Source organism: Atractosteus spatula, chromosome 9 (genome assembly GCF_055471065.1).
Source record: "Atractosteus spatula isolate fAtrSpa1 chromosome 9, fAtrSpa1.hap1, whole genome shotgun sequence".
NCBI lineage: Eukaryota > Metazoa > Chordata > Actinopteri > Semionotiformes > Lepisosteidae > Atractosteus > Atractosteus spatula.
The window spans coordinates 54,236,399-54,308,487 of NC_142714.1; the positions used below are offsets into that span (position 1 = coordinate 54,236,399).

At 36.2% G+C, this 72,089-nt stretch overlaps 1 protein-coding gene across 1 annotated transcript; it reads right to left on the reverse strand.

The window, feature by feature from the left end:
* Window positions 1-16,376: 16,376 nt before the first annotated feature.
* On the reverse strand, window positions 16,377-20,601 carry slitrk4 (SLIT and NTRK-like family, member 4). The gene has a single exon (XM_088925329.1). It carries the CDS (start codon window positions 20,571-20,573, stop codon window positions 18,066-18,068), a length of 2,508 nt encoding a protein of 835 aa, XP_088781455.1. The 5' UTR covers window positions 20,574-20,601; the 3' UTR covers window positions 16,377-18,065.
* Between the last annotated feature and the right edge of the window lie 51,488 nt (window positions 20,602-72,089).

The window sequence follows — 72,089 nt, forward strand, 5'->3', positions numbered from 1 at the left end:
CAGCTGGGGGATACGAACTGGCAACCTTCCAACCACAGAGCCACTGCACCACCCTTACCGTGGTAGACATGCACTAACATGCAGTATTGCTCTTTCACTCTCTGGGTGAATGCTCTCCATAGCTTACAGCCCTTTTACAACTATTCTTCCAGATGAACCCTTTCTACATCGACTGTTGCAATTCCTTATAGTTTTCTGGACTCTACTCATTCATACTATACTGGGTTTCTGCTGGGACTTCAGGGACAAAATGTCCTCATAATAACCATGATGCAAGCTACGGCTCAGTTCTTGTGACCAGAACTGCACTTCCTGTCCCAGCCCCTGCCTGTAAACTCTTGAGGCTGTCTGAACTGACAATTAGCCAGGTATGCTTTTGTTTTAAGCAGTGCACTAGTGGCACCAGCAGTCTTGTGAGGTCATGGTAATTCTTCTGAGGCAAAGACCTAGTGTGCTGCCACTTACAGTGCTCTGGAGGGGACCTGGGCCATTCATATAAACCTTGGACAGATGAGTTACTCCTATTTGTTCTGTACTTGTTATCCTTCTTCAATCAAACAGCTGTTGAACTTACAACGTTAGGTACCTTCATAAATATTGCCTTGCTGATCCCAAACTGTGAAGCATATCATTGACAGAAACCAATTCATATTAATTATTTATTAATTATAAAGTTAATATTAACATGACTGGTTCAATATTTATTGTAGAACACTTAGTTGAAACTTGGTTCAAGACTATAGTTCACCACATTTTTTTTAATCGCCTGTGCAAAATGTGAACACTAACAAAACAAAATCCTGTTAATCCTGCCAAATCACATTAAAGCAAGTGCTAGGCAAACACAACAGCTCTTTGTTATAAATCATATAATTCCACACAACAACTGATCAATATTTTATATACTGCACAAAATGGTGATTGTAAAAAAAAGGCGCTTGACTCTTAAGAAAACAATAGAAAATTCTCCTTCCTGACTCTGATGCAGTGAAGATTAAGTATAAACCATTAATTCTTTAATGACTTTGTCTTTAGCTACAAGAACAGCTTGAATTACATTACAGCAGGTAGGTGGAAAATTCAAGCTAGAGGTGTCATTCTAATTAAATTACTGTATTTCTCCCTAAGCTCGTGGCAGCGGGAAGATGAAAGTGTAAAAAGTGATTTAAAAAAATCACCTAAAATTCAAACTCAGAAAAATAGTGGTAAATTGTATCCCCAAAGTGTAGAAAACGGATTAACTCTGCCCCGGATGAGTAGTAGTAACAGTAGTCTGGAATGTCTCCAGTACAAAGATAAAATGCTAACATAACAACAACCTATTACCACTGTAGTTTCTATACTATTGCCAGTTTAGGAGACATAATTTTTAAAGAAAGGCTAGATTGAATATGTTTGCGCACTTGTGCAGCTATTAGAAGTGTCTTGGTGTGACGCTGGGGGTTGTACAAGCCTGATCACTAACAATGAAAATCTGCAGCTTGGTTTTTTGCAGGTTCTAAATTTGTTCAGTTATGATTTATAGATGTTCATTCTGTGAGACAGAGACCTGAGTTTTTAGCTGAACAGCACTTGACACTGATTGCATATGATAAACGACATCAACAGCCTTATTTTCAAAGTGGGCTAAACGAGAAATAAAGTAATGACTGTTTTGGCACATTCTGGATTAGATCAGTGAAAATGGAATATTCCAAAAGAGTTCCCAAGAAAATTAACCAGTTTAAGCCCTTTAGTCCACAACATCATTCAACATTTTTAAAAAATGAGTTTGCAGTATCTCAAAGGAGCTAATGATATATCTAAAACTAAATAAATATAAACACTTTTTTATATCTTAGTATTTACTTATAAGAGATAAGTAAATTCGTACACTGTACACAAAACTCTTTAAAATTGCTTTAGGGAAGTAAGATTGAGTTAATTGAGAAAAAAAGCTAATGATTTATTTGTAATTACTTTAACATATACCCAAGATGCTTTGATAACATCTCTAGGGTGTGTTGGCCTACCTGACCGTCCCCTTTGGATTTTTCTATTAAAAAGGAAAAATGTCTAAAGCATGAAAAACAGTGTTTAAATATTTTCCATCACAAAAAGCAAGTTAAAATAAATTAAAACATAATGTTTTGTATATATTTCCGTGTTTACCTTAATAATGCTAGATGAAACATAATTTTTAACCATAAAACCAAAAAAAATCAAATATGAACCTGGAATGTTTTAAAAACTAAAATATTAAAGCTCAGAGTTAATCATTTGTTTTCCTCATGAGGCAAAATCCCTTCTCTCTAAAACAAAAACTGAAAAAAAACACACTTTGTTTTCCATTTTCTGTGTACTTTAACTGTCACAAAAGGACAGTTAAAGTCACTTTCATTGTCCTCTTGTTTTATGAATCCCTCACGACAAGCCTGAAAGTGCTAGGGACCATTCCGGGCCCTATGGTATTTCCGAGTCGAAACCACTGTGGGTTCACCCCTGTTGCCGTGACGGATCTCTGCTTCTACAATAGGGCTGGTGGGAACGAGAAACCTAAGGCCCGCACCGCAGACTTGAACCTAGGGTCCCTACGGATTGCTGGGGGCTCCAACCATTCTGCATTCAGTATACTGACATATAGCATTTGCTGATGTTCTGCTTAATTTAAGGGCTGTTGTTCCATTGAAAAACATTCAGAACTTCTGGAAAGATTTTATTCAATAAACATTTGGTTTTTTCAAGATGTTTTTACTGTATATCTTTACAACAATACAAAAGCTTTTATCGGTTGTTATTAGTGCTCTACTCATTTCGAGTTTCATCTTGAGCTGATGACTACTTTTTAAATCTTTTATATGTGTTTGCCCTCCCATTTACAGTATTTCTATATACAGTATATATAATGTATGTGTGTGAGTGAAAGAACAATAAATTGCTTAGTGGATCTCACCTCTGTACTGGAGAGAATGAATATGTTTAGCTCTGGATAGACCAAGGTACAGTACATGGTGACAGCTAGAACATGTGTCTCGCATACAAGAACAGATCTTCTCCTATCTCCTTGGCATTTCAAAACAAGCTCATTGTTCATTTACTATGCATATTATTGGTAAGAGATAACTTTTTTCCTCTTTGAAGTTCAAAAGGGAATATGTCATGTACTTTACTAACCATTTCAACATTCTTCAAACTACCTCTTTATCTGGGCCTTAGAGACCTATAGCATCTGACAGCAATCTTGATATGAGTGTCCCAACAGATACAAAGCTTAGGGAATATCTCATTGAATATAATCTGCATAATTACCCAGGAGATCTTCAAATGTTTTATTATTTTCAGAGCTCTGTGATCCTCACTCCTTGCTGTCATGATAGCATTTCAAGATAGACTTGAAGAATGCAAATTAATGTTTTCATAGATTTTAAATATTGAACCATATTTTTGCCTAAAGGTTGTATGGAAAGTTTACCTATAAAGAAAGAAATACAGTGTGTTACAGTGATTGGCCTGTAACTCCAGCTTTATAGTTGCCATGCTGCTCATTGTCTAGTCTAGTTCATCTTGGTATAGCACTCCTAGTGGCCACCTTGACAAGCTTTTAGAAATACTGTTAAAGAAGCTGCGTCAGCATGCGTAGGCTGCAAATGAAGAAGTAAAAGTTCATTCCATACTGAAAGGAAAAGATAGACATTGTTGTGTCTCTTTTCTTTTGAAATACTGTACTTATGATAACATTCAAATAGCAAACAGCACTTCAAAATTCTTAAATTTGTGCTAATTTTATAGACCTCAGTAAGACAAAATGAATCTCTTTTATCTATCTGTTAACAAATATTATGTCTGGTAAGTTTAAAATTAATTTTATTTGCCATTTTATTGAGTATTCTCTTTCTTAGTTTTCAGGACTTTGCAGTTTTTAAAATTCCTGCTTCCATCCTACAAATTGTATAATTATTTACATTTAATATTAGAAATTGTGCTAGGTTGCTTTGATTGGTTGAAGGTTTTGGGAGAGGCATGTCAATCTGAGGAACTGCAAATTGATATACTGTAGCTGATGGCAGCAAGTCTTTTTATCCAGAAGCATTAGCTCTTCAACCAATTGTCCTTTCATGTTCCCAGGTCTTAAACCAAATACTATTACATTAGGCACTATCTTTCTGAAAACTGGAAGGACACACTGGAAGAGAGTATGACCAAACAATTTTTTAATACAACTTAGCCTAAGGCTGTTGAACTGAGGACGTGTTTAGAGCCCTTAAGCCATTCCATTATTCTTGTGTGAAAGGAAGCATGAATAAGAGAGAGCTCAAAACACAGGTCAAAGGGCTGAACGTTAAAACTCCACCCATCATCAGAAAACAACCTACACCTGAACCGACGGGTGTCTGCAAACTGGCTGTCCATTCTGGAAGGACAGGGGATGAGGTGGAACTACACCCTGCTAGTCCATTCAGAAACCCATACATTTCTTTTCATCTCAAGAATTTTCACCACTTTAATATCAGACTAATTCTGTGTAGGGATGAGTCATTTTTTCCAGACACTTTGTTCTAATTTATACACCTAAGGTGTAGGTGCATGCAGAACTGAACAGTTGTATAAGTGTGAAACTAATGACTGGTATCTCAGAAACTGATGGGTCTTTAGAATTCCATCCTGTCTCAAAAAGGAGAAAAAATAAAGTTTTCTGCAGCCAAGGAAAATTCATCATGATCCGCACATTTCTGCAATGTGGTACAATTTGTGATGTAATTGTTGCAATATGAAGAGTTCCCAAATGTGCAACAGAGTGGGATTAAAAACACGCACACACAAAACCTGAGATACTGTACATTTAAAAGGAATACCTTAAAATACAAAACTTAAACGTCTGTAAGAAAGATAGAATGCCTATGTTACCTTGCTTTGGCATAAGACCAGATAATTATACTCCATGATGATGAGGTAGTTATATGTCTACACCCATGTGAATGAGTGAACTGTCCTGAAACATCACAGAAGACATACAAACCCATATCAATTGAAAAATAAATATTCACTGTCTTGTCTTTTTTTTATAAATTAGAAAGGATTTAACAAAGGAAACAGCAGATTAGTAAAAGACCCCCGAGTGTTCCTTGAAGCAATAGTCAACAGCCAGCAGATAAATTAATACTCAGATTCATTTATGAATATGCCTCCATTCCCCAATGTTGAGTTTTTTGCATTTCTTTCCAACACTAACTTCACATGTAACATCAACTAGATGATGGAGATGTCAAGAAATCACAGTAGTTTAGCAGTGGTGCCATACTTAAAAGTGAATTTCTTATCTACCAACTCATCCCCTACCCTTATTCCTCCTTGGATTCTGCTTTCACAGATGCTCAGACTCAATATTTTTGTGAGACTACTGTCAATAAGCTTTTGATCTTATGAAAAGACACACCTCTAGAGATGTCACATGTAGCACATCGTATCAAGAATGTCCAATTTAGCATCTCTAAAGGGAAACAGTTTATATACATGTGTGACTATTATATACCTGCTGTGTGTGTGAGAAAGAATACAGTTCTATGTGCTCAGTTATTCTCCCCTCTTGTAACTCCATTGAGGATCTGATTACCTAGACTAACCAGGGCTGCGCTGGCTCTGTCCACCTTCCAGCGCCTCATCAAGATCCACACATCAAGTCACATTCTACCTCCTGACCCTGTGCTTTATTAAAGTAATTTTTGTATCACTTTTATTGCAGTTGCTGCACGCTATCTTCTGAGAGTCCACCACTCATCCTAGCATTGCAGTAATGCCTGTACCTCATTTTGCTAACTCTATTCTTTCATTTCATTCTTTCATTCCTTAGGTTTCTATTGCTTTTCATTGTTTATTTTTAGAGAATTCACTTTCTAAAGTCAGATAAAATAATCATAACAACAAGTGGATTATGAGGGGAGGGGAATTGTTTTATATAATTGGTAATAATTAGGGGTAAAATTAGAGAGGCCAGAATGTACAAACCACATCAGGTTTAACACCCTTATTCTTTCAAAAATATTCACAAGATCTTTAATCACCAAGCAGTCAGGTTAAACTCTCTTCAAAAAGATGGTACCTTCTATGGCACAATGTCTATGATCACCATGGTGGGACATTGGATTGGAAATTCTAGAAAAGAGGGAAGAATACCCTAATAACAATCACCTACTGCACCAGCAATCTACTTGGCAGCAATCTGGATTTCCTTGAAGTTCTCTCATTCCTGTACTGACCCGACACACCCTTGCTTAGCTACAAGGTGGTAACACCACTGACAGTTACTACTGTTAATCTCTTGTAGCAATTTGGGAAATGAATAAATGTACACATACTATACTTACCAGTAATACACAGTCCCCAAATTTGGATAAACTCTTTATTACATCTACATTAGACACATCAAGCTAGCTGGTAAAAAAAGAACTAATTTATTTAAAAGAGTTGCCACAGGGAACAGCATACATGATTAATGTGGGGTTGATTATGCAACCAATTGACTATAATTCACACCCACTGAAACCTGGGCCTGGTGCTTGCCAGCAGAGATGATGTTATTAATAATACAGAAATCCAGTACTGCAATTCCCTCTTCCCATGCTCAAAGATCAGACAAAAATACAAAAGAATGGGGAAAAGGGACTGTATTCCTTTGCGGCTGCTAGACAAAAAAGTCTCGAAAGCTGTCCTATTGGTCACAGAATTCTCCACTTTTGGCAGCACAGCAGTTTAAAGCCAGATATGCACTAAGATCCAGCAGGACTTCATTCCTTCACAATACTTTCAGTTTCTAGCAGTGAATAACGCACAGAGGAATGGCACTGTTGCTGTCACTGTTAGGAGTATGCAGAAAATCCTGCATTATGAGCAGGGGAAAGGGACTCATAAATGCAGAGTTAGGATATATCTCATATTGCTATGACCTTAATTTGTCTTGTGGATTTATACCAGCACACTGAGCTATATACTTCACAAAACTTACAGTCTTTTATTGCTGTGCTACATAGAGCTCCAGAGCTAACTGGAGTGTGGCAAATACATTTTTTATTTTAGAGTCTAAACTTAAGTTCTAATTACTAATTTATTTGTCTTCACACTTTTATCCATAGTGATTTACATTTGTGCCCACTTCTACAGTTGGGTATTTTACTGGAGCAAAACAAGCAGAATACCTCACTAAAGGTGCCACAGCAGTGCCCCAATTGGGGTTTAACCCCACAACTTCCCAGAGGTCAGAGCCCAGAGCACAGAGCCACTTTTAATACTCCCATCCGGGGGCTGCTTCAATTTCACCTTATACGTTCTGCACTAATAATGTAACAGCTTCCCTAGAACATGTTCTACATCTACATCCAGATCTGCAGCATGCAATAAACTGGCAGCACATTTTAAAACAGGAGTCACACCATATACAGTATGTGCTCTTATGATTATATATTTTTGAACCAATGTAGGTTCATAAATCATTATTATTTGAAAAGGAATGTAATTTACTGCAAGACAAGATTCTGTCACACATAGAGTTATTTAAATGTTAGAAAAAACTCTACTAAAGATGATTACATTTGGAAAGAACCGGTTTATTTTAAAGCCATAGCAATTGTATGATATGTGTGCCCTAAATGTTTTGGTGCACTATTATTTTTTGTTTTACGCAAGGTAGCAACATTTTCGCATACTGTACAAAGCTGGTACGTGGGACTGCAGTCACTCTCTGCACAAAACCTGCATGAGGGAATTCATTTTCATGAGAAATACCATTGTCTCAATACAAATGGCCATTAGTGTTACAGAGTCAGAAGTCAGTCCTTTTGCATTTGACCAGATGTGACTAAGAGAGATTTTTTTAAGACTACCCATGTGACTACCCAGTAACACAAATTGTACCCCATACAGTACTAAAGATGGGAAACATTCAATTCTCAAGGGACAGATTTTCACTTCTTCTTTGACCTTGATAACATAATTGTACTAATTATACTAAGCATTTGAATACGAAGTTGACAATTAAAGGTACAACTAAAGCCTGCACCATTCTGGCCATCATGGACCACAATTGTCCATCTTTTATATAACATATATTTTATAAACCATATATCTTTTCATATACCAAGGAAAGAATTAGTACATACAATGATACCACACAGCTACTGCAAATTGCTCACTGCTCTGATTGGAACAGCATTGTATCAAAAGAGAAAGTGAAAGAGAGAAAGAAATTGTACATTTTGTTCCTTATGCCTTTTATGCACAGTTCTTTTTTGTAATACTGTAAGATACTCATTTTGCTTTCTCCTCTGGCATGGACTTAGATCATTAAGCAGATCAAATCATCTTAGATCATTAATCTATAACTGAAAATCAGGCAGATGCAGAAGATATTTTTGTGGTATTACGTTTTTATAGCTTTCTTGTTTTCTGGAAGCCTTAGACATTCTCAGCCAACCTCTCTGTCGAAGACTGACAAGGCACAATAGCAGCACTGCAGCACAGTGTATGTGAAGGTGTTGGCTCCATATGGAGTACTGCAGCACTGAGTCCCACAGACTGTGTGCAAGAGGCAGACCACTGCTCTGTCCAACCGGCCCTGTTCAGCACAGGTGCATTCGACCTTTTTCCTGGTTTACTTCACTACCAGTCATTTTCATTTTGCCAAGAACCTTTCAGTGTCTGTATGAAGTACTGTAGAGCACATATCCCACTCCCTAAGCACCCTGGGTTATCAGATCACCTAGTTAATTTCCTGGAATCCTTAGAGCCTGAGGAAAAGACACCCAAATCATCATCACCACCATTGTCTGGTGGTTATTTGGGGAATTTGGTTCACACTATCCATTCCTCAGTATCTGCAGGATCAACTGGAGGCTATGGATCTAACTAGATCTGCACGCTTATGGAGCTATTACTATTGTACTACCTGCCTGGTAACTACCTAGCACCCTAACAGAGGACCATCTCGTCAGCAGATATAAAGGTCAGGAATGTCATATTGTATCGAGATTGTGGCATTTTACTTTTTGACATCACAACAAGAGGAGCCCTTCTGATTCTTTTTTTCTTCTCAAATTCAAATTCATGCCTGCAATTGAACAAGGAAGTTCAAAAAGAAGTCCTAACTGTGTATCTATTAAAAAAGAGAGACAGAGAGAAATAAAGCCAAATTTAATTTGTCAGTCAGTCAGTACAGGAATTTAATTTCATCTTCTTCTGGAAAGTACACAAGGAGACTTGTGAAGTGTAGCTGTCTTGTTCAAAACGAATGTGCTTATTTAGAACTAGATTTCTCCAGTCCATGGTAGTCAAATGTACATAAGTCTGACAGCAGAAATCAGGGCATTTGGAAACACTAAGTAGAGCACACTGGAGGAATGAGAGAAACTTTGTTTTTCATCTTTCACACACTTTTCCTACTGCAATCCAAATTAAAACGATCACAGCAGATGACACACAGCTGTGTTTTAGTGAAAACCCAGACTGATCACAACAGCTTAGCCACTACATGTCTACAGACATGCACTTTTCTTGCCTTTCAATACTCAGTATGGAAACCAGTGAATCTATGGAATGGAAAGTTCCCCAGACATGTTGTTGAAGCCAGTATCCTGGCTTCTTTCAAGAAAATAATGGATGATAGCAAATAGTTACTACCAAACTGCTAAGGGGCCTCTTCTATTAATAACATTTATACTCTATGTTCTTTTCCATTAATACATTTTATATTCTAAAACAGGGGTTCCCAATCCTGGTCCTTGGTACCCCCACACCTGATGGTTTTACAGGATGGCTCTACAGGAGCACTTAATTAATTAATTGAACCATTAATAAAACTATTCTTAGATTTGATTTTATCCCTTAAATGGTTTTCCTTAATGATTCCCAAAAATATAAAAAGTTGCTTTTTTGTTTCTTAAGAAAAAATTTGCAAAGCTTCTGACAAAGCAACTTGCTGGTTCACTTGAGAATTCATAGAAAATCTCAGCAGGAAAAAAGCTCAGCAGCAATGACAACCACCAGGTATATGAGTCACCAAGACCAGGACTGAAAAGGCATGTTCGAAAATGAAAGTACATGGTAACCCGCACAAACTATACTACCACCAGAAAAATAAAGTTCTGGGGATAAACTATTGAATTTAGGCATGCTGGCATCTTCAAATTCTAATTTAAATTCTAATCAAATTTTCTAAATGTATTTTCTAAATTTAATATTGAAAAAATTAAGCCACGGGAATGGGATATTTAGCATATTTAGAAAACAAACTTGATAAATCTTGCTAAAGAGAACAGGGAAACTTCACAGGAGCCAAGCACTTACCTCTTTCTGCATATTCACATAAATCAACAGTCCAAGCACAAGCAATGTGTTTTCTTCAGTCAGGAAGATGGAGGTGTGTGGGGGTGTGGGGAATCCTCTCATGTGTAAAACAGCACCGCATCAACCCAACCATGTTCTTCTCTGGCGTTCTTGGCATTAAAGAAATTTGAGTCAAATTTCTGCTGAGTGATCAATGTTCTCTGTTATAGTGGAAAAATAGATAGTGAGAAGGAAGCAGTGCACTGAGCTCCATGTTTCCTCTGAACAGCTAACACCTCAGTGAAGAAGCTGCTGTGTTATCTTGGAGGGAAAGACCTTTATTGCTGGTTACAGCATCACAAAGCAGTCACGCTTTTCAGTCCTTCTAGAAAACCTTCACCCTTAAATAGCACATGGCTGTAATTCTCCAAACAAGAACAAAAACATTAGGGAAATACAGTATTTAACTCAAAATTAACAAAGATGCACTGCATTAGGCCTGTTCTGAGATAAAGTATGGCGTAACTGTAGGATTTTTTCTATTCAAGTGATGCAGCACTGTATTCTAATTACTTTTTCAGAAATTTAAAAATAGTATTACATATAGTAACTAAATACAGTAATAAATATAATTTTCAGATCTTTCCTAATGCCCCCTATGTCTCTCAGGGTGTGGCACACATCTAAAGAATTGAATATTAATGTTATATTAGCTCCCATACTGGTGAGCTAGTGGGATAACCCACTGGAAAAATAACAACACAGGCTTTTAACCGCATAGAGTCATGAACCTGAAATACACACAGTTATAGCAGAGGTGTATCCAAATATGCAGGAAAACACCTAATTTAAATCTGATGTTCATTTACATAGGCACTAATGTCTGTCTTGGTAAGACGAAACGTGTTGTTTTTCATCTGGTTGGGTTGGGACAGGGTTGGAACACCAGGAGTGTGTGAAAGACCACAGACAACTGGCGACAGAGACTATGATTATTGATGGGTTAGAGTAAGATGAAAGTTAGGTATACTAAAAGCAGGACCAAATACAAACAGCACTCTAATATTGTCCAGGCTGTTCTACTGCTTTTCCACAGTGAACTCGTAACCTCTTACCCTCACAAACACACATCTCAGACAAGGGCAGCTCTTCTGTTACAAGACCAATCCCAGTCCGGGTTTTCTCTCCAGCTCAATGGGATTTTAAAATCTGTACTTCTGCCTGACACAAACAGAATAATAAGCAGAGTGTCTGTAAAGCGCAGAAAAAAATATATGCTCTGCCTTCTGATGGATTAAGAAAGAAGAAATGCAAATGACTGAATGCAGTAACAAGCTAACACAGAGAGAGCACTAAAACACTCTGCTACTCTGACTCCCCTGAGACACAGAGGACACAATCCATCGCTTACAAGAACACATCTGCATTCTCATTGTCAGGTTGAACGCATCTGAATACTTGTCATCAGGTCTCAGCAATTGATGGTGCATCTGAAGATCAATAATGAATTAATTCAAAAAAGATATATGATTTTTGTAGGAATAAATTAATCTGTTAAGTTCAATATTATTAAAAATAGAATTTTTAACTGCACGCATTATCTTTCATTGAAATGTATATACCCTGTTACCTATACTTTTTAAACGGAATAATAATTCAAATTATTTAAATAACCTACATGCATCTTTTGCTTATGAATGATTAACATAGGCTGCACTGCTAGTGTTTTATTTGAGTGGTGTCTCAACACTATCAGGAACATCTGGCCCTTCTTGAGATTGTAAACCATGCTCCTTGACATTCACATAGTTATTAATTCACAACTACTTTTGCAGCAAACCTGTTCAAGGCAGCCAGAACACTTTTCAACATCTGTACATTTGAATGAGGCCCCAACTGATCAGGTGTTTGAATCTCTTCTTACACAGTGTTTCTGCAGTTTCACAAGGGAAAGTGGTGCAAAAAATCAATACACATTGAATTTAATTGCTAATAGAAGAGATATACTGTAAATTTAACTCTGCAAGCAAGGAATTTTTATTTAGCTTTTTGTAGTGTTTGTGGATTCCAAAAGATGCCCAAAGCTAAGTGATCTTTGCAATTTTTATATTTTCATTTCACCAGAGATGTATTTCCAGGTTAGTCACAGTGCCAGCTATGAGTCACTTGTTTTAATTAAAAAAAGTATGTGCCAAATGAAAGGGTGGAGGCCTTAAAAGTGGAAGGAATACACAAAATCTTTTGTGTCAAAACTATAAAATGGTAAAGGTATTGATAAAACAGGCTGCTAATGCTCCCTATAATCTATGCTTAATTAAACAAACAAGGCCTTCTTTGTGATTGTACTCTGTCTATAACCACCTACTGTACATACAGTATAACTCCATCTCTTCCCATGTACTCAAAACTATTGTACCTGACACATACTTAACTATTTTATCTGACGCTCAAACGGAGAAGCCCGTTACAGAGATGTCTTTTGTATTTATATCAAGTACAACAGGCAGACCAGATCAAAGCTTTGGCCCACCTGGAAACTGCAAATGACAAACCCTGCTCTTTGCTGTGATGGTTTGATTGCCTGGGGCTAAATGCTTCTATACAACAGATACTTCTCACCAAAAACTAGGTGTGCACTAGGTGACTAGAGGCTACATTTCATTTTAGTTTAATATTGGCCTACATTCCTAAAAAATAAGTCTTACTTGTAAGCAAAGACTACTGTATAGGAAGCCAAACACAGTTCTTATGCACCTGTGTGTTTGCACAGAGATACCAGCAGCTTATTTGTTTTTAGAGGCAGACATTTTCACTGCCTACATTGTCAATTTGCAGAACCATCAATAAATAAACACGAAATTAACACAAAAAACTGAAAGATAGAATAATGTTTACCATTATAAACCTTAAATGGGTATGTCTGAACTTTTTCAAAGGTACAGATCCAAAATGTTGAAATTGTTAATAAAAAATAATCTTTCAATGTTTGCATTGCTACCAGGATTTAGGTAACTACATATAAAATCAGCTACATTTTAACCTGCACTACATTTAAATTAAATGAAGTTTTCCAAAGTAGGTTCTTTAGACAGACAGATGGGAATACCAGTCTTGCTCTTGGAAAGAAACCAAACAATTCCATTGCACTGTACACACTGGGAACCACAGAAAGCTCATACTTAGGGAAATTAAAGTGTTTATTCATTTTCAAAATTCTTTTATTTAAACAACTTAAACACAATACAATCGATTAAGGATACTATCACAATACATAGTATTGCCACAAGGGAGGCTGTATAGCACTTTACCATTTCAAGTATTGAAAGCTGTATGAATGAGTACATTCAGAGGCTAATATTATTCCTTCGTTACCTATTAAATACATTAGTATGGCTGTAAATGCCTCTCTCTCCTTTTGGTCTCTTTTCAAATATACATTTTTAACTTTTAAAAATGTTGAAACATCAATGTTACTTTTTCTGAGTATAGAAGAGCTTTAAAAAGCAGGACCATAAATAAATGTCATAATCCTATTAAGTGCTATAAACTTATTCCTTGAACTTATTCAGCAGTGCACCTGTGTGAATAGCTGTCTTTAGAAGTAAACGGTAAAACAGAAATAAAAAAATGGTTAATGAAATTCTATTAAATTATTACATTAAATTACATGTTCATAATTTGCAATGTAATAGATTTTTATGAAAAGGGCTTGGTTTTTCAGCACTCAACAGTGACTCGTCTAACTAAAAACAGACTGAAGACAGACTTGTGATCTAGGACAGCTGCTCTTGGTGAGACAAAGAGATTCTTAAATGATGATTTGTTCTCAGAAACTGGGTCTCCAAGTCATCCCGGTAGCTCTAACCCTGTGCAGAAAGCATTTAAAAGACCTCCCTGGTGCCAGAAAGACTTTCACTTATCATATGCTAAAGCACCCTTTGCCATCACTACCTCTCTCAGGTTCTCACATTTTCAAATCGCTTCTCCTCTATTAAAAACTTTTAGTACATTAATGAGAAAGGAAATTAATTAAGCATTTTATCCTAGGAGATTTCTATTATATTATCGCTTTATAATGAAGTAATACATCAATGTAGTATTTCTGTAATTAAAGCAATGAAAAGGCACAAAAGGTATTAAAACCAAGTGTGAACAGAATTGGAATACACCTTTGATGGCTCTTCAGACAACACCAATCAACCCAAATGCTGCACACATACTGTTTGTTGTAAGCTTATATTTTGCGAATTGATTTGTTTCAGCTCAGTTGCGGCTTAAAAAGGTAACTAAATAGTTCTGTCCTTCTATGCTGTGCAGCCAAGTAAGCCTGAAAATACAAATAACTGAAATTCTAAGAGGCCAAAACATGCATAAGGATTATCCTACATTCAATTAAATATCAATCTGGCCATGGTAGCAGCTTACTGAGAAAACCTGTCTTGTTTGTAGTGGAAAGCAATCTTAAAGGACTGGCATTCTAACCCTGCGTAAACAGGCTCATTATTGTGTATTTAACTGAATGCATCTTGCCATGGATTCGGATTAAGACTGACACTCCCATAATTTGCTTATCCAGCTTTGAACAAAACTGATAAACAGGATTCAGTAAAGTGTATATGCCACAGACTGTATAGTCCTCTAAAGAGAATTAAGAGTTGTAAAATATCCTGTACAGTGACTGAAAAGAGCTGTGAATATTCAAATCTAAACTGGACTATCTCAAAGCAGTAAAATTTCCAAAAACTAAAAGTTTTATTTACTACATTGTATGCTTGAAAATTCAATTTTTTTTGTTCCATAAAACAATCTTCATTCTTGCTCTTTAGCACGTTATAGTTTATAATGGAACCTTTACTCAAGTTTACAAAACAGTTCAATGTTTTTCTAAACGTTCTTCACTGCTACAGTGAAGGGTGGAAATTTCCATCTTGTGCTTAAAGTCATGGAACTTTCATTTGGAACTTCTCAAAAAACTGTTTAAAAGGTTTTGCATTAGTATTTTGACATTTCAGATGGAAGTATAAAAACCAACATGCATGAAAGCTTTATAAAGAGCTAGAGCTCGCTGTGTTTAATACATTACCTTAGCTAGGTTCAACTTCCAATTCAATAAATCAAAAATTGGAACTTGAAAAAATTCTGTCATACTTTTGAATGTTCTACAAAGCTCAACAAATCCTCGGGCATGAAGCAAAAATAAATATACCTTAATGCATATAGGTTCGATGATAATACTAATAATTGAAATAGCCTCATTGAAGTAGAGCTCAGCTCTAACCATGTGCCACAACTGAAAAATCACAAGACAAATAGCATAAAAACAATCACATAAACATCTTTTTTTGTTTTTATACCATAACGTTAAAACAACATTGCTACTTCCTGTAATGTATAAACAATACAATTTATTGACTGAATTTATGTCAAAATAGAGTTAAAAGTTTTGCAAATACATTCTGGTTTTACATATCTCCATCTCTTTGGATGCAACAGAAAAAGAAAAAAATCTCACTGTGCTTATTTAATGCATTATCAAACAGCAAAACATGCACATTAAGGTTATTTATAACAGCAAGGAATCTGCGCCACACTGTCTTCGCCTGAGAACCACTATGTTTGTCATTCATATTCATTGTGTAAGTCCTGGTATGGCTTTTTGTAACAAAGCAGACGCAATGATCAAATAATTCTTGATGTTCTGGAAATTCAAATTCAGAAAAACACTAAAATAGCCTTTTGATATAAAATGAGATCACAAATAGAAACATTAGTAAAAATTCAACCAAAACAATGTTTTAAAAGGGAAGGAAATCTAAAGGACATCAATACTGTGTGCACACCTCTATAAATAAATATATAAATAAATAGAAAATACAATATTATCACGAAGCCAATGTGCAAAATATAATGTTTCACATTTGCTAAAAGAACAGTTGGGGCCTTTATTTTCTGAAAGCAAATGTAACAGTTACGTACAGTATTGAGACTAAAAAAAAGCAGTGCAACATAGGTGGTCAATATTTATACTTTGACTTCAACAGGTTGATACAATTAAACTGCAACTAATCAATATACAGTACTCATCTGACTTTTAGAGGAAAAACATTTTATTATACCATTTGTGGTACATTCTTTTCACTTGTTTTAAATAAAAATATTGATAACTTCATAGATTTCTTTAACTTAAGTATTAGTATTTTTGAATATGGACTTTTCACAAAATATGTGGAGAAAAATGTCCACAGAACACAGATGTTGCCTCTACAATTTTATCTTAAACAAAAAATATATTTAAGTAAATGACCTCTTATTAATCAAGTATATAAATATTGCACGTTGTGTAAATGTGCCTGCAGCTATTTAAAAACAAAGTATTTCACAGAACCTCCTGACAAACATTTTCTGAACCATGATTGTTGCCTTCTGATAATCCATGATTTACATTTTTTGTTGCAACAGTCACACTATATCCAGAATGTCATCACAGTAATGCTAATTTATTTTGGTTGCATATCATTATTCAGAAATTTCACAAATTAATCTGGAATACAAGTGATAAGCAAACTGTTAAAGATTTATATACCATCAAACTTCAGCTCGTGCAATATCATAGTGAAAATGCCCTTACATCACTTTTACAAAGAACACTTTACCCGTCTCTTCAAAAAAATACATTGAACCACAAAAACCCAACTTACTCTCTCCTCTTCTAGCAACAAAGTCAAGTGTCAAAGGGTTTGGTTCCCCACCACTTTCCTTTGAAATTTCCTAACACCTACAGTAAGTCTATTTTTGTTTTTAAATAGTACCAGGGAGTGTCAACGAACCCTGTGTAGAAAAATAAATTAAATATGAAGATAAATGCAATATAGACTGACCATCATCATTTCTGGCACCATTTTTTTTCCTTTTAGACTTAATTTTTTTATATTACTTTTTTTTTACAAACTGTTCCACAGATACAAAGAATGTTTACAAAATAAAATCCAGGTACGCTTACATGGCAAGCAGCTGTTTTTTTATTTTGGGGGGAGGGGGCTTTTTTTAAAACCTCCTGGCATTGGTAATGCCCAAAACTTTAGAGGAGAACCACCGAGTTAAACAGAATATTAACTGGGTTCTTTACATACACATAAACCGATATATTTAATTAAATTAAAATATCCTACTGGTGGTTTGTGTTTTACATGCCTCATTGTTAATGAATATATATCTTAAAACCCCTCCAGCAGTGGCAAAATGTTTTCTAAGTTTTGCAATATAGACAAAGTGTGACTTACGATGTCTGCAGGTCCTCTCCTGTTTGTTGGCTTTCCAGGCCAGTGTCTCACTCTCTAGGTTTGGTCTGGCCTGATTATTCAAACTTCCAGCCACTAACTCTGACCCAAAGCAAAGCCCAGTGCAACAGAGTTGGCAAGAGGTACAATCACCAATTGTTTCCAGACCTAACAATTTTGGTAAATGTATCAAAATTCAAAGTACTGATTTCAATAGCAGCAAATTACTATGCAGTTTCTTAGGGATGATTTATAAAGTTCAATGAGAAATGAAAGCATACCGTGTACGAACTGCACTGTCTCATTGGAAATGATAAACAAATAAAACGTTTTATTTGCAAAACAGCCACTGTATCTAAGCAAATGATGTGACTGTATGCCTAGTCGTCCCTGGGATCACTTGTCCAGTTGTCCAACTATCATTGCAAATTTCTGGAAGTTTAAAGTCATCAAAAGGCACTTTTGTCATAAGGAAACACACTGAAGGATTTGGGCGGCCTACATTTTATTCAGAGCTGTCTGTTCCTCTAGCACTTGAAGGTAGTCTGGAGAACCTTGAAGCCTAGCTTTGAGTTCATAATATTCACTTTTCCGCTGTTCCACCACTATCTTGCTGTGGTTGCCTCCTATTAAGGATTTTTTCATTTTTTTGTCCTGTGGTTTTTCAGGGTAGCGAATTTCAAACCCACTGACACCTATACTGTTGAAATCCTTTTTGTTTTCTAAAAAGTTCTGGATAAACATGTTAGATTCTCTTCCTGGTAAAAATTCATCCAGTTCATCAATAGTGCTTAGTCTCTTTCTTGGGTCTCGAGTCAATGAATCTTTGTCCTTTTCACCGCTATTCCTCAGGATTATTTTCTGCATGGGACAGTCACCAAATTTTAAACCTGACTCAGAATCCTTTAAGCCACATGTGTGGCTTTTGCTCATGTGTTCTATGGTTTGCGGTATGAAGGTTTCTCCACCCAGGTCATCTTTCTTATTGGACTTGTGATCGTGCTTTCTAAGATGAAGCTGCATTGAACTGCATTCCTGGTTCCCTAATCCTTCATGCCTCCCTGCTGGCTTTTTGTTACGTCTCAGAACAAAGACAAGGAGGCAAAATGCAACAAACACAGTTAAAATCAGCACAACTAAAATGCTCAGAATCATAATTGACAAGGGCACAGGTCCACCTGGAGGTGCCTTACCCAGTCCAGCTGGAGATGTCGATGTGATAACAGGCGTAGAGCTGGTCAGAATGAAAGGCGGCTTCATTAAAAGTTTTGGGCATAACATTTCATTTGTTATCTTCTTAAGCTCAACGTTAGAAAACTGGACAGGGGAAGTGCATTTTATCTCCTTGCTGGCAACGCCATCATTCAGCTTCTCAAGCCACAGTTTTAAAGCCACTAAGTCACATGTGCAATCCCAGGGATTGCCTTCTAAGTCTATCTGACTGAGGGACGTGAGCTGGTCTAGAACGCCACTCACAGGCAGATACATGAAGTGATTGTTCTTCAGATTCAGCCTGGCAAGGGTAACACCAGCAAAGATATATGCTGGAAGGCTTCTCAACACATTATTGTTCAGATACAAAAGCTGCAGATTTGGCATGGAGTCAAATGTTCCAGCTAATACCTCCTTTATGGCATTATATTCCAAATACAAGTACTGGAGGTTAGTGAGCCCGAGAAACATTTCAGGATAAAGCCTTTCAATCTGATTGCCATTTAGATAAAGCCTACGGAGATTGGTCAAATTAGCAAATACTCCCTTCTGAACCGTCACAATTTGATTACTGCCCAAATGTAGCAGATCCAAACCTTCAAATCCTTGAAAATCAGACAGACTGATATCTCTGATGTTGTTACCACTGAGGTGAAGCTTCTTGGCATTTTCAGGCTTGGGCACAAGTTCTGCTAAGTTTTTAATGTTCCTCTCCTGGCAGCTAACGCTGATGCCGAAATCTGAAGGGTGAGCTTTGCAGTTACAGGGGTGCGGGCAGGGGGAGAATGGGGGCACTCTTGTCTGATAGGACACAGTTTGGTTGAGATTCCGGTTGCCGGGGAATGCCTTTCCAGCAATGATTCCCGATATTTTTGAAGGATTGGTTGTTTTGGGTGCTTTGGTAATGAGGTGCTGTATTGTAGTCGGTGCAACATTAGATGTTGTCTGCCCATTTTCTGGAGGCAAGGGTGGCATCTGAATATCAAAGTCACTGCCTATGCCCATTGGACACAGCTCTTGTTTACTGGCCTCTTTCAACAACCTCCCATACAAGTCACTGGGGGTCTCGCAAATCGCCTCGCCAATATAAATATTATAGGGCATGTTTTCCAGCCACGCTTTCAGGGGTAGCAAATCACAGGTGCAATTCCATGGATTATCTTCCAGCTGCAATTCCACTATTCTTCCAATGTGCTCCAAAACACCAATGTAAGGGAGCTTCTGTATCCTGTTCCCTCTTATATCCAAATGGGTCAGAGAGGCAAAGCGAAAAATGTTGTCAGGAAGGCTTTGTATGAGATTGTCATTAAGGATAAGCACTTTTAGCTTGTGCAACTTATTGAAGGCTCCCCGTTCAATAAACTTGATTAAATTGTAGTCAGCTTGGAGATATTCCAAGTTCTCAATGCCTAAGAAAGTGTCAGCACGAAGCATCTTTAATTCATTGTTATTTAAGTGCAACTGTTTTAATGCGCTGAGTCCCATAAACGCCCCTCCCTCAATGTTCTGCAGTTTGTTGTTCCCGAGCTGGAGTGAGACTGCGTGAGTGAAATTGAGAAAGGAATTCGGGTACAGGATTATCAGTAAATTATTCTGGAAATTTAGATGATAGAGACTGGAGGACGGGGGTTTCAGCTGTGTAGGTCTGTACACGGTAATCTTCTCACAGTTCACATAGAGGACGTTTTCCATGGACATGCAAGAGCAAATGCTGCAGGTCTCCGCGGAGAGGTCAGAATCCGAGTTTGGAGACGAACTGGGGACGGAAAAAGCCAACAAAACAAGCAGCAGCATTTTTTTTAAATCCTCCAGAAAACCATTTAATAACCTTCGAGGAAAAAAAAGAAACAATCAATCAAAACCAACGCGTTATTACCATCCATACCTACAGTAAATACAGCAAAAGAATTTCAATTGCAACAAACCCGTCAAATATACTTGAGATAAATTTCGGTTCCAGGAAGCTTTAGGATTTTTTTCTTTGCTCAGTGTTTTTATACATATATACTGTATAAGAAGCTAAATAAAAATATTTTGTGAAATATACAGTACACTATACATACAGTAACTCACATTATCTAGAGCAGAGCTAATAAAGAGAACTATTTTCCCCCAACTATCACTGCATGCTGATGCAGTAGGTAACAAACCTGCTTATGACACCATATTCTTTCTGCCCTTATAATTTATTATATTTTAATGAAAAAAAAAACGATTACATCTCAAGGCTCTTCATTTTAAGGAAGTGTTTTCTCGAAACAATTCATTCGAAGCCTGTCTGCCGCAAGCAGGTTCTGAACTCGTTCATCCACCAAATCCATTGCAGAAATAATTAAAATACATCATAATCATTTTTAAAAATATCAGCGCAATTTGAAATACAAATAACTGATAACTTACCCGAAGTAAAAGAAAATTCTTTCCTTCAAAATGATTCCTGGTACTGACAGCGCATAGCGGAGAACAGTATTCCCACAGAAAATTGGACAGAGCGGTACCAGTTCAATAGCAGACTCTTCGAGGCAGATTCTACTTTTCTTGGAAAGAACTCATTTCTCGAGTTCCCACGCAATCTATCCCCATGAAGCCATTAAGTTTCAAATACGGAAAAATGCTTCTATTCCGACAACACGACAGTAAGGAAGGAGGCGAGGCTGTACAACTCCAGCCTTCTTCACTAAAAGATAAAGGATGGTATCATTAATAGTGTACGCGGCCAGACACTGAAGTACCTAAAATCGGATTGTTGCTGAAAAAACAGAAAGCCAGAGAGCCTAATTATGCACCGAAACAAGCCTGCTTGTGGTTACTCACCTCTATGCTACGCTGATACTGCTTGCCAAGCGGGTCCTGTGCGCTCTGCAATTTGCAGGATTGTCAGTACGCTGTCTGAGCTTGGTTCCTCTGCGCACACACAGTCACACAAACACTCACAAAAACCCTACGTGCTCCGATATTCAGAAAAGGGAGGTAGGCGACTGAACCGACGCGGAAAATGAATAATTCAGCTAAGTCAGATGCGGACAAGTACCTAAGCTACAGACACCCCTCTTCATCCTCCAAAGAAATCTATCTAGAAACTGTATTGAAACAAAACAACCAGTATAGTGTTATCAAGGATCAGGCTCCTCTGAGTCGAGGGAGTGTGCTCGGTAATTTCGACTCCCCCTACCTGTGTCTGCAGGTGCTTGAAGTTGCATCTGCATTGAGCTTCCAACACCGCTTAGGGGAGGGAAAACCAAACTAAAAAAACAGCATAAAAAGAAATAAATCGTTGCAGCAGAACAGAGGGGGGATACAATTGCAGCAGCTAACGTGGTGTATTATATATGTTTCCCAATGTTATGCACTAATCTATCGATACTGTCGTGCATTATTATCCTTTTCGTTCCGTAACCTGACGCGTAATCACCACCCGGTGATCTTACAGAGAAATCTTCTTACCTGACAACTCTGGGAGGGTCGGCCACTGGGTTTCTGCTGCATATGCTTAGAGTGTTTTGAACGGCTGAGAACGTGAGGTGAATTTTAAGTAAGCACGGCGTTTTTAAATAAGGATCTCCAGTTCAACGTACAGTTTTGTGTTAAGTGAAGAAAAGACACAGTCTGTACATTCCTTTTCAGATCTGTAAGCTCTTGGAGGTGCCACACTCGTTTCTTATTTTTGCTTATGAAGTGATGTAGTGTACATCATGTAGTTCTTGTAATCTGCGGATCAGAAACATACAGCAGATTCTGAAACATTGCCCAACAGGTGCTCAGTGCTACACGACTGTGTAATTGGGTTAATTAAAGGTGAGAGAGCGCACTGGCAGAGTTGACCCATTCTATTCACACTCTGTGCTAAGAGGCGCCAGAAAACTGCGCACTGTAAGAACTGTATCCTCCTGTTGGCTGCAAAAGAAGCCTCTTCATTTCTCTAGAACAGGTATAGAGTTGCTATTAAATAGATAAAAATGGAAAGATGATTAAAAACAGGTCTACACATGAGAAACTTTTTCATTTAAATCTGTAATCTTAATATCCACCATTATTGTGCATTCACACATTTAAAGACAAAGTTTTTTAGCTGTGATGGAAAAAACATTCTTAGAGGGCACCCTCTTCTGGCACAAATATATATATTTTTTATAAAATTGGAGGAACAAGTCGAAACAATATATTAATGTTTTTGATTCATTATTATACTGTAAGCACCCGTATTGCTTTCTTCAAAAGACTTAAAATTCATTAATGACAACATCTGAATTATTTAGCACAGTGTTACTGGGGGTGGACAAGGGCTTTATTCATTGCCGATCCGGTGTGCAGAAGGTTATCATTGCTTGAGAAAAAACTCACTTTTGTACTGCATTTGTACCACAACCCTGCAAACACCATAAAATCAAATTCCAACCATGTCACTATACCCACCAAAACAAATTACTGAAAGAATAAATGAATGATTTGTGTGAGAAGTCTTTTTAATGGAGCAGCTTCAGGTGTGGACATACCACTTTAGTCCCGCCACACTCTTTTCTCTAACTTAACAGAATCATAATTTATTTTTCTTAATTACCTTTATTTTGCATTCATGTTTGTACTTTGTTGGGACACGCCATTCAGCAGAAACATTTAGCTTCCAGAAAAAAGCAGCTAATGACCTTTAGCATCTGTGCATTCTACTGTATCTTAGTGCTTACTCCTGCTTTCTTTCATTCTCTTCCCTTACTCCTCATACTGTACCTCATTCAGCTTGTGGCATAGCTCTTGATGTTGTTGTTTTCATATTTGTTAAAGATCTCCATTTAAGAAAAAATAGTAATTTGAAAATGCAAACCAGCATTCATTAAGATTCAAAGATCTGGAGTACAGTAGCATGACATATTGTTTTGGGGGTTGAAACCCAGATAAATTCCCTTTGAATATGCTTATGTTCCAATGAATACTGTAGTTACTTTCTGAGCTTCATGGGAGTGTTAAGGCTTTTCTGGTTAGATGTTAGTACAAGAATACACTGCATTTCCACACAGTATGTAATGAACACACACATGAGTTACACACTCCATTTCAATTTGATTTCCTTCCTTTCTGAGCTCTGAACTGAGAAATGGATTAAGTTTGTCTAACTAGATCAATTCCTCCTTGCTCCTGGTTCAAAATGAAAAAAAAAACATGTAAGGCAATACCATGTTGTGACATACTATATGTAAAACATTGATGCTGTTGTACTTATTGTTTATTGCACATGCAGTAGTCCTGGGAAACTCAGGAGTTGTTTTGTGTAATGTGCCTTCAGAACTTCAGTCAGTAGTTATGTCTGAAAGTATTTCTTCATTCATCTCCAAAATACAGTATGTGTTTTGGAAGGATCTCGTAGGATGAGAACAAACTAAATGACATGCAGATCCCATTTTTATATATATATTTGTTATTGCAGCTACTGCCTAAAAGGGACAAAATAATATAACATTTGGAAGCTGGTAAAAAATACATTTTTTATGTTATTTTCCAGCCATTGGCTATCAGCAGTAAAGCAGTATGTCTAAACTCCCCTCCTGTTTTCTAGTACATCCACTATAGAAGCACTGTGGCAACAGTACCTAATGGGAACATTTTGTCCCATCTTTGATATTTTACACTAGCATGTACAGCACTCTTATACAGGAAAATTTAAAGTTTTTAACAGTGAAAAGGGTACAAAGATGTCTCCAGGGAGTTCAATGTTTCTTATATTTTTTTTCTTTAAGTTTGCATTAAGTTCCTTCTTTTCTAATAATTACCTGTATGCACCTAGGTTTGTGGGATGCTGGCTTACATAGTCTGTTTAGTAGAGTGACATTATTCGCTCTTGGAAGTCAAGCATTGAGCGCTTTTTTCTTTTCTTTTTCAAGCTGCTGTCTTTGATATGCTAAAGAGATTCCTATTTTTAACTCCTGAAGAAGAAAACTGAATAGAAGGTGGAAACAATACGATAGGCTGTTTCTCTCATTGCATTTCCGACTTGGGCAAGCGGCTGTTTGTTCTTAGAAATGTACAAGCTGATTAAATATGCATTTTATTAACTCCGTTTGCCATTCGGGAAGTGTCATTATCCTTTACCCAGGTAACAATGGGCACTTTGTTGATTGCATCTTAATGCACAAATCTTTTTTGGGATTCTGTACCAGAAGACTTTGTTCCAGTAATGATTATACTATATTACTGGGCACTGGTGGGAAACAGCACATATAAAATATTAATACATTCAACAGGGGGAATAAATGGCTTTCTAGTTTGCACTTGACAGTAAGAAAATTGAATCTGAGAGTAGAAAGGGTCAAACCTTTTTTACAGTAGTGGAATTTCTTTCATTTTATTATATACTATATATTCCACAAAAGAAACACAACACTTATGTTGAATGGATATTTTAAACAACTAAACCAGATATCAAACAATATCACAGATCCAAGAATCACTATGAAACATGATACTCTGTGTGAAAGATACTGTACCATTCTAAAGGGGTATCAGGTATGATCTCTGTCAACATTAACACAGTCCTGTTTGAGTTGACACACAGACCTGATCAGTCTTGGAAAGACTGCTGTAGGAAGCTTTGCCATAGCTTTAGCTTGTTGGCAAAGGCTGGCCAGTCATGGTTGTCAACTGCTGATGGCATTAGCAAGCTGGGCCCATAAATCTTGGCAAGACCTTTGCATTGTTTTATTAAAGTAATTCCATTGTAATCTTAATTTGGAGTAGTTTTGCATTGTCATACTAGAAATCAATATTCAATACATATTGACTAATAGGAATGGGAAAACTTTTGGATCAATAACCTTAACAATACTGTATATTGTTGAGAAGCAGTATTGTCATAAAATTGGTCCAAAGACATTCTTGTATTTAAGCAGATTCCTTCTCACATCATCATCACACTTTTGCACCTGCATTTGCTGACTTAAAGTGTGTGGCATAATGCTCGCCACAATGTCTTTACACACATTGTCTCATTTCAGGTCTGTCAAGAGCAAAACACTCAATGGTGAATTAATCCACAAATCTTTGCCACCACTGCAGATGTTCTGTGGTCCACAGAAGACAGTGATGTTGTCTCCCTGCTGTCAACTGCTACTTTTGAACAGCCTCCGAGTGTGCAAATCAATTTCATGAAGAAAGACAAGCTACAGTCATTCTGCTGAGGATGTGGTTAATTCTTCCTTCACTGCAGTATGAAAATGAATATGTAGAAGGACATATGGATGTGCCTGACAGTCCTAAACCGATGTGGTGAGATTCTGCCTTCTAGGAAGTGACCTCAAAGAGCTGGTTTCCTGTTATCTGTGGAGAAGGCTGCTGGCTATTGAAATGGAACATTTCATTCTCCAGACTTCTTCCCTCTCAGGCAGGATGCCTTCAGTCATGCTAATGGCAACCACACAATCCTCTTACTCAACTGGGACTTGGTGGCATCTTTCTCAGTTCTTACATTAGTTAAAATAATACATTTTAAAATAGATATTTATTCAGAGTCAGGAAATTAACTAAAATACCTTAAATGTAGCTACTGGCATTTTTATGAAATCACACAACATGTACACAGAATTTAAGGAAATGGGTAATTTTATATTGGATTACCTCTGTTCCATATCTGTTAATGCAATATTGTTGGATTTCTATTATTTTTATTGTGAATCAGAATATAGTGTACTGTATATGAAGTCATCTTTATCATTATCATTGGGATGGTGATAGTCTCCATGATGAAACTAATGCTTATGTTTTTCTTTATACTAATAATGAATTTTGTAGTGTTTATTTTCTCAGAAAAAGGTTGGGAGTATATTTTAAAAAAAATAATCGATTATTCTTGAACTCTTTTTTTTCCCCCACAAAATTGGAGGAAAATCATTCCTACACAGTAAACAACTGATGCATTCTAAATATGAGGAAAAGAAATATCACTCAGAAAAACTGTGCTTCTTCCAAAGGCTAAAATCTACTGCATAAGAGAGGTGGGAAAGATCATTTATTTTTCTTTTTAATTTTAATAATAAGTTAATAATATAATTGTTCATTCTACAGAAAATACATTAAAGTTAATCCCTTCACGGTCTTTAAAGGTTACTTCAGTAATAGAAATATAATGAAAGCACTAAAGTAAAAGCATAATGAATTGTTTATTAACTATCTCAACAACAACAGGGCATCTGAAGCACTCTCCTAAGGGAAAGCTACATAAGACATGTCTAATAGGTCTAGAAAGGCCAGGACATCAGGGCATTCATAAATCATCTCCATAGTACAGTGTACAGTACTTTTATGCAGAAGTAGTTAGTTGAAGTTTGTTCCTTCTCCTGCAGGGGATGGCTGATGAATGATGAGGTTTTAGTAGATCAGCATTTGTACACGTTGCAGCAAATAATCATTCTAGAAACTGTAAAAAAGGCAGCACTTTATGAAGTACAACAGCTGCTGAAATTAAGAATGGGATCCATTGATCTGTGGCTTAAAGTGGATATGTGATTTATAACAGAAAAAAAAGCATTGTCATATGTCACCAGTTGACAAATTAGTTTGTGAGATTACACAGATTAGTTTGAACTCTTTAATTACAAATTTGAACTTTATTTGACTTTTTCATTTTTTATATTTTCACAATTGCATGAATTACAGCTTTTCTTTTTGTTTTTTATTGTGTAAGTCATATACTGTACGTGTAAAATGTAAGTTTGTCTGTAAAGGAAATTAGTGTACTAACTTTAGCAGAATCGAGATTCTTAATACAAATCAGGAATAGTAGTGAACCTACAGTAGACAGATCCCTGTGGCACTCCATTAATTACATCACCCCTTACCTGTACTTTCTGTTCTCTACTAAACCAGCCTGCTTTCAAGCCAGCCTGCTTGTCTAAGAGGAGGTCTATCAAAAAAACTATGGACATCTAATTACACCTTATTTTTACTTGTCCAAAGAACTTTAACAATTGTGTTAAGCAAGTTCCATCTTTTCTAAATTCTTGCTGACTATCCCCTGGGTCTATTTATTGTTTTAAGAGAAGAAAGATCTATTGGTCTATAAATGCTCGATTCAGTTACTGTATGTCACCTTTCCCTGGTTACCACCACTGTCTTGAGCATCTGTTGAAAGAGTTGTGTCAATGGTTTATGAATAACACCCATAAATATACAAGGGTTCCTTGTATATTTGTGGACATAGTATACAGTAAATGGATATTTTGATTTTTTAACTCAAAGTTTGTTTGTAATATACTAAGAAATGTTAATTAAGCCAATTTTGTAGTAGTTAACATTGTTCATATGATGGAAAGATTTATGTATCCTGGCCATATATCATTATATGATTAGCTGGTCTGGGGCAAATAACACTTCCTGAAAATATGAAGAATCTCTTTGAATGTAAGAGAATCCATGGATCTTACAGGAATTACAAAAAGAACAAAGATATTACATATGGAAGAAATCTCTTTAGACAAATGTGACAAAAGATTTTTAAAAATGTTAAAAGTATTATAAACCACTAGTTAAAATACTTTTATAAACAGTATTCTTATATAATCTTCTAAAGTAGTTTTTTATGAAAAATAAGTGATACACAACAAAAAATCTGTACTTGGCCAAGTCCAGAAATTTTGCTGTTAATGTTTTTTTATGATAAAAGATTAACTTTGAAGGTGACTGACCTATGGAATTCTGGGTGCCTTTTCTATTTCAATAAAGCATAGCTGTAAAAAAACTATAGTTTGTATTATGGAACAAGTAAATGTTTATTCCCTGCTGAAAAGAGAAGAAAAGAAACACAACATTTCAGCTGCAGAGCCTGGGTGTCACACCACAGGCTCCACAGTCGAAATGTTGTGTTTCTTTTCTAACCTTTACAGCAGGGAATAAACCTTTACTTGTTCCTTTGGAGCCTACGCATGCTAACGCAGCTACTGTACCTACAGTACTTGAACTACTGTATATTTTTATTATGAGTATTTTACAAACTCCACATTAATAAAAATAATAAACTCTCTCTTGTCTGTTTAACTGATTTTTTAAATGTTGCTAAACCACATGTCAGAGTGAGTCTGTGTGGGAAAAGTGTACAGTTGTGATGTTCTATACAGAAACACCGGGCCAGCATCTCCAGAGCAAATTCAGCACAGTTTAGGGGTGGATTTCATTCATAATTTAGTTGTTTTTTATTCCCTGTTTCTGTCCAGCTCTAATGATCATTGTGCTTCTTTGGCAGTATATGTTTCAGTCTGGTTCTTATGTCCCACGAAGCAAAGAAAGCTTGGTGTCTGCATTGATCTCAAGTTATCTCTTTTCCTCAATTGCCCTGCACTGATGACAGGAGGTCTTTGTTGGAATCCACTGCTGGGATTTGAGAAGCCTTCCCACCATCACTGCAGCTGTTTTTTTCTTCTATTTTTTATTGGTCCTGCTCGGCTAACCCCAACTGTGTGAGAGAACTTGTGGTTTGCCAAGACCAGTTTGTTTATTCTGAATACATTTTTTTCTGTGGAGTAAAATCTTTGCTCAATGAAATGGCAAGAGATGCTAGGGGGTAACTGTGAGCTGTGTGTGGGGGTCCTATTAAACAGTTATATCTGACCAGTTGATATCATCCTTCTGCAGGTGATTATTCGCCCATCTTACAAAGATTGTGGGATGATCCCAAAAAAATAGTAAACACACTTTTTTTCTAGATTTTCTTTTTAATAGAACATGTCTTAAGAGATAGTCCAGACTGAATGGGTAACATCCTGGCAAATCAGCCTGAAGTTTTTTTTTTGTCAGGATCCCTCATGCCTGCATGTCTTCTCCTCAACAATGTGTTATTCAAATCACATGGACAAAGCCAGCCTGCTTTCATGACTCTGACGATGCCAGTCAAACAAGCCTGTCAGGTCTGTTAGGCCCCCACAGTGTCAGCCATTCACCAGACCCGTCCTGACTCCCACTGTTTGGCTCTTGATAATGCAGCTGTCTGCATCATTGTTATATGCTGGTGAAAAGGAACAAACAACACTGTCAATACTGACTGTCATGTCACTTACAGTACACATACTGTCTTGCTGTGCTGAATACAAACTTACGGTCATTTGGGTTTTGTATTAAATAGTCAGCTATTTCATGGTTCACCACTTTATCAGTGTCATCACATAGCAAACTGCATGTAGATGTTGTTCTAACATGAGAGTCCTTATAACAGACCTTTAAATGTTAAATTTGAAATTATGCGTATTTAAAAATTAACTGAGGCAGAGAACCTAATTATTATATTTAAAGGAAAGCTTTTTTAAGTGGCTATTTCATGATACTGTGTAATCACTGATTTTTTAAAAGATTATGTAACTCTTTGGATTCCAACTTCTTAGGTATTTTTGTTGCAGTGAGGGATGTTTCTGCCACATGAACAGCCATGCAGTCCTACCACACAACAGCTCTAAAAACTATAGTTTCAGAGCACGAGACACCATTTCGTGGACAATCTCAGTTTCCTATTCTGAGCCTTTGACTGTGTGCCAAAACAAGAAGACTGCACTGATACTCCAGCACTTGTGGGTATTTTAAAGGTTGGTATAGCAGCAGGTGTTTTCTAATGGTCACTTTTAAAGCACAGATTTGAAATGTCCATTCAGAGTGACATCTACTAATCACAAATGCATTCAAGATGTCAAAGAATACAGGCTTTTACGGTGATGATAAGTAGTCGGCATTTCAGCAGTTTGTATTTGTAGGTTTTTAAAGTAGTACATTAAAATCTAATTGCAAGCCAAGCTAATCCTTGTAGATACAGTAAAGGCATGTGTTCCCCCTCCAATGTGAAACTATCAATAGTTAATCGGTCAGCTTTCAGCTAAAACACTCATTTAAACACAGGGGAGATGATAAGCATGCAAACTTTTCTCTGTGATGTTATTTTTCATGGTGCAAGTCCCATGGTGCTGGGAAAGGAAAACTGCAATTGGAGGAGTGATGTGGCTTTTACTGCCTGCAAGCTCTCAGGCACCTGAGAAACCACAGAGGGCCACCATTCAGCAGCAGACTGAGGATACCCTGGCTAGATCAGGTGCACTCAACCCCAGCAGTGTTCAAATCACTTGGGGACTCCCCATCACAGCTGAGACTCGAGTGGTAATATCTGCACAGTAATGCAGAAACCTTCTCTATAATTGGAAAACTGTATTCCAGAAATGAGAAGAGTAAACCAAGAAATATGATGTTGTAGTTCATTAAACATTCACCATTATGAGAAGTTTAATTGGCATGCAATCTTACATTTTAGAATAACCCTGTGTAATTATTTGTAACTGATGAATAAATGCAAAGACATTACTCTGAAATTCTTTCAATCATTTAATGGCTTGTTCTGAGCAGACCAATACAATACAGTATGTTTAATTCTTTTCCACATTTTTTATTTTATTTTTTATTTATATTAGTTTATTCTACAATTCCAGGATTGTGATTAAAAAAACTAAACTTTTTTCCAAAACCATTCTTCCAATTCTGTTTTGTAGCAGATCCTTACAATCATAAAGCTACCTGCAGTAATGTTATTATTTATTTTCCAGTATGTGACTGCAGGGTGAGAGACACAGCATGCAGCTTTATGGTATAAATATAAAACCCATTTTTTAACAGTATTGTAGGCCCCATGGAAAGACATTGATGTGATAATCTTCACAGTGAGACCAGGCTGGCATCCTACAAGTTGGGAACCAGGTTGCTAACCTCACCACTGTTCTGCTGTCTGTCCTTATTGTAGTATAATATACAAACCAGCCCCCAACCCACTCTCATCACCCCAATCACCCTCCAAAATACTTATTTTTGGAAGGTTTTATATATTTTTTAAAGAGTCTGATTGTATATACAGTATAAAGTATTTAACAAAGGGGTAAGGGAATGTTTTCCATTGACTGGCTGGTGTACATTCTCCAGACATCAGCTTAAACTTTGTTAATCTGAGTTACCACAGGGGAATATACAGTACAAGCCTTAAACAACAAAATTACTTTCCTGCATCTCTGCTGACAAACTTGTAATACCAACACACATCTCAAAGTGAAGACAGAAGGGATTTCATTTTTAAAATATAGAATAAACAAGGAGATCATGTCCATGTTTAGAAAATTCCATAATAAAAATGCAGTAAAACAAGAAATATTATTTTTCTATAATAACGGATTTTCTGTTTTGGTTAAAATTCTTAGAGTTATTGGAAATCTTTGACTCCCATACTTCTGTAAGGAATGTTTATTAGCCTTTTATTTATCCATTTGACTATTGACAGCAACACTTCTACCTTCCTGCTTGATCTTAGAAGCTGCTGAAGGCTGGGCCTGGTCAATACAGGAAGAGAAGACCTACAGGGAGAACTATGAGAATTGATGTTGGTGGACCAGTGGGTGATACTATTTCTCCTAGACCAGATTTCCAAACCAGTGCCCCAGTGTGGAATATCCCATTCTATCCTGGGTTTGTCCAATCTGGCCTCTCTAAAAACTCTAGAGATGCCTTCAGAGATGGATGAGGAAGGGTTCCTCCTATATACCTGTACCGTACAAAGCACTTTGGGATCCTTCATGCTTAAAGTGCTGAATGCAAAAATTTACCACCACAATCATGTTATTGGTACTAAGTATTCAATATATCTAGAAGAAGTACAGGATAAACCTCCTAATATCCATTTTACGTCAGAAGAACTAGCAGGTCAGAACACAAAAAAGCTGCCACAGCTACTGTCACTGCTGAGGTATTGCAGAGGTGAGGGAGTGAGGGCTTAGACAGCAGTCTGGAGATACACACAATAGGAGGAAAGAGTCACAAAGATCACACTGGGTTCAGACCATGCAGTGCAAAGAAAATAAGGCTTGGCATGTGTCAGCAAGAGAAATGACTGTCAACAAAAAGACGCATTTTGCTGTCATTGGAATCTGTGAAAACAGGCATTTTCAGTTAATACATATGGCAAGTAAATAGGCACTTCAGTTAGTATCTCTTGGTATAAGGTGCTTTTATGGAAAAATCACATCAAAAGTCTTTGTTTACCAGCTAAATAAAGTCTTAAAGTTTTATTGTTTATTCACATCATGATAATTATTCACGGATTATGCAAAGTAGACATTAAAACAAATTTATAACAAGACAGCACAGAGCAATCCTTTGGGATGCAAGCTACACCTTTAACTGTATGTTCGCATATAGTACACCACTACTCAGCTCTCATTGGCTCTATGTGCAGGTAACTACATGGACTCATATTTGGAAACTTTTCAAGGCTGTTTGTCGCACTTATAATATGAATAATAAACTAGCTTTTTATCCTTCTTTTTTTTTAAGAAGTTTATTATGCTTTACAAATAAATGTTTTTAAATTATATCAGATTACATATCCAATATGTCAATTATTATTTAATTTTCCTAACAAAATGTTACATGACAAACCATGTGGTAACTTGCTTTGTTAAGCGCTTTGGAGCAACCTTGTTGTGAAAGGTGCTGTATAAAAATAAATTGAATTGAATAACCAAAACTGCATGTGCCCAGTCAAAGAGAAATTGTTTCAGCTCGGTAAGTGGAATAGGTAGAGGAGGCTTCTCCATAATGAATAGAAAACACTGAGAAACTGAAAATAGATGTCAGCCATCAGGATAATGTCTCAATGGACATGTAACATGAGTGTAGCAGAGTCCCAGTTAATCACTCACGTGAGTGTCATAGTAACCTTCCCACTCAGAACCCACAGCTCCAGGTTTTCCAGGTACTCCAATGTGAATGGTGGTGCATTAGCTAACCTGCATCTGTTTTTTTTTACAGTCCTGGTGAAAAATCTAACCAAAACCTGCAGCCACACTAATCCCAGGACCAGAATCCCAGCCTCCAGTAACACCCTGAGCTTCTCCAGGTTTTAGGAGAATTTGTGCTCTAAGCATAACCAATCCATTAACTGTAAACCATAATTCCAACTCTCTGTGAGCCTGCTTCAGCCTATTTAAAGAGACTGCTAATCGGCAACAGCTGCAGCAAAATGCTCTGTTGCTCCAGTGTGCAAATGCATGTACAGTCTTGCACTGATGTCTTTAAAACACTAAAGCCAAGGTAAAGATACTAAAACCAATAAAACCCCTTAAAACAATGGTTGCTCTGTTACAGGGAAGAAAACAGTGGGAAATTTGAGAGCACATAGGTGTGGTGTCCCCCTCATCGATGAGAGTATGAGTGATCCCTTGTGCAGCTCATACATCAGGTCTTCAGCTCTTACACACAAGCACACCAAGCACAGCAGTGTGACTCTGACAAAGCACTGGCATGAGTCTCGCCTGGTGGAAAACACTCATTTAGTTGAAAACCATTAAAAATCATCCCCTAGGACTCAAATTGTTAGTGACTGAAGTAAACCCTAGAAATCTGCTTTTTTTCTGGCTGTCAGAAACCCAGAGATTGCATATGAAAACATATGTGTAGTGCCAGAGCTCCTTCAAAATGAGTGGCCTATTGTATATCAGCATGATAATCCCATGTACTAGATACACAATATTATTGATCTCCTAGAAGCACCTGCTCCATTCACTTCTCAATGTGCGGATACTGTGTATTTTACACCTGGAAACCATGCAGTTTAGAAAAAAAGCCTTCAGGCTTCAAAAGCCCATCATTGGCAAAATTCACAGTAGTATCAAAGCCATAACTACTGCACATATTTCATTTTAGTGTTTTGTTTTTTACTGATGTTAAACAGAAGAGTATCTGAATCAAATTGTAATTTATTGTGTTACTACACTTGTCTTATTGTTTGAATGTACTACAGTATGTGTACATTAATTGAAATAGTTTTAACATTTACAGTAAATACAATATTGGTAAAACCAGTGTGTTATTAAATCCAGGAACTAAATATACTTTATTATAGTGGAGAAAAAAGCCAAATAAAACAATTACAGTAAAGATCATGATATACAGTGGACAAAAATACTTAATTTTGTACAGAACTCCCATTTTCATAAATGAGTTACATTCCATTCAAAATACATGAATGGAAAATTTGCATTAAAAGGACAACAAATTGGATGCAAAGCCACCCACACATGGTATGACTTTAGAAAATACTTTGCATGGTATAATGAGTTGCAGTAAATAAGACATCTAAGCAACTGTGAAACATCATTTAGCTAAAATGACTCTGCATATGGTAGAATCTCTGGAAGAGTATTTCAATGAAGAACATTGGAAAATATATCACCAGCGCCTGGAATAGTTCAGTTAAATGACTGAAGCCTCTTTATGGGCTTTTAAGGACTTTTAAGAAGGCACTGGACTGTAAATAACAGACACCACAGCAACACCTTAGATTATGTAATGTTTTTTGTCAATGTTTAGCACCTCTGTCATGAAATAACACTTACACCTTTACTCTACGAGATAATTGACAGTGCCTTCTCAAGCAACAAAGGATTAATATTTAATGTTCAGTTTAAATAACTAAGAATAGAAAAAAAAAAGAAAGAAAATATGTGTTAAAGATCAGACTGATTATTTTGATTTTATGATGGCATTGATTAAGACTGTCTTTTCGTGAGACCTGACTGAGTATGCTACAAGGGCTACAGTAATTAAAGCAAATGAAGCCTTAGAGGTTGGTGTCATTAAGATCTAATTAAATCTACAAATAGAATCCTAGATATGTAAAGATACTTTCACCACATTTATGTACCCTGAGGATCAATAAGCCTGAAGCCATGGCAAAACCCATCTTAACCACTGTAGTTCTGAAAGTGATGCATTTTCCACACTATTTTGTCCAAAATAACACAGCAGAAATGGCCAATTAAAGAGGTTGATGCCCTTCATTAATTTGGCGGGGCTCATTTTAACAAGAAAAAGTGGAAGAGTGCCACAAACAAAAAAAAATAATGGTTTGAACCTCTTAACCTTGGCTTGAAGCACACTTTGAATTCATCAGTGTGTTGTACTGTATACTAAGCAAATTCATAGCTCTAGATTTAGACAAGAACAATAACAAATGGGTGACCGAAAGAGGGTTACTAACAGCAGGAGGAAGCCCTCTTGCTTGTCTAGTATAAGGCTCAATGCCCACAAAGAAATTAGGTTACAACATGCTGGGTGGCTAGTTTGTTCCTGGAAAAAAAATGTACAAAGAAGTGCCTCTTGCTTTCAGTCTTAAATACAACCTGGGCAATGGAATTATGTATTCAGAATACTGCTACACATTGTTTGTGCTCTGGTCTTCTTTCAGAAAACAAAGGCTCTCAACACTGGGAGAGTGCTCTGTTAAAACTTGCAAGTCACCTAGCAATTTTAAATCCCATTTTAAAACCCACTAATGTAATCTGTCTTTTAATTCTGTTAATGACACTAGATTCACTTACTGTATCTGTTCCTGTGTTCTTACACCTAAACCTTGTTTTTTTATAAAGTGCATAAAGATTGTGTGATATATAGTTATTAATGTTATTATTGTTATAACTGTTACTACTGCTGCCACCAGTATAACAACAGTTAACATACAGTACTGTATATACAGTAGTATATGCTTAATGTGCTACATAGTATATTTCAGAGATGATGTATCCCTGTTTATCTATAGTATCATATAGTTTTGTCCACAAAGTCTTTAGTTTTATTAAGTTTATTACAGCCATTACCCTTCAGCACAATATTAGATTTAACTGAAGACAAAAAGGCGACATAGAAAGCAAATTGCTTGCAGAGACAACAGACTGGTCATTCTACCAAATGACAACAGGATGACTGATGTCTAGGAGAACGAAGCAAAGGCTAGCATAGCATTCCTTCCATTGAGGGATTGGAGCAGTCAGATGAAGGCTAACAAGTGCTGTTGTACACATTTTTCACACAGGCTGAATGAAATCTTTCTGCTTCCATAAAACATATGTCTATTAAAATAATAGGAATCATGTTGTTTGTTTCTTCTGTGTCAGGCCTCATCTATACACAAACAAATTCAGAAGAAAATATAAAAATACAAATGATACAACCTCAGATTTGAGGTGATAAACAATAATATAGTGTTTTTAATACTGAAAGATGTTTTCTTTGATAAATTTCTTCCACTGATAAATGAATAAAAACATGGCAATTATGTTGTTTGATAGACAATAACACTTTTCCAGATTAACAGGTTTATACAAATGATAACTTGGTAGGTAGGAGCTCCAAAAAATAAAGACAAGCAAACATTTTTATAAAAAAATATGTGATTGCAAAACATATGAAATTCATTTAAAAACACATGCTATATACAGTAATTATTGGCTCTGCTACACACTGTTGTTCTAGGTTGTTTTAATACTTTATCTTATATCAGGTAAGGTACTTTCCTCAGACTAATCTCCAATCTAAAATGAACTGTAAGAAGCACCTTCCTTGTTTGATATGACATGACATCTGGTCCACGTCACAAACACCACTTAAGGAAGGCTTCATGCTCAACATTACATTTGCATGAGCTTGCGTTGAAGGGTGATCCTCCAGTATTTAGTAATCCTTTCCTGACTTGACTTTCGGCTTCGTTCCCCTGCCCAGATTCCTGGATCACCCTCTAGCCTTGTTAACTCATCTCTGTATTCGACCCAGACTGCCTGATTGTGTTTCTCCAGCGCTTCGACCTCACGCCTGCTCAACCACCCCTCCTGCATTCTCCCTCAGCGCTTCTGCCTGTTTTCCACCACAGCCACGTGCCTGCAGCTCCGCAACCTCTGCGTGGCAACCTCTGGCTGCACAGCCCCATCTCCCCAGATCGTTCCAGCTAGTTTCACCCGCTTCCTCTGTTTCATCTGCCTGCGCCTGCAACCCCGCTGTCTCACACCGCCTCCACTGAGCTCATCAACATCCTTCTCCTGTCTCCCTTCAGTTGCATTAAGCAGGCCATTTCAGGGAGCTGCTGCATGGCTATAGATGAGGTGGCAGGTGGGGAACAAGAGATGTGTGCAGTCCCGGGTGCAAGACTTATAACTTTATTAGAATTCCATTTTGTTTATGGGCACTTTTAACATGATACCCTGGCTTCTTTCAAGAAAGGCTGAATGAGATTCTTGGATCAATTACTGTAGCTACAAGGTACCAATGGGGCTGCCGGGCCCAGATTGCCTCCTCTCATTTGTAACTGTTCTTATGTTCAAGAATCTCAGAGTGATTCTTTGCTTGAGAGCTAATGGCATTAATTTACATTGTTTCAGTATTTTTATATTGTTTCTTCTTAGATAGTGAGTGTTTTTGTAAGGTGTATCATAATATGCCTAAAGATGCTTTAAAACACTGTACTGTGATCTGTGGTGTGTCTGCTATATTGAGAGAACCACAGGATTAAGTGATCAATGTGGTATGAAAACGGCAAGGCAGGAGGTCTAAACTGCATGGTGTGAACTCATATACCCAGCAGGTACCAGTTACAAAATCTACAAAATCAAAGCAACAACACATATAGAATATCTAAATATTTGTGTATAGAGATATGTGAGTGTCTGTCAGCAATTAGAGATTGTGGATTTTAAGGATATCTTATCATGTACTATTCCTGTGCAGAAGAAGATTCCTATTCTTGTTTTAAATGCAGGGCTGTCATATTTGACACTTTCATAAAGCACAAATGTACACAGAAGAGTGATGCCTTCCACTTTATCTGTGATGCTTACAGTTCATTAGTCTGGGTGAAATGACATTTCTCTTTTCCAAAATGTCCCTTTACTAGACACAATTAAAACAACAGCACAGAACTGGCAGATGGTTTCCGTTGATATTTGCCACAGTTTCCAAGGACAGTGATGTTTTGGCACAAAAATGAATCTTTTAAGCAGTGCTCGCCAATAGTCAAAATTTATGAGAATTGAATGAACATTGATGGTTGCCCGTGCTTTGTTCACTTATAACTTTTGAATTGTTTTGCAAGCAGCTTACTTAAATATTTAAATAAGCACTATTTAAATAGTTTGGTCTGCAGAGGTACTGTATAAAAGGGAGACAAAAGAGGGTGCAAAAGAGTTACTAGAAAGAAAGTCCTGGGTGCGAGATTTATATACACAGGTGAGAGGAAGTGCGTGAAATTAGTATCCAACCTTCCTCCCAAACATCTGCTTTAAAGTCAATTTAAATCTTACAGATATTGTAATTCAGGAGTCCAAGCTGATGCTGTTGCATCAGAAACCAGCCATGTCATCACTATTTAGATAGTGAATGGAGTTTTGTCCTTCTGCAGACTGAAGAATGTATTTGATTTTTACTTGGTAAATCACCAGAAATATTCTTTTAATACATCAGCCATTCCCCTTTTATTATGTAGAGTTTCTTCCATTATTATGCTGGATACATCTTATTTTATTCTTTACTGTTCGGCTGCTGTTGTAATAATGAAAGAACCTATTATTCTTAATTTTAGTCTCCATTGCAATTGTCCTTTCTATCTCTCTTGGCCTTTATAATATGCTTTTTAACTTGTGCTTCCAAATAATTGCATTCCTTTTCTTAACTGCATTTAGTTTTTTTAATCATTTCATAAAATAATTTCTTTCTCCTCATATTTTATTTATTACACCATTTGGACTGCTGCTTTCTAGTCTTTAATTTACTTACATTTGGTATAAATCTTTTCTGTGCTTCAAGCAGAATCTCTTTAAAGTGTTGCCATCCATTCTCCATTGATTCCATATCTATCCTATCCTATTCTACTTCTCTATGTTACATCTGCATATGGTAAGTCACCTTAGATAAAGGCATCAGCTGAACAAGTTAATTACAGTTGTAATAATATTGAAAATGTATGATAAGGTTTACTGGGGAGCTACAAACGAACAAGTAGAGGTCATTTCCACACTGAAAAGCATAAAGGCTGTGACACCTACGATTCTGTCATTCTTAAGTTCTCTTCCTAGAAATCTATTTATATGGTATTTATTAATTCCTTTATCTTGATAGCAGAATATGGACCATACTGGTAAATATCATTTTCAGCTTTTTGTTGAAAAGCCCTTTGATGATTTATAAATTAAATAAAACTATAATTTTCTTCTATCAATGGTCAGTTACTCCTGGGCTTTGTACATACATATTTCATTGAAACAAAAAGCTCATTTTGTACAATTCCCAAAGCACAAAAAACTGCCTCTGCAAATTTGTTTTCCATTGACCACCTGTTTTGTCAATTCTCTTTTAAGAAACCAATACATTTCAAAGAATATTTGTTTTAAACTTTTTAAATATGTTGCACTTCTGTTTTACTGAGCCAAATAAAACAAATACAGTATTATAGATTAAGTTTTTTGACATGGGAAAATTTGAAATTTTGAAGACACTTAAATATCTATATATTTTCACAGAAAAGATTCAGAATATGTAAAAAAAATGTTCCTGTTTACATGGCTTCTCTTAAAGTCTGAGGACCATAAAATGTAGTCTTGAAGAATTCCAATTCATCACACGTGTGTACAGTATGTCTTATTGGAGGGTTACCCAGAGCGATGTAGTTCCTGTTGTTTTGTTTTACTTTGACATGTTGTGAAAACCAAGTGTGCTCGTGCGATGGATATATTGTATCAACTCAAGTGTGACCCAGAAGGGCTCACAGGGGCGTTGTATCTATCAGCACAGGGTTGTATTTCATCCCTTTGTCCTCTCAGAGCTTCATGCACCCAGGTTTAATTAGAATCAGTTTTAAATATTTATAGCTCTTGTCCCCACTCTAATCCTTGGAGGAAACGTGATAACTGGGTTTATGGAAACCTGATGACACCAAACATACTTGCTGACAGCTTCAAGCTGTTTAGCAATTAATTAATTACCCTGAGTATAAATTCTTATAAGATAGACATTCATTATGACTTCTTGTCAGTAAGGGCTCCAGTAAACCTGAAGGATCAGGGAAAGAAAAGCCAAGAGTGGACCTTTTCTCAGTTTGTTTTTCTTCAGGCATTTCTACTGTACATGAATATGCATGACATAAAACAAATTTAGATTGCTACAGCCTTTATTAAAATCTGACAGCAGAGTTGATTTTACTCTTTGATTTATTGCTGGGTCATTTTTGAGAAGTTTATGATTATTTTGTGTGGTTACTGTCATACAGTATACCCAGCTTGAGACCTTCAGATTAGATAAAAAAATAATTAGAAACACAATGGCAGTACACTATAGCTCTATTAGCTTCAACACTTAGACAACATTTTGCATTTGGGAATCTCCAATTTTGTAACTTTCTTGGAAAGTTTAAACTATCTCTTCTTGTAGTCAGTGAGTCCAGTGTTTCATCAGATAATGGTGCAAACAGACACACTTAAAGGCTGGCTGCAGGAGAGGCTTCCACAGATCCGAACGATTTGGGAATGGGATAGATTTTAAACATGTCAGATACAGATAATTTTTAACATGTCAGATACAGTATGGAAAAGAGAAGCTGGAATGAGATACAATAGTTCTTTGTGGCCAATGTACTCCCATAAAAAGGTTTTTTCACTCACAAAAACAGACGAAAGTAAATCAGAGAACAGAGAACAATCATGGTAAACAGAATAGAGGTAAATACTATAATAAACCATGAAAATCCTAAATAGAAAAAGGGCAAAACTGTAAAAAAATGTTTACAATAGCAAATACACTTTTCTGTTTCAACTGAAAAGAATCTAAAACCCACAAAGATGAGACATGGGAAAGAGTTATGCTTGTCATCCACCAGAAAACCCACTATTCACTAATAGGTCAGCATCAATTTTTCTGTGTAGAGACTCAGATCTGAGAAGATCAGGCTCAACACTCAGTATGGCTATAGGCTCACTAACTCCTCCAGCCCCTCAGCAGATTGGGAGGCCAATGATTTTAGGATTTGCTTGATAGCAGTGTCTTGATGGTTGCATACTGTATATTTTTTGCTCTACTATTTTAAAACTTAAGCTTTTGGCTAATTAACTGGTAGTTTTGACTTTCATTATGATAGCTGAAAGATTCTTTATTAACATTTAGTCTTCTTATAATACTGTGTAAGCAAACTAACAGTATATATTCAGAAAAGACCACTAGGTCAAGGGTAATAAACATATTGTAATGCCACTGTACAGTGTCTTCTTTGCTTTCTGCATATAAAGTTTTAGTTAGCATAATCGCCTTTGTCAATTCAATATAACACAATGACACATGCAGTCTAAATTATTGAACAAAATCCTTTCTTCATTAAATTTTAAGTGTGCTATCTGAATTTGATTTAAAATGTTTGTCTGCCCTTCAAAAATGATGGGGCAATATTGTTCACATATGAGTCATCAGTCAATAAGGCAAATAAAGAAGCACTATTTGAAGCTCTCCATTGTTGACTGTAGGAAGAGGATTTTATTGCAATTTTTTAAACCAATAAAGTATGGTAGTATGACGAAAGTGCATACATGATTATACTTAGGGATATTTATTTAATCCAAATATTCAGAGTTGGTGATGCATGTACTGTACTGTAGCTGATACCATTTTCACCTTTGTGTCTCATTTTAAGTGAAGAAATTATAGAAACTGCATGTTAATCTCAGCTAATATAATATGTGTCATATATTATTTACACTAGCGCATGGAATTCTTGGTCAACATAATGAAATATACATTTCTGAATTATTTTTCTTTCTGACAGCATACTCACAATTATATTATGATGAAATATGAACTTGTGCAATCTACTAAGACAATCTGTGAACAGAACATATTCATATACACTAAGGCCAGGTAGGATAAGCACCAATGCTGTTTCATGCTAAAACAAGACTGACAAAATGTCTTTTCTTAATTATATGAAAAGTAAAAAGCCATAAAATTACTAAGAAATGAAACAAATTAAGGACATCAGACACCTGATTGCAAATGATAATGGGAACAATCAATTTTTACACTTCAATATACAACATTCTACATATTTTCAAATCTGAATCTAGAAATCCTCTTCCTAGAGTTTGATAAGCAGGGATCAGAAATATCAAAGCATTCTTTAAAAAATCATGTCTTTTTGAGTTCACCTGATTGACAATCATTTAATTACTGAAAAATCATCTAAGCGTTTCTCTAATGTATTGTAGCTAACACAAATTGATTTTAATTCAAATCACCATCATGTGTAATTTTGCATAATGCAGACACAGGTATAACATTGGCAAAAATACTAGAACACATCTCAACAAACATTTTCATTTAAAGATATGGAATTACTTTCTTTTTAGTGTGCTGTTGACTTTCTGAAGGTATAAGAAGATGATAAAATCTTTGATAAGTTGAAGCATCTTATCTCTGACATAAAAATTTGGATGACTCAAAACTTCCTTCATCTTAACTGCGACAAGACTGAAGTCATGCTTATTGGCACCCCCCATCAACTTCGTAAAGCCAGTCCTGTAACCCTATCTGTAGATGGTTCTGTACTTGAGCTTCAATTGAGCTTGAAAAACCTTGGGGTTATATTCGATTCTGGCTTAACATTCTACCCACATGTGCAGCATACTGTCAAAACATCTTTTTTTCACCTCAGAAATATCGCTAGACTATGCCCTATGCTATCACCAACTGTGGCTGAAAAGCTGATCAACACATTTGCGTTCTCTCAAATTGACTACTATAATGCTGTACTCGCTGGGGTATCTAAATCTACTCTGAACAAACTGCAGTATGTCCAAAATTCAGCAGCCAGAGTTCTGACCAGGTCTAGTGCAAGTGTTCACATTACTTCTATCCTGGAGTCCTTGCACTGGCTTCTGGTCAAATTCCGTGTAGACTTTAAAATCCTCATGCTCACCTATAAGGCTCTGCATGGCTTGGCACCTCAGTACCTGTCTGAACTATTATCGCCCTACTCCCCTCCTCGCAACCTTCGCTCTTCTACTTCTGCTCTCCTTACTGTCCCCCAAGCCCGTCTACATTGTATGGGTGACAGGGCCTTCTCCTGTTATGCCCCCAAGCTCTGGAACTCTCTCCCCAAGGATATCAGAGAGTTACCTTCTCTAAACTCCTTCAAATCCAGACTCAAGACCCTCTTCTTCAGAAAAGACTTTACTGAACTGGTTTCTTTCTTCATCCCTCTGCTTTTCTTAGTACCACCATCCATGGTCTCCTCTTTATATTGTAATTGTGTTTTATCTTGTGTATTCTTCTTATTTATTGTTGTTGTCATCCTGTAAAGCACTTTGAGAAGCCACCTTTAAAGGCGCTATATAAAATAAAGTTTATTATTATTATCATATTATTATCTTATGATCTTTAAACTTTGCTTTCTGAACTTATCATCTTTATTAAAACTACTGTATGTTCTGTTAAAGCATCTGTGATTGTTTTAAGGAGCAATATTTTCCTTAATGATTCAAACGATGGTGTGTACCTGTTGTATGTACCTGTTAAGACTGAATTCCATGTAATGGGTTGAATAAAGGCAGACATAAGGCATGATACTGATTTCCATAACCTGACAATAAACTGGAAATCTTTCTATTCAGAGGAAACTGGATAATACTTGGAGCTAGGATGGACATTGGTTTCACTCTGTACTGCACAGGTTTTGTGTTTCTTAAATGTGTCTACTTCTGTTTTATTTTCCTTCTCATTTGTATCTTTACTTTTTTCCTACTGTTTTTGAACAGTGTATTTTTTGTATTTCCTTTATGTAATACTGTATGTTTCATAGGTCACTCTAGGTAAGAGTGTCAGATAAACAAATAAGAATAATTTCCAAGCTCAATATGAAAAAAAATGAATTACTGAAATAAACAATATGATGCAGCAGGCTTACAATAAACCAGTGCTTTAAATAAATAGTCTTGTCTCACATGTGCAGGGATGCGAGTTGCAACCTCTCCAAGGGAAGCTGGAGCTACACTTTGCTCTACTGACTGCATTTGTAAAAGACGGAAAGAATGGAATGAGTTCTTTACAAAAACTGGAGTAAAAAAATTTCCAAAAAGATCGTAAATAACATTAGACAGGGAGAGTACGGGGTGCTGTTCTGTATGATGTGTGTTAAATTTGAAATATTACATGTACTACTTCTGTTAAATCCTCTTATTTCATTACAAGAATCGTTTCATGAACTGAAATGCAGTATTAGACCAATGCATTACTGCTGCACATGATATGCACTGCTACAAAATTGTTATGCTTCACCTTTCAATAACACCATGTTCAGAAAGTACAGTTCTTCACACCTTCCTCTAGTCATTTCTTTATCCTACCATTAACCCTCACTCCACTCCATGCAATGTGGAAAGATGCTTCTATCAATTTGCTTGTAGGTTAATAAATTCTGGATCCTTGTAACACCTACAAACCTCTCTCTCAGAACAAGTGGCTTAGATTGCTTTATGTCTCAATGACAGATGTGGCACTTAGCAAACGAGTCTTCTACAAACATGCTAAACTACTTTAGACCTGACATTGATTATAAATGATTCCTTTAACCTAATGTCTATCCTTTATATTATATTTACCTGCCAATACACAGACAATATTTCTGCTGATGACAGCTTTACTTTAATGCATACTCTTGGTAAATAACACTCTGCTTTAGGTTTCATTTCTATTTTTTTATTTTTAGTCCCATCAACACACTTCAGACACACAAGTCTAGTTTGTAAAATACACCTTCTATTTTCTTATGAAATTTATAAGCAATAAATAGATGTAGTGGAATAAATAGATGCATATTGTGACATAAAATAACAATGATGAAACTAGTTTATAAATGCTCACTTTTCCGAACACATCAATTTAAGGAAAATTGTTTTCATATGTGAATGGGTTATATTCGCAACCAGTAAACTGGCAATATTATTATCTCCAATAATGTCAGGCAATATATTTCCACAAATGTGAAAACAGCCAGCCTGTCACAGGGGGAAGCTGGGAATTTCACTGGGCATCGACAACGTCAAAAGGCACTTATGCAGGGTAACAATGTCCAGGGCCTGACTGCCACTGCATGTGTACTCTTGCGTACAGTACAAACTTACTCAGATACAAGCAGGAATGCCTTTACGCACAAAGTTTTTGTACTGTATTATTTTCAATTTTATCCATATGCAGTTGAATGTGTATATGAAGAAGGCTCTGCAGCCAAAATGGTGTGTTTCTTTTCTTCTCTTTTCAGCATTGAATAAACTTTTACTTGTTCCTTTGAATGTGTATGTTATTCTCCTGTGTCTCCACAGAACTGAATTTGAAAATTATTTTAAAGATATTAGGAGCAGAAATACGTGAAATACGGTAACTCACCTGTACAGCAATTGACACTCGAGACCTCTGAAGTGTGAAGTGGAGACTAGGCCATGCTCTCTAATGTCTGCCTGGTGTATTGCATTTGGGAAACTTCCCTCATAGCATTTTTAGGATTATAAGCAAACAAGTCAATTTAAAAAAAAGTTCCCAGTCAAGTCAACATTGAGTCCAAAATTCAAATCTGTCTGAGGTCTGAGTCACAAGTCTTCCAACTCCAAACTGCTAAAAGCAATATTAATTAATGGATATTACTAATAATAATACTATATGAATTAATCTAATAGAAAATTCATGGAAAAATACATTTCTCACATTTATTTTATTGCTAATAATATATGATTATGTTATATCTGATTTCTGTAAAGCATAAGCAACCAAAATAAAGATTTTAAGTATGTTAATTATGTAGTTTCATGTGGTCCAAGGTAATATGCTAGACTAAAGAAAACAATATTACAATTTCATGACTAATAAAGCTATAAATATATCTTCTCAGATGTCACTATAGCAAAAAAGAACACATTTACCCAAGATATTTATCACACAAGAAAAAAAACTCAAGACAGTTCTGAAATGTATTTATTTGCTTCTGGGACACAAAGTGTTTATTGATTCTGAACCTTTCATTTGAATTTCTCATCAAAGGGATATGATAATGTTATCAAAAGTATGTGGATGATTTCTGTCACTTTGTGTGTCTCAGTTTTTCTTATGAGCAGAGATTAGGCAGAATGGATTTCCCAGTCGTAGAGCTCTTCTGAAGAATAATTTCCTTTCATCATTTCAATTCTCTCAATTTGTACACTGATATTAGAACTTGGATAAGCAGCTGTTATTCCTATTCTTTATCACTGTGTCTTCTGTGAAATTCTCATGTCTTCTACACATTGACTTTGCTGACATTGCTAAGTGGTCAGGGAAGGATGTATGTTTTTAAGGGTAGAAACTATGATAGAGTTTCTGTAGTACTTCTTACACATGATTAATGACATTTTTAATCTTTATGTTAGAGTATATGAGGATACGGGGAATTCTTTCATTTGTATTTTACTGATTGTTAAAGATTTATCATTACAGTAGTTCAGGTGGGCAGCTGCATCAGCATGCGTAGGCTGCAAAGGAACAAGTAATAGGTTTATTCCATGCTGAAAAGAGAAGAATGAAAATGTATCATTATATACATCCCAGTTTTTAGATGTGAATTTCCGACTGTGGTGTGTTTATATTAAATAAGTAAAACATCAAAGCCATAACCACCACATAGCTAAACTGCTTATGAAAAAGTTAGTGGGCTAAGATATTGTATCAATTAATGCAAAATCAAAACTATGAAAAATATAGTTCAATTATTGAAAAATGTTTTTAAAATACCACGTTTAAGACTTTAGAATTGATTTAAAAATCACTCAGGTGGTTGCAATAGATATGTTTCCAAAGGGCAATGTTTTTCAGGAAAAGTGCTGTTATTGTCCTGAAATATTTATTCTGAGTGTGTGGAGCCTTTCACAATCCACTTCACAAGTGCCATTTCACACTTTTCATCTAGTATGTCATCTTCCCATCATTTTTGTATGTACAGTACCACACCGAATGATATGCTTATGTCAAAAGAAATTCACATAAGACTTCACGTACTATATGTTTTAGGAGGATTTTAAACATTTAATTCTGGTTGAAAAGGAATAATGACATCTAACATTCAGGTGGTTTGTTTGGTTAATCCTCTTGGCCATAAGATGAGGAGGTTTGGAAGCTCCCCAGAAAACAAGTGAACCCCAAAAACCACAAATGCAGAAACAAAGACAGAAAGAACGTACAGACACAGTATGGAAATATGGATATACAGGTACAGATTAAAGAGCGAAGGCAGACATTAAAAGGAGTAGGATGGCTGCTGCCTTAGCTTTACATAGGGGCGAAGATGACATCGGGAACAGCAGGGAACGAGAGGGAGGAACTCAGGGCCATGTTGCATGCCAGGGAAAGAAGCAGGAGAAAAGACATACATGTCTCCTGTCTGCTAAGGGAGGAACTCAGAGACATGTCGCATGACACGTCTCCTGTTTGCTGACTAAGCTAGAGGTAGGATGCTGGGCACACACGGTGCCAAGGAGATGACATCAGGGGTAGAAGGGACTGAGACAGAATAGTTCAGGGCTGTGTTGGATGCCAGGGATAGCCACAGAAGAAAAGACATTACAAACTGTAGGATGCCTCCTGAGTCAGCTGCAGGTAGGACACCTGGCATACCAGAGGCTAAGGAGTTATCTTCAGTAGCAGTAGGGGCCAAGATGGAGGAACCTGGGGTCAAAGTCACCAAAGATGTCGCAAAAGTATGCTGGGAATGAAAAGCAGAAGAGAGCACAGGAAAAGAAGAGTAGACTAATAAACAGTAGAAATAAGAAAACAACAGGGACCATGGACAACAGATGCGGGAGGATACCAGGCAAATAATATGAAAAACATCTCCAGACTGGAAAGGGAAAAGGGAAATGTTAAGTGAAGCAAACAAGGAGACAAGGTTGAATGGAAGATCCTGGGGCAGATAGCAACCCAAGAGTCCTTTTGATAACCGGTGTCTAGCTTCCTGTTGGGTTACATCAGGGCAGGAGGCAGAGGAGCTTGCTTGTATTGGACTTCAGAGATCGAAAGGAATGTAGAGATTGTAGAGTCCTTTGTGACCTAGCTTGAGACCTGTCAGGGATTGCAGTAATGGGAATTGCAACAGGAACAATGCAAGAGGAAGACAAAACAGCTGATTATGAGAAGCCTGAGATTTTAAAAAAATATTATAAAATATAAAATAGAGGAATATTTTTGAAAAGACACAACTGTGTTTCTTTCCTTCCATCTTAGGCTGTTTTCTTGTTCAGTTTAAAAAGTAACAAAGAGACACGCATACACATTTTCTTTTACTGTCTTTTTGGTTATGTAGTTTAAACATTTTTGTTTTATTCAGATGTAAGGATCACAGTCCATGCGTTAAATTACAGTATGTATGAGTCAAAATGAGAGATGAATAGGAAATGTTTCTTTATGTTTTTCTGGAGTTTGTAGCAGATAAAATGCATGAAGCAAATGTGAGACCAGTAGCATATTTTCTTTTTCAATCTGTCTTGTTTTCTCTTTGCTTCTTTCATGTTTGGAGTGTTGTCTATATAACACTCCATAGAATGAATACAACAAAAATATGAAATGAGGCATGTGCGAGATATATACTTTACATAGAAATGTCAGTAATAACTGAGATTTAAAATATCTGGGTAAAATTGGCTTTATCTCTCATTATCATTATCCTTCCCAAGCTTCTTTAAGAATTTCCATTTATTTTATCAATACACTAACAAAATAAAATGAAGCAACATTTTTCATTCAAAGACATGTATGGCAGGAAATCATTTGATCAAAATGATTTGATTTTTTATTCTTCAAAACCTGTTTTTTGCTTTGTGTGGAGTCATTTCTTGGGTCTGGATAAAATCCTTGAAATTATTACATGTAACTTGAGATGACAGTTTTAACAAGATCAGTTCTGAGGGAGATTAGCAGTCACAGTGAGATTTCTGCCTCCTGCAGCAGTGCCCTGTCGAAATAAAAAAGCTGATAGTCTAATCTGTATTTTAATGCTCTGACACTGTAGTTCAGAAACACACAACAGCCCTTTGGAAAGGTTGTTTAGACTTTTATGCATATGAATATATGCAAAGAATTCGGAGTTAAGGTCAAATAGAACTTTTAAACATATGAATAAATGCAAAGAATTAGGAGCTAAGGTCGAATGATGAACTCCTGTACAAGATGCATTGTGCAATAAAAATGTAAATGCATATTTCACAGAGATAAAATGAGTGTTTATGGCAGGCAGTAAATACCTACTTATAAATCCTTAACAGATCATGATTTTGCTGTTGGTTCTTGTTCCACAAAAACAGTAAGTACAGAAACTAAGTATTGAAAATGAACTTGATCAAAGTTCCAAAATTAATGGAAAGAGCACAACTGTGATAAAATAAGTCACTACTGAGTGCCCTGAATTTCTCTAACCAACACCAATATTCAGAGGGGATACCTAGTAAATGCTTAACTTTCTGAAATGCTGTTTCAAGTTGCATTATACAGTATATTCTACCATTACTGTTTCTTCCTGTGGTAATGAAAGTCACATTTTAGTTGTGACTGTGCTACATTCTGACAGGAAATTCAAAACTGTGATTCTGTGTGGGTCATTATGTACAGTAGGTGCTGATTTTAACAATAATAATGTGGTCTGAGTTATTTATTCAGAGATTTTGCTTAAAAACGCCCTATGCCATAAGACATTTTTTTAAAGATAGCAAAATACTTCTGACATAACTGTTTTAAAACTTGAACCTCTTCCAGGTTCAGTATTTTTATTGCATACTCATTGTTCTTTGTGCTGACAGCTGTCAGATTGTTGACTGATGGCTGCTCCATTTGAACACAGCCCAGTGAAGCCTTGTACCATCTTCGAAATGCAAAGAAACATCATATCTTTTTATGTTGTAACTGTAGTCATGGCAGGGTGATGAGGCTGACATTTCCAAAAGACTTCTGGCTCCAAGTTTTGGGTGAGAGCCAGATCAATAATACCAGATGATATCAACTTATACCTGACTTTGAGGTCACTTTTAAATTTTGAATTGCTCTTTTGGGCACCTTTCCATTTCAGCTGCTATATTTATGCGAAAAAAAGTTGCAATTTTAAATATTCTTCCTTTTTGAAAAATTAATAACTTAATAATTTCCAGAAATGTCTGGTAGAAACATGTTTTCAGCTTTCACAAACAAGTGTAGCACCTGAATATTACCTTGCAGTGTTGAAATGAGGGCTATGAATATGTTGCTTTTTATTTTTATTCTGATTATATGGCTGGGAGGGGCATATTGACAAGAATTGAATTGTATTCTGCAGATAGTGAGAACAAGAGAAAGGAGATTCCAGGCCTGGATATGGGTGAGATACGATGATGATAGCATTACTTTCCAAGTGCCTCAAAAAAAATTTTTTTTGAGGAATATTCTTGTTACAAAGAGATGGGTAGGAAAATAGCAAATTATCAAATCCTTTGTCATCTGGCAAGTGCAGTGAGCACACATACACAAGTTCTTGTTGCTGACTACTGTTCTGTCCCAGTGGATAAGAGCTTCTTAACTACTACCTGTTGGAGGTGGGATAGTTTAGCAAATATGTGTGGTCACTTTTTATTAATATTGTATGGAATGGGAAGATCAGTTAAGAAGAGGGAAGAGGCCACATATAGTATTTTTCATTATTTAAACTAAATTCTATCAAATAAATACAATAAAAAATACATCTTGTTGGGTTGTGGTATTTTATCTGATTTCTTTGCATAACCATGGTTTATTGAGAAATAGAGACACCAAAGTATATAGTATGCTTTTATAATTAAAATTATATGATGAAATAGTTCTTTGATTTGTGTAAAATGGAACTTGGAATACCTCTGTATAGAATGTCACTTCTAGTAAAGTATGTTTTCTGCAATACTGTCACTTTTTTTTCCTTTTGGAGATATTTCCAATAGCTTGAAAATAAGCAACAACTACTTGCACTATGTGATGATAACATGGGACAGCCCCCTGAGTCAGACATAGATTCTAATAGTTCTCACTGAAGTTACACATCAGGCCTTAAGGATGTGGATGCTACTGTATATAATTAATCACACCCTTAGAAAATATAGCATTAGATATCTTTAGGTACTGTTACTGTGCTTTTTTCTATAGTATTTTGTTAGCACTCTATTATGCTTGATACACTTTTTTGTATATTTGTATACCTTTCTGAAGAGAACAATAAATCACTGAATTTTTTTCTGTGCTATATATTTCTCCTTTTCTGTCATATAGCTTGCAATGCTTATGTGACATTTTGTGATGTAAGTTCAGTAAGCTATTCCCTGACAAAAACGGTATTTGAAATGTCAGACTTAATCATTTTTGTTCTTTGCAAATGAAGATGACAAAATTAAGCCCTTGTTATCCATTGTTCCCATTTAAAACATCTTTCAATTGTTTTACATAAAATGTCACTTTCGTTTCATTTTTTGCAAACACATTATTTTTTTTAACATACATCAAATACAGAACTAAAACACACCCCTCCCCCATGCAATTGTAATTTGTGTTAAGGAAAATTCACTGAAGAATACTGTATATGACCATTTCCTTCCACACAGGACTGCAGTACATATGCCCAACACCACTGCAAAAACTGAATGGTGGTTTTGTAGTGGTTAGTGTTTTTGTGCTTTTGATTTGTTGCGCTAATTTTAATATTTAAAAAATAAAATGAAATATCATGAAATTACATGTAATTCTGCAAATGTAAACAGCAATTCTACTTTCACTTTCTTTTGACCAAAGAAGAACATAAGAGACACACTGCATTTGCTGACCACACATTCTGAGCCGCCATTCAGACAAAACGTGCTCTCTCAGTGAAGGGCAATACATTGTTGGATTTTGTAGCATCAGAAGGTTGACATCACTTTCCCTATCAGGTGTCAATATTGAACAGTGGTCGAACCAGATGAACACACTCTTCCATGCCATAAACCAATACATTAGCCTCATTATTACACTCATCTGAAGGAGCTCTTTTTGGAAGAGTGGGAATTGGAGTAAGGATATCAAATTATGATAAATTGCTGGATTTGCACATCAGATCTGCTATGCGATGTTGAGTTCTGGACTTTTTGAAAAGTCAACAAACTGCCAAGGTGAATTACAGAACATCTTGCCCTCTGATTCTCAGTACAGTACAGGCTAAGGCTGTATACCATATTTGTGGCTTTTTTCTGTTTCTACAAACAACTTCACATCTTGGGTTGACTAAGTTGACATTTTTAAATATGCAAATGATACCACGATGTCTGATACTATCACTTATCTCCGATGATGATGAGGTTTCAGGAGATTGATTGAAGAACAAACTGGTGTTGTGATAATGACCTTCAACTCAATGCATCAAAAACTAGAGAAAGCCTTATTGATTTTAGACATGTCTAGAACATGAAACTCCCCATCATTATTGATAACCATCCTATAATGACCACAAATTCCTTCAAATGTTTGGGAACCTAAATAAGTAATAATCTTAAACGGAGCACTAAAACAGATCATACAGTTAAGGAGTAGCTTCAGAGGATTATCTTTCTCAGGCAACTTAAGAAAGATAGAGTGAACCTGCAACTTCTTTGGCAATTTTACACAGCCATAATTGAAATTATTTTGATAGCTTCCAACACAGTTTGGTGTGGAAATGTGTACAACTACTGTATAAAAAAGGAAAACTAGAAAGGATCATGTCCAAAGCAAAAAACAGGCTACAAATTCCCTTCCATTTCATACCTTTACACAAGCTGTACCTCCAGTCATGCCTAAAGCACTTTGAGTGGAGTGTCCAAAAAAGCGCTATATAAGTGCAAGCAATTATTATTATTTACAAGATTATTTTAGACTCAACCAGCTCATAGTCTTTTTCAGCTCCCTTTGGGAGTGAAGCATTTGTTCCAACTTTTAGTGTTTAAGTATGCATGGTATTGTGTTCTGCTGTCTTTTCATTTCAAGTTTATTTTGTATGTGTTGTATGTCTGCTTCATCAGTGTTCTCTTGCTACACTGAAAACAAGTTCCGCCAATTATTGTTGTGTGGCAATAAAGAATAAAGAATGAAAGATGTTTCAGAAACTTTGAGGAATACCCTTACCCCTCTACGTTGGTCCCAAGGCATGCATGCACTAACAATCACAATAATAACCACAGGGTACGCCCAGGAGGCTTTATTGTATGACTTTGTAAGCTGTACAATATCCATCACAAAAGCAGCTTTAAGAAAAATGCACACACACCCACTACCACTCTGTGTGCCCTTCAAAAACTAAAGCAAGACTCAATAACACCCATGTGAGATATGCATTTTTAATAACCAAACAATTAACTATGAATTACCTAATACATATATAATAAGACATTAATTAATGTAATTTTCAAATAATAAATGGCTATTTCTAAGTAGTTTGAAGGCCATATACTGTAGTATCCTCTGCTGTCTACAGAGACTCAAAATCTTATTTGTTGGCGGTTATTAATATATAGGCCAGAAACATACTGTATACTGTTTTAGAAAGTTCTATCTGTTCCATACTCACAGAGCATGCCCTAGTCAATACTTACAGTATGATGACATGGAAATTTGAACTCAAGCCACACTCTCCTTTTCTGGAGCTCTTAACAAACACAGAAACAGCTCTGGAATATTATTGTTACAGTGCTGTCTGCTATAAGTATAAGATCAAAGACACACAGCAAGCAACCGATGTTTATGTAATCACCACTAATTATACAAGATAATTTAAATCAAAGATGGAACAATCAAGCAACCATTTTCTTTTAAATTTATATCACCAAATTGTTTTCCATTTGATGATATTTCTACTGAGTGCTTTTTCATCATGTTCACATAATACTTTTCCAAGCATTCTGCAATAATCAAGAATATATAAATGAGCATGTACACATACATTATACTGTATCACAATGGTAGGCCTTTGGTATTTCTGTGTAACGAAGAAGTCAATTTAATCAATTAAGTCTGAATGTGACATTTACAGGAGTGTGTATTGAGAGTTTCGGTGGCGAAACACTGTTTGCATAAACAAAATAAAAAAATATGATAACAATATGTAAATATGAAGTGGAATGAATGTCATAACCAAATATTCCTTTACCCTTAATCAATGTAAAATACACCTTTCATTACAGAAATTTAACTCTGTGACTCTGTGTAATGCGTTAAAGTAAAAACAGTTTTTATTTAATCTAGCTGCACCTGACCTTTGTTTGTTACTGAATGAACCTGAACTTAGTAAAAAACTCCACCACACTGGACAACATGTCTAAACTGCACTTCTCCCACCCAGTTTGCATGGGATTTCTCCAGGCGCTCCAGTGTTCTTCCGAAGTTAATTGGTGTCTCTAAACCGTGTTGGTGGATTTCTGTGCAGGGTGTAGACCTGCCCTGCACCCTATTCTTCCAGGATGGGCTCGGGATTGCCAGGACCCTCAGCAGGAGAAACCAGCTTCCTGATCGTGCATGAGTGGTTGATCAAGGTCTCGGTCTCCTTTTTCATCTGTTAGTTGAGATTGACACCTCTGCATACTAAACAATACTCTTCAATCCAATGATTGCTTCCTTACTGAATGAAATTGATTAAAAAACACATTAGGATGTTAGTACAGTTTTAGCATCAGAGACCTTGGGCGATAATGGTAAAGAACATTAGTAACATAAAACAGTTTCAGAAGGTATGTGTGTTGCCAAGGGCAAGAAACTAGGACAAAACCACCCTAGTATTAGCGATTGTTTAGTACTGAGGGATGTTTCTGAATGGATAAAGTGAATAAGCAATCCTGATCTTTATACTGTATATAACATATTTTTCAATTTGTCAAATATTGTATACAGTATGTACTGTATTATGCTAGATAATACAGTTTTTGTCTTTCTTGCTCTCAAATTAGAAATATGGAATTTTTTAAAGTTCTTCATGATTTTTAGTATACATTATACTGCATATACTAAAAACACTGCATTTTTTGTACTTAAAACACTATAGCCCCTGGGCTTAAATTCTTGTTGATATAATTTTTAAAATTCTCTCTCACTCTTCGTTCAGACAGTGACAGTTAATTCCATGTTTACAATGAGAAACCAAAAACAAAAGCCTGTTTTATACATAGACATACAGAACACATACTCACATTTCCCTTTCAGCATGGAATTAACCTTTACCTGTGCCTTTGCAGCCTACGCATGCTGATGCAGCTGCCCTTCTTGAACTACTTCAACCCATTTCTGCTGTGACCAGCTACAGTATGTCTTCTGCTAAATCTTTTTCTAGATCTTTGTCTTTCACTCCCTGGATTACTGTACCTCTCACCTACCCTGCCTCTTGTTCTCTCATGCTTTATTAGCTGCTGGTTTCCCTCTCTCCCTCACACCTTTGTCTCTTTTCTTTTCCGGTCAGCATGGAATAAACCTTTACACATACAGTATGCACACATACAGTTCACAGGAAGATGCAGCAGCTGAATCCATGGTGGGAAGTAAAGAGAAAGAATCACATTTCTCTGTGCATCCACAGAGAAGAGCCCGCTTACAGAACTGTTTTGTCTTCTCTCTTTGTACTTCACTTTACAGCTGTGAATAAAATGTATGAAATAAAGAAGTAACATTGATAAAATACCAGTATGTTTTGTCGCACAGACATCAATATTAGTGTGAACTACATGAAATCTATTTCAATGACTCTGCTCTTAAAGGGAAACATTGTTATAAGGTGTTTCTTGCAAGATATATTTATATTGACCTATTAATCCACTTCACTGGCCGAAGCTTCTTTTGCACTATGATAAGCTCTCAAAGGGGAAAAAATTACAGTATGTTGCTTTTCACTTTTAGTTCATTTATGTGACGTAACATAACTGTAACGTAGTTTACATGGTTTAGCTTTTCAGTGTTGTGAAATGTTGAGAGCTAATTAAAATTTATTCCCATAATTTCTAGAATGTATGAATTAAATAATTCCCCTCAAATTCATTATCATGACACATAGTTTACATGTTTCTCAATTTCATTAGAAAAGGTCAACACAGACTTTGCAGACAGAAGCTGTTGGAATAAACCAAAAATGGTCACTAACAAAATTTCTGTCCATGTCATATTGGTGACAGATGATGCACACTCACCAAAACAAAATGGACTATAGTCTATAATCTACGTTAGTACACAAGCACCAAAAATATTATACCTCATGTCTTTTAGTGTGATCACCACTCAGCGATTTTTTTAACAATCATCAAAGCAGGAAAACAAATGAATAACAATTGAATACCTATTAGTATAAAATAAAAAAATACCTACTGTTTACGCTGTGTGCATTAAGTAACAGGCATTACCTGCTGAATAAAGTCAAGCGTGAGATATTTGGTTTCCACTGACTTTTATCTCTTCTAACATAAAAAACATAAACGTATACTCTCATTATATGTAAATGCACTTGGATTGATAATCGTAATAAGGTAATTAGTGTGGATGAGGTCTAATTAAACATTATTCTAATTTAAGATAAAATATGTCCCAGAAATTATTGAAAATCCACTGGAACTTACATTACAATAAAATGTGTATGTATAAGAATAAACATGAATAATTAAGGGCTTAATAATTAAGCACTGTGATTCTCGATAATCAATGGAAGCTGAAACTTTCATTCTCAGAGACGTTTCATGCTGCCAAGTTACAGAAGAATAACTTGCATTCATATTGCCCTAGCAATTGATAAATTATGAGTTGATTGTTGAAATGTATTTAAGTTGAAATAAACAGTGCAATGTCAGAGCTTTCTTCTGATCTTTTTCTTGTGAAATACTGAGAAACAAAACACTAAAGAAGTTAGAAGTCCAATGTGAATAAGTATTTGATTTAAGGAGGAGTGAAAATCCTTTCCTGAAGATGCACACTCTTCCCAAAGGCAGGTTTCACATGTGAGCAACAGCTATGGCAGTTCTCCAAGCTGCCTGTTTCTATTATGTTATGAGGGGATGAGCTTTCTTCTGTTTACTACACAATAGCAAGGCTAGAGCTCTCTGCTTCGTGTAATGCCCCAAGTCACAAATCTCATCACCAACAACTACAAAAGATAAAAACCATTTACTTCCAGAAATCTGATTCTGATATCAATGTTAAAGTTATTCATTTTGTGAACAATTATTATTATGTCAACGCTATCAACTCTAAGCCAATTCTAGATTCTTTAGGGAATCTATTCACACATCTAAAGAACGATACATATCATTCTTTAGATGTGAAATTGGTTGGAAGTGTGGTCACATACCTTGGTTTTGTTAAAGTCTATAGATAATACGTAGTTGCCTACATCAGTTTCTCCTGTGCCTGCAGTGTCCTACATTCCAACTTGAAGAAAAGGAACTTTATACAGTACTTAGTACTGAATATACTTTTGAAAGAAAATTACAAAAAACTAGAACAGAATAGAATGTAGAATAAATCCTTAATAAGATAACAGCAGGACAGCACATAATTGCTAATGCGCTAAAACTCTGAGAAAAGAAAAACCCACCATGATTTCATGTACATTTTACAGTTTATGAGCCATGATTTCTAGTAAAGTCACAATTTTTCATTATTTCTTTTATCAGTACTTTAAAACCATTAGCCTTAAGTATGGAAATGAACTGACGAAATAGAAAAAGGCAAATTATAGTACTGTGCGCACGAACAGCCCTAGGAGACTGCAATGAGACTTACTTTCAAGACAAAGAATTAAGCATCACAAGAGAATATCAGAGCAATTCATGGATCATTGAATAAGTCATACCCATGATTTTTCATACTTAAATATGATTTCTTTTTTAAATGCAAGGACTGTCTTCATACCAAATGGGTCTAATAATAAGAATCATATGCAAAGAAAGTTACTGTACCTGTATGTTTTCCAGAAAAAAATAGCTTTTTGAGGAGTTTCACATTTGTTTGTGAAAAAGGAAGAAATGTCTCTCAGACTACACTTATATTCCTGTACCAGAGGACCCAGAAAAAATCAGAATGATTGTGAAAAATCAATCACAAATGAGTCATGGATATAGTCTGAGAACATTTGCATAATTTGTTTAATAATTCTGGATAAGAATGTCTCATCTTAGTTTTCATTTGGGGGAAAATGAGCATTGTCACTACTATAGCCTTATTTTATATAAAAATAAATAATTAAATAAAAGAAACAGTTGGAAGTCAACAAGTTTGTAATTTGTTTTTTTGTGTTTAGTTCTCACTAATGGGGTTCACATGATTTACATATTTTATATATAAACATAATCTTGTGACTTGCAACACATTACAGAGATGTAATATACTGTATGTAATATCCTTACTGCTCTGTGGCAGTTGCACGCTTCTCACTCATAGCCACATGGAAATATTTTGTAATCATCATTGTTTTGACTACAGTATATTCTGTTATTCTGATCAGCTGTGCATGACTGAAAAAGTAAATGGATTTTGTTCCTCATGCACAGCTATCCAGACAGTACTGACCTTATTCTAAACTGTCGGATAAGTGAGGGCAGCATTGCTGGAAACAAATGAAACACTAAATAATGTGTACTGTCAAAAAAGTGCAAATGGCAAGGATTCTATGAAGACTGTTTTATTCTATTTTTATATTTCACTCCGCAATGTCCATTCTAGAGCCAGAACAAGTAACAAGTAACCAATCTAAGCGTTCATATGTTTGGAGCAAATGCTATCATCCATCCTTACATAGTTGGATATTAAATTGTTTTGTTGGAGGCTTTTTGAAAAAGCAATTTAACAAAGACAACAGAACATTTTTTGATGAAAGTATGTTTAATATGATGAATAATGTTCTATTCTAAAAGCCCTAAACAGTAAAACAAGTTGAGGACAAATGTCTGATTGGTGACATTGTAGGAGCTGGGCTGGTGGAAGACTGTTTCTCTACAGTGATAAGTAATAAAGTACTGTAAGCACCCATGTGCTCACTGCAACTGTTGTGGATCAAGTTTTCAATATTAGAGGGTGGTGGTAGCTAATGTTGATTAAAGATTGTGGAAGGACTACAACAGACATTGCCACAACATTTTCTATTTAATGGAAACTTGAAAATGATGATGACAACCTATGCACTTTTGTCCCAGTTGTTACAAATGATAAATGATTTCCAATGTCATTTCTCAAAAGATCCATATTTATATTCTGTGCAAATCTCTCTTTTTCATATTTTGCTTCCTGCACCCCTCCTGCAGCCCATGTCTTCCTGTGCAGGTGGCTCTTGGTTCACTCCACTGTCTACAGGGGGGCCCTAGACCCTTTTTCCTCAACCAGGAGGCCAACCCTCAGCCAAGCAGACAATTTGGTTAAACCAGATCTCACTAGACCTAAATACTCAATTAACATCCTCAAAAAGTACTTGGGTGTCATTACTCCTTGCAAAATAGTAATAAATAACTTCAAGACACCAATTTTCTATGGCAATAAATTCGGAGCCAAATTATGAGCTTATGAAACAGGTGCTTGCATCATGTAGGCTTGTGTTAGGAATTAAATTACTCCTTAATATTCTGTACTTCAAGCATCTGTGACTCTACAGAAATTTAAAGACATTTATTTAATTTTGAATTCCAAAGCCATGAATAAATCAGTGATACAAAACAATTAACAGATTGTGCATTATTCACGAAAATAAAGTAAACATCAAAAAGCATTTGGATACATACACTAGACAGCATGCACAGAAATTGTCCTTTTGGAAAAATAAACAATCTGTTCTCTGAGGACAGTTATTTTTTATCCCATTCAGTAACGTTAGTGCTGATTGCAGAAAATGAAAAACGTGTGCTCCCTCTGACACACCAACTAAACATCAGCATTTTTCATCAAAATTACACAAAGAGCTGAAAATATAAACTCGCAACATTGAATTCTATTATATACAAATGTACGTCTTAGCTATTTGGAGACTGAGAAAGAAACTAGAAACTTTATCTTAAATTAGTTAATGGAAATTAATTTGATTTTCTCAACGAGCACCATATGGGTCACAGTGCCTGTAGAAAAAACTCGCCTGTGATATTGTACAAATTGTTCCTGACAACTTTAATTGGTTCTTCAGCACACAGAAATGTTTACAGTTATGATATTTAACACAGTCTGTTTTCTTGCTTCTCCTGCAGCTTTGTTTTGTCATCATTTAATTTTTAATTTAAGGTTGATTACACAACAAATCATCCTTAAGCTAAGTAACGTTTCAGCCTTCAGTGTATTTCAGTCCCATGTGGCAGCAGCAAGTAAACAAACAGGGTTAAAAACAAAACAAGGCCATTTGGCCCATCTTGCTTGTTTGGGTGCCAGTGGCCAAGAATATCATTCACCCATTGCTTGACTCAGCTTCAGCTGTGTGGTTGCAGATTTTGCTCCACTCCCCCATCTTTCTTTGTACAATAAAATGCATCCTATTCTCAGTCATTAGCACATTTGCTTCTAACTGCAAAGTTTGAGCTTGGATTCTTATTTAATTTTTGAACTTCATTTGGTCCCTTGAGTTGTCTTTGGCAGTTCCCCTGGCTCCAACTTTAATCAAATCCCCTCACAATATCCACTTTCCCCATTCAAATACATTGTATCCCTTTAATTATCATGTGTATGAGATTCTTTTCAGCCAAAAATGTATTATACAGTACCATTCGTAAAGCTGAAACAGTGCGGTTTTGTGACAAGAGCGCAGTCATGTTTCTTGGATCCTCAAAAGATAACATCCATTACTTTGAAGGGCCATCTGCTCTATGTTGCTGTATGCGCTGCACTTCTGATGCCCTTAGGTGCACAGCTCCCTCCATAACTGGATAATCCAACCTGTTTGTAACAATAGGCATGTAAACACAGGCTGCATTCCTGGAGAAGAACTTTTTTTTTCTTTCACATACAGTAATATAATACAGTTATGTTTCTCCCCTCTACTGTATATGCAAATAGATAAGGGAATTTTCTTTTATTTTTTCATGGGTTTAAAACAAAATGTCAGTGTGCACTGGCTGCAATAGAACGAGGTAATTGAAAACCTTATCCATGCACTTTCCACAGTGATAAGTAGAAAGGAAAAACAAACAAATAATGCACCCTGCATGCTGGACAATGTGCAACCACATTGGAGTCTGATCATGTCAGAACACAGAAGCTCGGGAAAACTGGTCTTGGCTGGTCAGTACTGAGATGGGAAACTAGGAAAAACAAACTATGCAAGGAAAACAGGTTATCGCTGCACGTGTTGTTGGTTTGTTGGTGGACCAATAGGTGGCGATCTTCTCACAGGTGACACTGGGCTGTAGGAAGTCCCATCTTTCAAACGAGATGCTGAACTGAGGTCTTGCAAATCGAACAAATTCATCAAAGATCCAAAATCACTGTTTGTCAGAGTTGGGACATTAATCGTATACTTTGTCTCAATTCCACACAGTTCTTGAACAACCTGGGCTCCCTGAAGCCTCCCATGGCCCACAATTCAATGGGTGAAGTTTTTTTTTATGTCTCTACATAACCAGCTTTGCAGTGGGACTGCTTTTATAGCTGTGTCACACAAGTGGGGTTGTACTTGCGTGATGGATGAATTGGGTCCTTTTCTATATGTGGAATGCTTTGGGATATTTTGGGATGGAAAGTGCTGAATATACATACATTTTATTATTATTATTATTATTATTGAAGTTAATAACTTAATAAAGTCAATAATTTCTAATAGCCTAGCCAAGATTCTTATGTTGGTATGTAAGTATATTTGCTTTTATTGATAAAGTTTTCCTTTTGACTGTAGTTTGCAGGCTAGCATAACTATCGGTATAATTGTTTATGCTTTTGAAATGGAAATGGGCAAATGCTATATCATTATACAGAAGCACTTTTAATTCTGACCTGTTTGCATATCAAAGCAATCTGTTTTCCTAGTTAATATGCATAGTTTACAAGTAGGGTCATAAGAGTAACAGCCTGTAACATTTTTTCTTGTCCCAGTCTACCTGCTTCAAAGACAAAATTTGGAATCTGGAATGCAAAGCACTCAGAGTCTTAATAAATTCTTGTTACACGTGTGATACTACAGTTAGGTCTAGCATACTATATGCTCTTTCCCCTTTGTCTTCCTTATTTGTGCAGAACACAGAAGCATCACGTTAGCTCATCTGTTTGATGATCAGTTTCATACCCCAGATACCGTAAGAGGTATAAAGAAGAAAACAAAAGTCTCAAGTCACAGGCTGGTTTGATATAATTAATATAGGTGTTTTTTAATGGTTATTTTTATTAAGCTTTATTAAAAAACATCAATATTTACCTAATATCTCATATTTATAAGGGCTTTCTAAATTTGTTAGCAATAAGAAGACTGATATTTATCATTTTAGTTTTGAAGGTATGGTAAAAAATCCATGTCAAAATAAAATGAAGATCCCCTATATAAACATTTTTTGCCACATCCATGATGCTTACTCTACCTGGAGTCAGCTTGTCCTGAAGGCTCTTCCACCATTACATCTTGTCTCTACAATCACAGCCTTCGGTCAAGGAAGTGACACTGGCAACTCCTAGCACACAGGCAACCGTCCAAAAGAGTGCATATCTAGGAACATTTACTCTGCCTTTCCATCCTTCCCAATTAGCCCAACTGTTGTGGAAAAGTCTACCTGCTTCAAAGACGAAATTCGGAATCTGGAATGCAAAGTACTCAGAATCTTAATTAATTACAAAAGTGTAACTGTTATACTGTGGTCACATTTTTTTCCAGTTAGTTTGAATGATGCCTCCGCCCTATAAATGTATTTTCTAGCAAATACTGTCGATATATTTGTTAAAAACACCAGAATGAAATCCAGCTGTAGAATTTGATTACAAGATTTACAGATCTAGAAACTGAATAATGAATTACATATATATATATGCAGTACTACAGTATATATACTGTATGTTTTAATAAAACAAGGATGGGTACTGTAGGTCTTGAGGCCAGATTGCACAGGTATTTTCAATTAGAGACCTGATTATACAGTAACTTAAAAACAGGTGATTAAAATAATTTGTTCATTTAAGTAATAAAGATCAGAGGAGGAATAAAAATCACAAGACCATCATGCCCTTGAGGACTGCGTATCCCTGGGAAAAATTATTATTTAAGAAAAATGCTCATTCATGGCTCATATTACACTGTAATTTTGTAAAAGGTTGCAATCTTTAGAAGTACTGTGGCTTACGCGTGTTAATTGATTAATCAAAACTGGCAGGTGCTCTTCATTACCTTAAAATAAATAAATGGTCCGATATTTCCAGGAAAGAAAAAATAAGTGAGACATCATATAGTTTCATTACAATCAAATTGATGAGAAACAACCTTTGGTCAGACATGAATTTATAACATCCATGCAATAATTTTCAAATTTTGGTTAATACTCCCCAGAAAAAAGAAAAGAAAATTTGACGTTCTGATGATGACGTCCTGGGCATGACATTTTGTTCTGTACTGCATGTTTCTGGGTTGAGTTTGCATGATCTCACTGTGTCCATATGGGTTTTCCTCAGGTGCTCCCACCTTCCAATGATATGCCAGCTAGGTACAGTACCTGTGTATTGGGGACTCTAAACTGTCCCTGTGTGCTTGTGTGTCCAGACAAAACACATGACTGTTTCTCCTTGAATATGGCACATTGTTATGCTTGCCACTTCATTCACATGTGACATTCTGAGTTTCCAGCACTAGGTAAAATGTCACCAATGCAAGCATGATCCTGACAGGAACTAAATGTCATTTGTCACTTTCTACACAGATGATGACCTTTTGAAAAAAGGAGCTTTCAAGTGGAAACTGCTAAAAATCCTTACTGAAGCATTAAAAACAGATGGGTTTTGCCACCTTTTGTTGCAGGGATTGACTTGCACTACTCTTAAGATTGCCTTACTTCACAATCATTAACACACGACTGCATCTGAGACCCTTTTCAAAACTGGGCCTAATGCAGCAGGCTCAGGTTTATTAGATGCTATTGGACAGATTCTACAGGTATTTTTATAGTTAAAACCCTAGTTGGTTAGAAAGCTGCATATTGTTTTAGAGGTATAAAAATAAGCCTCACTATTTCAATTAGATTTTAAAAAACGGCATTTTGGTTATCTGCAATGAAAGGGCAATTTCCCTCTTTTTGTTGCAGTTTAATCTTTATTAAAAGCAACAATATGGAAACACCACCTGTCTGCATTGCCTGTAACAGATGCTACTAGGATATAAAGTTGCTTCACCATAAACATATTTTAAAATCTGACTCTGACAAAACATATATTTCTAATCCATTCCTTTCTAACAAAGTTATTTCCTGAGAGAAAATGCTCTATACCCTGATGAGCAAGTACTATCAAAAGTGAGGACACTTTGAGGGACAGGCAGCAATTGGGCTGTAAGAGAAATGTGCTGAAAACAAAAAGGTACTTGGCTTTCCAAGACAAGTGGATTTATGAGATTTTCTTGCTTTAATTTATTCTCCTCTTAAGAACGTTATACAACAGCACATGTGATCTGTGAAAATCACCTGCCTGGAAGTTACATAAGGTAAAGTAAAAAAGAGCAATTTACAATTTCTGTCAAAAATCAACAAAAATAATATGCAATAATATGATATGCATCTGTGCTTAACAGAGGTACTATCTTTCAAAAGCATGAGGATTTTAGCAAAACTCAAAAAGATATTTTCAACGCACAGATCATTAAAGAGTGCTTTCAGGCTTCTATGGAAATCATGTATGCTGGTTTTAATGACAACAATGCAATTTTAAAGCACATATAAGGACTACAAATATCTGACAACAATAATGAGAATGTGAATGAAATTGTAAGCACAGGTATACTGGCAGCACCTTGCTTCAGCACAGCAGTGGGCGAAAGAGTCTGATGACTCACAGTTCTTGTGTCTGAGTTTGTTTCCAAAATCAGGAGTTATTTCTTGGACTGTTATGTATATTACTATACTGTACAAGACAAAGGGAGAAGATATTTTGACTGCAATTCACTTTTTTCTTGCTGAGAATAACCTCAATTGGATGAAGCTCACATCTTTGTGTATGGTCAGTACACTGAGTAAGAGGTACAGTACACTAAATAAGAGAAAATATACAAATACATTTTGTTTTACTGCATTATAGAGCAAGAACCACTTATGAGTAATATAAAATTGAAGACACTAAAATATATGCAGCTCATTGTAAAACTATTCAATGTTATTGTTTCAAGAACACAGGATCATAGGCACTTTGAGTTTTGGGGACGAGTGTGGAACTGAGTATGGTGACCTACTGTAGTATTGTAAAATGAAGTGAGTTGGTTTTCTCATGGCAGGGTGTTTGAAAAGGTTCTGGGCCTCCTAAACTGACTTTCGTGACTGAAATCACTTGCCATTGGAAAGCACAAAAATTCTAGTTGCAGGGAAATCAGAAATATCCCAGTGACATGATTTTAAGATTATTGAGAACCATTCCCAGTATCAGAGTTATCACTGTCACCATTTCTCAAAAACCTTTGATTGGAGTGACCTAAAGCCGATGAATGACTTACTCTGAAGTCTGAACTTATGTTCTTGATCCAATTTAATTCTCCTTTCATCTCTCATTTTTTAAATAGAATGATCTGGTTGCAAATGCCATTGTCCTGTAGATAGATTCACATTGTTCTAATTAATTTGATGATCTTTAATCTTGGATCTTTGAGGAGACTTTAAATGGACTAATTAATTAATATACTGTATAATGTATTGACATGGATAGCTTGAATTACTCCTATTTTTTTCTTCCTTTCAACACATTTTTGTTTTTCAAGAGAATTTTCAACAAATCTTAAAAAGCAGACATGATATACAGTATTATAGAATATTATAACTAATCCACAGTAAAGATTCATGGAGGGAGCACAGTATACATTGCAAATTTTCAAGAACAGTTGTTCTAAACTTGCAAAGATTGGTACCAGTTATAAATAATCAAGGTAGTTACAAGAGGGTAAAGGCATTTGCTTCAGGCAGACATAATTACTAGTTTACCACCAGCATTCAGTCCCTTAAGATGCTGTCTAAGCTGGTGGCTGTGACAATACCTCACTCTCACTTCAGTTTCTTTGCTGGCTCTGATGATTCACAGATTATTAAATGTAGCAGTAGAAACCCAGGCCAGAATCCCATCAGCTGTGTTGAAGCATTGTCATTGTTTTTCATTCACATCACATAATTAAAGCTAGTTCTCCAAATCAGACAAATGACTATATAACTTTTTTTCTGCTCATTTTTCTATTTGTAGTACACAGAACAAAGCACAGACCTGCTCAGGCACCATGTTGTTTTTCACTGCTCAACATACAGTACTTGGAGCAGTAAACAACAGACTGTGGAGATAAAAATATAACTGGAGAATTGAGGCCTTCAAAGTGTCTGTTTTGTCTTCAGCAATGGTGGAAGAATTCTGCCTCCTGACAACCTTCAAGGCAAAACAGCTTGGACATCAGTTGATCATTTTTGTATGCTTTTTGCACTCAAGGGAGAATTTGAATATTAACAGGGATTTGAGATGAATGGCATCCATTTAAGTGAACATACCTGTGCATAAAATTTAATTAAGCCAACTTTGGCATTAAAAGTAATCAATTGATAAGTAGAAAGTTGAGTTTGGCCTTTTAAAGTTTTCATTACTAAGGTCTTGTACTTTCATACACGTATATTGTTACAAATGGGGGGGTTGCAAAATAACAAGATATCAGGAAATTACAAATTAGTCAATCATTAAAATAAATGATCATGACCCCCAACTTGTAAAGATTTCTCCAAGAATATACCTGAGCAGTAGGTACTGTTCAGTCAAAAGCACGTGAATTCCTTGTTCTTACGTACAGCTTTGGTGAAAAGACTAATAATTCAGGCACACTGGGTTAAACAAATATTTATTAACAATGACTATACACACACTACACTACATGCAATATAAACATACAACACACAGGTTTCCCTATATACAAGCTTACAGACAAGGCATTTTAGAGACCTTAAAAGAGACCACTCAGAAATCCCCAGTCTGCTATTGAGTATTTGAGTCTGAAATAATGCCTACAGAGGCAAAAAGAAGAGATAAGCTGCCTTCTAAACTAAATAGAATACAACCTATGATTAAATCTCCCTCTCTATAGACCCGGATGCACAAAATAAATGGTAGCCTATCTCCCTATTGTAAAATGCACCCACCAAGCAAGAAAGGCCGTTTTTAACAAAGGGATTCTTCACTCAGGAAATCCTAAAAACCCGGAACAGCAATCTCTCTTAGCAAGGTTACATGCTTAGTTCCAATTTGATCTTTTCAGATTCTTTTCCATCTGGGGCGGTGGGGTGGCTAAGGATCTGCACCTGTGGCTGGAAGGTTGCCAGTTTGTATCCAACGGCTGGCAGATGGATCCTACTCCATTGGGCCCCTGAGCAAAGTGCTTAACCCCAACTGCTCCAGGGGTGCTGTATAAATGGCTGACCCTGCACTCTGACCCCAAGCTTCTCTCCCTGTCTGTGTGTCTCATGGAGAGCAGGTCGGGGTATGCAAAAAGACTAACTATTCCTACTACAAGAAATTGTATATGGCCAATAAAGTGATCTTATCTTCAGATGTTCTCGATGTTTTCTGTGTCCTCCTGTCTCCACTCTCTCTTGTCCTCTGTCTTCTATCCAACACTTTTGACACTTTTAATCATTTATTTAGAGTTTGGTTCTTGTCACGTAGGATTGCATTTATCAAATATTTTAAATAAAAATCAAAAGAGGTTAATGTATTATTTAAGCATGCAACAACTATAATATGAAAATCTTTCTTTTATACAGCACCCTTCATGTTTCAACATCTCAAGCTGCTTCACAATAAAACAGTTAGCTAAAGAAACAGGTGTACTGTACACAAATTAATACAGTAAATAAACAGAACAGCTACAGCATAAAAGTCACTCTTCAGCCACTATTTTGAAGTGATGTCTGACTTGCAAGATCTAATAGGATCTTAGACATTTCACAAAAAATTAGACTTCCAGACACCAGATGTGACCAACTTTGTAGAAGAGAAATAATGCCTTGAAAGTTAAGAATTAAACCACAACAAAGCAGATCCTGTTATATCAACATTCCCTAACTATTCTTGACCATGATGATCTGATCAGGAGTATTACTTATTGTAGCACTTATTGTAAAAGCTTCTACAAGAAAAGTAAAGTAGAGAACCCAGTTAATGGTAAAAGCGTATACAATGAAATTAAAGTACAGAAGCCAGTTAATACACAGTACTTATTTAAGGTTTGCTCTGTGGAAATCCCAAATGGCACCAGTGTAATTACAAAGAAGCAGAAGGGAAATAAACATTAGACTTAAAATATAGAATAAATAACAAGCTGCTTTATTATTGGTCTGTGGGGCAAAATAAAAGTAACATGCTCTATTTTACCTGGACTTACTCCAGGACACTATATCCAAGGACTGTCCGAACAGAGACTTGGAAGCGACACGCCGATGATTCGTACCTTTAGGTTGCACATCATTCTTCTTCGTAGGCTGTGCAATAGCAGGGGATATTTCTTTTTCCAAAATGTCAGTTACTCATGGAAAATCATTTATTTTTCTGGCAACCACTAGACATAAAGGGATTGTGCTTATGCAATGCACTTTGAAGCAGATATTGGTTTCAACAAACAGTGCTCCCTGATCTCTGGAACTTCATTGCAAGGTAACCCACGCAATCCCATTGAAATAATTGATATTGACTCTGTTCTACTGCAAGACAATAAACAGAAACTGAATTTAATACGAATTTTCCTGAAAGGAACTTTGGATGATGTAGAAAAAAAACAGTGAAAAGGCACAACAGATTTGAGTAGTTATATCATTCAGTGATACCAATCATTTTGTTTCTTCTTTTTTAGTACCACTTTCAAGGACATTGCAATCCACACAACAACTTGGGGTCCCCTTTGTATCCCTCTTGCAGACATGAAAATCAATTGATAGATTGTTTTAAACACAATGACATTGTGAGACAGTACTCTCGAGATGGTATTACACTTTTCTGTGGGTGGCAATGTTCTACCTCAATATACTGTACTGCATATTTAAAGGGCATTAATATTATTAATCTGATGTATGATATATGATGCATCTTTTCTCTATCAGTGCTTAATTCAGATTGTGTTACAAATATAAGATATATGTCACGGACAGTTCTTTCCGGGCCCTATGCGGACGACACGATCCGAAAGGTGAAGAAACAATAGGGAAAAATAACATGCAGGAGTCGGTCAGGAGACAGGGGGGCGTGTCCATGTAGTGCCAGTGTCCAGGGGGAGTGAATCCAGGCGAACAATCCAAGGGTAAATCCAGAGGGGGAATCCAAGACAGGCAGTATAGTCGAAAACCAGGGGATCCATCTGTAGTTAAAACCAGAACCGGGTCGGGACCGGCGGGGCAGGGAATCAGGAACAGGAAACTAAAACCATAACGGAGCCAGACGCGGCAGGACCCCGGGCTCTCACGACACGGAAATCAATGAGAAGCCCCGAGCAATCGCCTGCGTCTGGCTTTAAGGTGGAACTAAAGAGGGGCTGGAATAAGGAACAGGTGTGGGGAATGGGACAGAACGAGGAAGGGCTGGAGCGCCCTTAAGAGGAGGAGTAACGATCGTGACAATATAAAGATATAAAATTAATCTTTAAAGATATAAAATCTGTCCAATAAAAAAATGAATAAAATTTGTTCACTACCCACATTCTTATTACTAAAGAATTTCTTGTAGTGGATTTTTTATTAATAAGTCACCTAGTAAATAAAAGCATTTTGAAACAATAGGTGTGCATGTGGACCCTTTCAAATCTTTTGTGTTCTATAAAGCTGAAGTAGATTGTCATTGTTGTATACGTGTGTTTATTTATAGGTGTGACTAATTAGTGCCATAAAGTGTGAAGCACCCTCACAGAAATCTCTAAAAAAAACAAATAAAAAGGAAATTCAACATGAGTTAATCACACAGCAATTGATTGTGATGAACCAGTATATAAGAATTCTTTAATTTCTTTAAGGACAAAAGACCATTATGCACTTTTGTCAAAACGTTTTGAGTTCTAAAGGAATACAACAGAAAATAAATAAAGCTGACATCACAGAAATGATGACATGCAGACTTTCTTAAACAATATATTTTTATGCTTAAATTTGTATCTCACCATACAATGTTTAATTCTGAGTATTGTAAGGATATTTAGGTTTGTGAGGAATAGCGATATCCAAGGAGCAAGTACTTTGTGAATATTTATTGAGCATTTAAGTATACTTTATTCACCCTGCTTGGTTAAGAGGTAGTCTCCTGGCCACAGGATGAGGAGGATCGATCCCCCATTCAGACAGAGGAGTTAACAAGGGGAGCTGCAAAGATGGAGATGGGGTTGAGGCGTGATGAGTGTGAAGAGACGAGAGAACAGGTGCGTGCAAGAGTCTTATATGTGTATAGCGGAAGTCAGCGACGATTAGGATTTAAAACAGATGGGTGAGACTGGGTTGTAGTCTGTAGTTATCCTTCCCGAACTTCTGTTCACAACTTTCATTTAAAGTAAAGTAGTCTTTGTACTTGTATATGCTGATCACAGAAAACATTCCATCTGTTTTCAAGCAATTTTATTAAGGTTTCGGTAAAATCAAACTCAGGCTTTCACAATGTGAATTCAGTAGTTTCAGAGCACACTTTCGAGTGTACTGTAGTGAGATCAGACAATTAGAGAGATCAAGATAAAGAACCTGTGGAAGGGGAAAGGACAATCGCCTGTATTTACACAGGTAAGCACACTTTAGTCTTCTCTAAACTGATCAAATATTGTATGATGCTTTTTCTTTCCATACTTAAATACGGCTGTTGCATTAAAGAGGCCCGATTAGTAACTACAGTAATACTGTATATACTATTTTTAGAATTAGTTTTTCTTTAACAGTTTATGAAAGATGTGACTGTACTCATCATATTCAATTGGAGGATTGATAAGATGAGACCATGCAACAGGTCACTAGGTGCTGTATGAAGGCCAAGGCAAGAGCATTGATCTGGAATTTAGTTTTATTTTAATTTTAGTTCTCATTTTATTTTATTTTTGTTTTTGTGTTTCTTGACTGACTTCAGAAATGGGTTGGTGTCACCACAGTCTCTTAGACTATACTCATACTACACTTTGATTTTTAAATCTGTGTTTAGATTATTTCCCAAGAGAATGTTATTTTTTACACCTTTTCTGACAGGGAATTAGTTTTGGACAGTATGTACCCAAAGTTTAAAAGTCATTTACATTGGAAAATCTACAAAGGTCTGTAGTGTCAAAAAGTGCTATAGAAGCTTAAATGACAGGGGTGAGTG

Bases quoted from the DNA above. Each gene is read 5' to 3' on its own strand.
- slitrk4 (XM_088925329.1), bottom strand. From the start codon at position 20,573: ATGCTGCTGCTTGTTTTGTTGGCTTTTTCCGTCCCCAGTTCGTCTCCA.